The sequence below is a fragment of the Castor canadensis genome, chromosome 5 (genome assembly GCF_047511655.1).
Source record: "Castor canadensis chromosome 5, mCasCan1.hap1v2, whole genome shotgun sequence".
In the NCBI taxonomy this organism is placed as follows: Eukaryota; Metazoa; Chordata; class Mammalia; order Rodentia; family Castoridae; genus Castor; species Castor canadensis.
The window spans coordinates 79516300-79588388 of record NC_133390.1 but is presented as its reverse complement, the minus strand read 5'-3'; the positions used below and the strand labels follow the sequence as shown (position 1 = coordinate 79588388).

General features: G+C 34.9%; 1 protein-coding gene across 2 annotated transcripts; it reads right to left on the bottom strand.

Annotated features, from left to right (window-relative positions):
- Positions 1-36180: 36180 nt before the first annotated feature.
- Gmnc (geminin coiled-coil domain containing) lies at positions 36181-70352 on the bottom strand. Of its 2 annotated transcripts, none has more exons than XM_074073522.1 (5): positions 69904-70352; positions 45030-45204; positions 42661-42749; positions 41663-41779; positions 36181-40081 (listed from the first exon to the last, which is right to left on the bottom strand). In XM_074073522.1, exons 1-5 carry the CDS (start codon positions 70084-70086, stop codon positions 39461-39463), a joined length of 1185 nt encoding a protein of 394 aa, XP_073929623.1. In that variant the 5' UTR covers positions 70087-70352; the 3' UTR covers positions 36181-39460. The 2 variants fall into 2 exon arrangements, with proteins under 2 accessions (XP_073929623.1, XP_073929624.1); XM_074073523.1 differs by lacking the exon at positions 69904-70352 and adding an exon at positions 46899-47122.
- Between the last annotated feature and the right edge of the window lie 1737 nt (positions 70353-72089).

The window sequence follows — 72089 nt, the reverse complement described above, 5'->3', positions numbered from 1 at the left end:
TTTCATTTGGAGATTCTTCCAGAATCAATTTGCATACCTGAGGAAAGATTAATTAAAAGCTTGGCAGATCTCTCCTTATCAGGATAGACAGTCCTTTTCTAGAAGGTTAGATTCTTTGGCCACATTGCTTATGCCAACCTAATCCCAGACGTGAAAGCAATTTATGTGTCTTGTGTTCATCATTGCATTCATTTGTATGTTCAAAATTTTTGATCCATACCTTTAAGAAATTTAAAAAAAAAGATTTTTGTTGTTGTGTTGCACTTGTTTATCCAGAAGATCCTTCTCTTTCAATGAGATCAAAGGGCTTCCCATATTGCAGTCTCGCAGTGCTCGGTCTTACAGCCCAAAGGTCTGGTGATATTGGGTTCTAAGTATAGACTCAAGTTTTAATGTGTTTTGAGGTTATTTGACTCATTGTTCTGGAGACTAGCAAGTCTAGGAGCATGGTGCTGGATCTAGCCAGGGCCTTGTTACTGTATCATAAGAGTGGTTAGGCAAGTTACCAAATGCAAGACAGAGAAAGATGTCAGGCCAAACTCATCCTTTTCTCAGGAACTCACTCTTACAATTACCTACTACTTCACTCCTGCAGAAAAGGCATAAATCCATGACTGAATCACATCTTTAAGGCTTCACTTCTTAATACTGTTACAATGGTAAATTTCAACTTGAGTATTGAAGGGAATTCAAACTGTAGCATTCTGCCCCTGACCTCCAAAGCTCATGCCCTTCTCATATACAAAATATATTTGTTCCATCAAAATAGACACAAGTTTTAACTCAATCTAGTATCAAAACATAAACCCAAAGTCTAGAGTATCATCTAATTCAGAAGTGGTTGAGTCTCAAGGCTTGATTCATCCCAAGGCAAATTTCCTCTGGCTGTGAGCCTATGAAATCACAAAAAGCTATCTACTAAAACAATGGTGTCATAGCTAAAAGGTTGGCATCTCTATTTCCGAAGGAGGAATAGGCAAGGAAAATGGGGTTACTGGTCCAAGGTAAGCCTAAAATTCAGCAAGAAAGACCACATTAAGCCTGAAAGCACCAGAATCATCTTTTCCATTATGCATTACTTCGTGGACATACTAGGAATTCGAATCCCCAATTTCTTAGACAGCCCCACCCATATGGCTTTGGTGGGCTCAGTCCAGACAGAAGTTCTCACAGGTAATAGTGATGTGGCAGTTCTCCCAAGCTAGCATTGCATGCAGCTCTTGGGCCTCAGGAGTGGCAACCCAACCAGAATTATGAGGCATTACCCTAGAGTGGTTCTCTGTGGTGGCTCCTCCCCTGAAACATGTTTCTGCCTGGCCCTCACATTTTCTGCAATATCATTTGAAATCTAGGTGGATGTAGATATGCCTCACTCCTGTTGCATTCTGCAGTCCTGCAGATCTAGCACCACATGGATCTACCAAGCTTCATCACTTGTTCATTCTGGAGAAGAAGCCACACCTGGGTGCACTAGAGCCCTGGCTGGAGTTGCTCAGGGTTGCTGCACTGGAATGTGAGGTGCAAAGCTATAAGGCAACCCTGGGTAGTGAGCCCATGGAGGGTGCCCATGGCCCAACAAAAGAAATCACTTTGACCTCCTAAAAAGGGGAATAGATAGGAAGAGAATCCTGGAAAATCTTTGAGATGCCTAAAGGTCTTTCACTGCCTAAATCAATAGAGACTGGCTGTCTTTTATCCACATTAAACAATTAGCAAACAATAGCTTGATCATCTCCTTAATATTCTCTTCCATATAGATTTTACATAGCCAGGCTATGACATGCCCAAATCCTTCTAGTCTACCTCTTTTTAAATTATAAATTCTATCTTTCAGCTATCTCTTCCCTCTCTCCTTTCATTCTTAGCAGTTAAAGTAGCCACACAGAAGCTTGAACACATGACACATACATATTTCTTCTGCCAGATGTCCTAGTTGATCACTCTTAAAGCCTGCATTCTCTAAAATCCTAGGATATGGGACATGAGTTCTCCTAGCTCTTTGCAGCTGTATTATAAATATGATCTTTACTCCTGCTTCCAATACCTTGTTCCTCACTTCTAAGACCTCATCAGAATGAACTTTACTCTTCATTTTTTAAAAATCAGCGTTCAGGTCTTAACCACTTAAGTACTACCTAAGATGACTCAGACTTTCCCTGTAGTTTTTTTTTTTTTTATTCATATGTGCATACAATGCTTGGGTCATTTCTCCCCCCTCCCCTCACCCCCTCCCTCTCCCCCCTACTCCCTCGATACCCAGCAGAAACGATTTTGCCCTTATCTCTAATTTTGCTGAAGAGAGAGTATAAGCAATAATAGGAAGGAACAAGGGTTTTTGCTAGTTGAGATAAGGATAGCTATACAGGGTGTTGACTCACATTGATTTCCTGTGCATGTGTGTTACCTTCTAGGTTAATTCTTCTTGATCTAACCTTTTCTCTAGTTCCTGGTCCCCTTCTCCTATTGGCCTCAGTTGCTTTTAATGTCTCTGCTTTAGTTTCTCTGTGTTGAGGGCAACAAATGCTATCTAGTTTTTTGGGTGTCTATCCTCATATTTCTCTTGTGTGCTCTCACTTTTATCTTGTGATCAAAGTCCAATCACCTTGTTGTGTTTGCCCTTGATCTAATGTCTGCATATGAGGGAGAACATACGGTTTTTGGTCTTTTGGGCCAGGCTAACCTCACTCAGAATGATGTCCCTGTAGTTTTGCTCTTCTGAGCCATCACCCTGATACTTCACTTATGAAAACCTGGGCTTTTCTTAGCCCCGCCTCCAAATTCTGCCAGCTTCTACCTCTTGCCCTGTTACCCAAAGCCACTTCCACATTTCTAGTTTTTATAGCACAACCCCACTTCTTAGTACCAATTCTACCTTATTACATTTTCTGCTGCTATAACAGAATAACACAGGCTGAGTGATTTATACATAAAAGTGTATATGGCTCATAATTCTGGAGGCTAGCAAGTGCAAAAGCATCATGCCAGAGTGAGCACACATGGGACAGAGAGAGGAAATCTGAATTCATCCTTTTTATCAGGAACCCGTCCTTATGATAACTAACCCACTGCAACCATAGTGGCATAAATCCTGTCATGATGGCAGAGTCTTCATAACCTAATTACCTCCTAAAGGCTCTCCTTCTTAATACTGTTATATTTGGCAATTAAATTTCAACATGAATTTTGGAGGACACATTTCAAACCATAGCAAACTATTCCCAGAGATAAGGAAAGACATTTCATAATAATAAATGGACCAATTTATCAAGAAGATAGAACTGGCAAAACTAAAGAGAAAAACAGACAAATTAATAATCATAACTGGAGATTTCAATGACCTTCTTAGTAATTGATAAAATAAGCCTGAAGAATGAACAAAGCAACACTATCAATCAACTTAATCCTGCTGAAATGCATATAGCAGTCCACTAAACAATAATAAAATACACATTAATTTTAGAATTACTCTCATTTTATAAAATCAATGTTTATACAGTTCAGTCAGCAGATTAATAATCTGTGAGATATATGAATCCTAATTCCTTGATCCTGTGAATATGTTGTATTACTTGGAAAAAGGAAATAAAGGTGCTGATTGTCTGACCTGAAAGTGGGGAGATTATCCGGCATTACCCAGTGGCCCTGTTTGTTTTGGAAAGAGAGATGCAGCAATGGAAACAAAGGCCAGAGCCATCATGCAGAGAAAGGACTCAAACAGCTTTTTCTGGCTCTGAAAATGGAAGGGAGGCATAAGCATCTCAGAAAAATGACAAAAAGTGCTGTCTAGGCTGTCTTTTCATATGAAGGTAAGTCACCTCTTCCAATCCTACCAAGTGGGGATTATCAAGTACATTGAGGTCCTGAGGTCACAGAGATCTTCCAGAGTAGGCTGTCGCATAGCCATCTCTACATGTACATTTGCTCTTCCAAAACTTATAGGAGAATCTGTCTCTTCACATGAGGTCTCATCCCTCTTTTACATGCTAGGGTGATGAGGTCAGGCCCTTCTATAGTCATCATCCTTTTGATTAACTCAAAGTCAACTGCATGGTAACCTTACCACAAGAGTGAAACCCACTCATACTTGCAGTTCCAGCCTACTCTCAAGGAAAGGGGGTTGGGCAGGCATGTGCTCCAGGAGGGAAATTTGGAAAGGTGTCTTAGAATTCCACCGTTGGCTAAAAAAAAGTATCAAATTTCAATGTTCTTAAGTTTAGTCAATGAGTTGCCTTGTAATTTTAAAGAATCCCACTCAGGCAACCCTATCTTAGGTGGTCATAATATACAACATGCTCTGACCTAGAGGAGAATGCTAATATTGTAAAGATAGAAGTTTTTCTAAACTAATTAAAGCTTACACAATTTAAATAGAATTACCAATAAATTTCTAATTTGAAAATATGCTTCAAAATACAAGTAAAATAAACATTAGCATTTAGAAAAAGGATTGTAATTAGGGTGAATTTGCTGCAGTAGATATTTTATTTAGGGTTATATTAAATATTATAAATAATTATAGTGTTGTTTTAAAATGCTGAATCTGATCTGATAGCATAGAAAATTCTGAAAAGGCAATAGTATAAATATAAATATAGTATATTACAAGGGAGAAGCACAAACCACTAAATAATTTCTGGGTTTTAAGAAATATTTTCACAATATCAACTTAAATTAACTCTTAGTTTTTATACATTTAATTTTCATTCCAAGTTATATTCAAATATACTATTATGTATTTTAAATTAATATTCTTATGATTCCTTTTAGCTACAGAAGCTGGGATTTCAAATCTTACGTAGAAAATTTTTGGGTTATTGGATGGTGGTGGTATTTTGAGAAAAATGAGCTAGGAAAAGAAATATGAAATCACTTTTTAACTCATTTTAAGAATGAGTACCCAAGTAATTATATACTTTATCTATAACACATACTAAAATTCTACAAAACGTTATATTTTTAACTTTACCTAAATTCATAAGGATATTTCAAGATCATATTTTTCATTCATTCTGTACACACATATTGAGAGCATGTTTCATAATGAAGAATAAAAGTATTTGACATTCAAAAAAATTTGTTTTCAGTGCTAGGTGGGCTCTGTTGGCTGACATCTGTAATCCTAGCTACTTGGGAGACTGAGATCAGGAGGATCACAATTCTAGACAGCCAGAGAAAATAGTTGATGAGTCCAGTCCTATCTTCAGAATAACCAGAGCAAAATGGGATGGAGGTATGGCTCAAAGTGGCGGAGGGCCTGCTTTGCAAGGAGAATGAGTTCAAACTTCAGTCCCATCAAAAAAAATTTTTTTTCAAAAGTGACATTGTCCAAGATACAGTTCCAATATGGAATAATCTCTGTGTTTTTAAAAGCAGTATTTAATGTATAGAAATGGAAAAAATAAATTAAACTTTTAATTGCTGACATCCAGTTTATGTCTGAATCCTGCTGACCCCATCAGAGTTGTGACTTTGACCTATTGGTATAAGTGTCTTCAAGGTTTATCCTTACCTATGTTTATTAAATGATCATCCTCAGAGCCAGATTTAAAAATTAATATGAGAGTAGTTATTGTAATGCTAGAGAGATGGAATTGAAATAACTCTATGTAAGTTGTTAATGCAAAGCTAAGTCTAACAGGTCTAGATGTTTACCCATACAGAAGTTGTGCTGATTCTCTGGAAGTTCTGGAAAAACTAAAGCAGTAGAAAAATGAGGAAGGGATGGTCATTGCATGTTGGTGAATCAAACATAAAATAAGGTGATAAGAGATTTTATAATTATCACTTATAATACTGAGAGGGAAAGAATTTCTGTCAATTTTTCCTGGAGTTTCTTTTCCATGTTGGTTTTTCCCTTTATTTATAGTTTGTTGATAACTTGTTGTGTCTTAAATTTCTCTGTGAGTAGAATACACAAAGCACTAGCCCGAGATTTAGAAGGGCTGAGTCCTCTAATCTCTTTGTAACCAGGTCTTTCCCCTTTCTAAAGAAGAAACTAAAGAGGATAGATTTCTTTTCACATGATCTTTTGCAAATTTTCTAATTGGGCCAAATTTAGGCCCTGTTATGACCTATACTTGGTTAAAATTCAATGTGTAGGATGCAGCCCAAGTACCACAGGATCATATGTGCTTCTTCAATATATGCAAGATAAACAAAAATCAAAGCAAATAAACAAATTCTTCCGGAGGAGACTTCAGAAGTCCTCATATCCTCCCCTGATACTACTTCACCTAACCTTCATAGAGACAAGGTATTTCTAATCTATACACTTTACATTGGTGGTGGAGGTATTCATGAAGCTTGGTGGGCAAATGGACCCAGAAATAGGAAATGATTCATATTAGTAGTGACAAAGTAAGAGGTAAAAGTAGGAAACCATTAACCATAAAAACAAGTATGTGAGTTGAATGATATTATAATAGAGAAGGGGAAAAGTGAAAAAAATCAATTGCCCATATCAAAGCATAGGATGTGTAAATTTCTTCACTCTGATATCCTAAAAGCAGTCATTCTCTGAAGTCTACTCCAGTTCTGTCATTGTATATTCCTAAGATTCTTTCCCACATAATTACTTTCCCTGTCCACCAGCCTATGGAAACACAGCTTCCTTTAAGAACAGAGTGCAGTCAGGTTTTCTGAATTCCAGTCCAGACTCCATCCTTTCCTAGCTGTAATTTCTAAGGGCTATTTACTCAGTCCCTCTTGTCTACTTTCTCATTTGTAAAAGAGTAGTACCTAACTCTGTGTGGTTTTGATGTTAGACTCAATACATGTAAAGCTTTTGGACCCTTGATTCACTATAGTAAAGCAATCAAAAGAGGGGTTCTGCTCTTATTGTCTATTTTAATTCAATCTGGAATGGCTAAAGATAGATATTTTGTGTAATTCTTCTGTATTCCCTCTTTTCTTTTTTCCCTCTGTCTATTCTTTTTTGTCTCTGTATGTGTCTCTCTGTGAGTCCCTGCCTCTCTCTGATTCTCTTTCACCTCTGTCCCTCCTTTTCTAGGTAGTATTCTTAGGAAGCCTGCACTTGCTTTCCAGATGACTTGAGCAAGTCTGGCTTGGTCAAGCAGGCCAATGGCCAAGGGCTTGCTGAGCTCTCTAGTGTCTAGGCTCTGCTCATTGTAAGCTTCATCGAGTTGTGGAGAGTGCCAGACACGGATTTCATTAATCCTACCATCAGTAGGCCTGAATTCATTGCAACTAATACAATACCTGTTTCTCTAACCATGCCAACATTTTCTTGACACCATGTGTGACCTCCTGTTATTTCTTAACAAAAACTGGCAAGCACAACCCTGCTGGTAAAGTAAAACAGCCCAGCAGGGTACAAACTGCTGAGTGCATCCATGCTGAAATGAACAGCACATTCTGAAGAGATCCACAGCAGCTCAGATCAGAAGAAAGAGAAAGAAAGAAAGAATGTAGAGTCATGTATAGCAGAGTGCAATCCTCTAGGCTACGAGATTTCAGTATTTTTCTTCCCTACATGGAAAATCAGGGTGACATCTACCCTAGAATCCCAGACCATTCTAGCACTAGTCCTATGCTTTGAGATACTATTCTCAACTGCCCCATCAGACTTCGCCCTCACAAAAAGAATCACAGATGTCCTCCTGATAGGACAATTCTTTGAAATCTTTGAAGTTTCTGCCAGAAGCACCAGCAGAGAAAGCAGCATGCCATATGTTTCAATACGTTCAGTTGTAGTTCAGTTTGGAGGAGGGGAAATAAGATGGAGGAGACTGCTGCCTGGTATAAGAAATGTACTCCATCTTCTGATTGGAATTTGTTTAGTCTCAAAGGCTTTATCTTTTCCTTCATAATTTTGCTGAAAGATATTAAGCCAATTTTCATCTTATGTATCTTGCTCTTCTATGAGCCATAGGCAAGATTTTTATTTTCCTCAAAGCCCTCTCTAGCAGGATAAAGCAAGGAATATTATTGGAAAAGGAGACAATTGAGATACACAGGGGTCCATATTGTCTTTAAAAAGGTTTTATTGGTACATAATAATAACATATATTTTTGGAGTGGAGTGTGATAATTTGTACATGTATACAGTATGTAATGATCAAAGCAGGCTAATTAGCATTGGCTTAATCCTTTATCATTTTTGTTGGGATCCTTTGAATTCCTCTCTTCTAATAATTATAAAATATATAGCAAATCATTGTAGACTGTACGTATTCTGCTATGCTGTGGAACACTACTATACATTCCTCTAGCTGTATGCTAATGCCATTACCGAACCTCCTCTGTCCTTCCTCCCTGTCCCATTCCCAGTCTCTTGTGACTACTATTCTACTGTCTGCTTCTTCGAAGTCAACTTTTCAATATTCCTCTTATGACTGAGAATGTGCAGTATTTGATTTTCCAGTATTTGCAGTATTTGAAGGAACTGACATGAGTTAGCTCAGACAGTAAAGAATTTATCTGCAAATTGATGACAGAGTTCAGAAAGGAAGTGTTTTTAGACTTATTTCCTTTTTTATAATTAAGACATAACTGTTAAATAGCATTATGTCCCAGGTACTGTTATAGGGTGTGGGAAAAAAAGAAGAATGCTGACAACTAATCTGTGCTTAAAGAACTCACACTCTAATAAATTTATATAAATAAATTTGATAATTATATAAATGGACAATTAAAAACAATAGGGAGTACTGTAAGGAAAATGTTCATGGTTCTGTGGGAGAGAAAGAAACCAGATGAATCTATAGTAACTAGAGAGTCTTAAGAAAAGGTTTTTCTGAGGAATAGTCTGGATTTAGTTGTAATCTGTAGAAAAACGTAAGAAAGTTTAAAAACTGGCACTGCTATGTTGGATTGCCAATACTTTATGCCAAGAGTAACTGCCAATTGTTTTCAAATAAAGTAAGCTAAAAAGGGAAGTTTGAATGTGTTTAAGGTTCAACCTTCTCAATGACCAGAGGTACTTAACATTTGTTGAGACACTAAAGTATAACTGAGAACTATTCTCTTCGCATCTCCAGAGACCAGGTTTCCTTTTAAAATCTAATCATTCCTAGAATTTTTTACTTCAGGCAGCATAGAATTCTCCATAAAGTGTATACTAATAAATATCTGAATAATACAGAGAACTGGTAAGAAAGCCTTGCACAAAGCTATCAAATGAAAGAACTGTCATGAGTTATCTCAGATGGTAAAGAATTTATATGCAAATTGATGATAGAGTTTGGAAAGGAAGTGTTTTTAGGAACTAGGTCCAGGATTAGGGTCTGAGCATTCGTGTTTTCCTGCAGTAATGATGTGTTCTCTAGCCAGTGATGGAGAACTTGAGTCACTGCTCCTTATTCCTTTTGTGTGGATGAATTAGTCTCTATCACTAGAGACCTTGAGAACTTGAGGCCTTGCATGGCATGATAAAATGTAATATTCCTAATAAAAATAATCACTATTTATAATGGATATAACTGTGCAAGAATAAGTTATGGGAATTTGCAAATGTGATAAAAATTATAAGTAATTGTATTGTTAAAAGCTAATTCTGGAACTTTAGACAAGTAACTTGGATGTGAGGGTGATCTTGCTGTTACATCTGTCACCCCATTGATTGCCAGGGTTGACTTGGTTGATCTGGCTGGCTAGGTGGCTGTCCCCTTTCTCCCTCACCACTCCATGTGTATCCTTCCCAAAGCTGCGTGCTCAGTAAGAGGACAGCCATCCCAACAGAGGAGGACAGTTCTTCACTCAAGGGTATACGAATAGCTGTGCTTCCCTGCTAGAACTGCCCAACAAGCTCTCAAATCAAGTAATTTTATTTTCATAGCTGAAGCCTATTCATCTCTTCTGACATTTGGATTGTTTTTATGCAAATTTTTACATATAATCCTTCAATTCTTATAGCACTGCTCCTGAAAGAGGTTTTATTAACTCCATTTACAGATGTGGAAATAAAAATTCTGTTTACTTGCTCAATTTTGTGTAACAGAAAAACCACAAAAACAGAACTCAAATCTTCATTCTCTGCTTCTAATTTTATGTATATTCAAGTATATCATACTTGAATATCAATTATACTGTACATATTTGAAAGTACTTACTAGATGGCAATGTGATATATACATAGGAAGTAGTGCATGATTACTAAAGAATCCATCAATTAATTTTTTTTCTTTCTTTTGCAAACCTTTTGTGAACATCTTATACATGTGCTCATCATTGTTCTAAGCAGTACATGAATATGAGGAAGTGTTTTGTAACCAGAATCTAGAGATATGTTTGGAGTATATTCCCTTTTTATATATTGCTACATTGACATAAGAAATAGTCATTTGCATGAGATCCATTCTTGAGAAACTACTTTTATAGTTTGCTGTAGCCCAGAAGGACACCAGCAATTTCAGATATTGGATTATAGCTACTGAAGTGGTTTTGTTATCAGCCTTAGAACACCTCCTTATTTTACTGTTACATTTGACTGCACCCATTAGGATAAAAGTAGATTATTGTACACTGATGTGCACTGACCCAGTTAAATATCCTTATAAGTCACAGCTTTTTCAGTGGAGAGGTTTTAACATAAGCAGTAAATATTTGTATTCCTTTAAAAGTATTGTTTCAAAAATGACAGCAATAATTCACAAAAATTAGAAGGCTGACTTTCTTTTATTACTCAGGATAACAAATAACCATAAACAACTTCAACTCTCTAATCTGAAAGATGATGGGGGTCTACTGAAGACCTTCAAGTGATGTATTCATTTTTGTATGGTAGTAAAGATTTTTCATCCAATGAAACCTGGGATGAAGATTTTAAGGTAACAAGTATGTTGTTAGTTTGACTAAACAGCAGCATGCTTTTGGTTAGATTGCTTTGGTTTTCTAATGACTACTCACCCTACATTTGGGCTAAACACCGAAGTATATTAAGTGGTTACAAATGATCTGAATTATCTGCCCACTCTGAAATTAAAAAGCTATTTACAATCAAGATAATAATCCTCAGAAAAAAATATTCATTTCAATTATATGATACCAATTGCAAAGTGGCCACTTTTAGCCCCTTAATTATATACTTTTGTTTACTACTCTAATTGACTGAGTACTTGCACAGATATTTTTCCATTTAACTGCATTACCAATGCCTAGTTAGATAGGCTAAATTATACAAAATTGGATTTATTAGATCATATTTGTTTTATGGAAATGCAAATTACAAAGGATTCAGTTTAATAGATGGTCCTGATCATGGGAACATTCTTAGTTCTGCAAACTTCTGTGTGTCTTTCATGAAAACTTTTTCCTCTAATGGAGCCACTTAAAATTAGAGAGATTTGAAATTATCTTTTTCCTTTTCTTCATTTAATCAAATCAACTTTATTGTATAAGTGTCCTTGTCAAACTTTTATAAGGATTTATTCTTCCAATCAAAATATTTTTGGAGTGAGAATTATAGTGGGACAACATCATATATTTCCTCAAAACAGAGATAGAGAAAGCCACAGAAGACTGTACCCACATCATGTAATAGACAAAATATCAAATGATGAAAGACAAATTCATATTTGAATAGTCACATAGATTTCAGTAAAATATATATTAAGGTCACATTATGTGCAATAATGTGAACCCCCAAAGTCTAATAAATAAAAATAGTCTTAGAAGTTTATCAGAACTTATTATAAATTAGTAGGATTTGTTTTAGTATTTGTTCTGCAACACCAAGTCACAATTGATTTTGGTCTTTTAATAGTTCAAGTTATGTTGAAATTATATCTCTCATCCCTGCAATGATTATTGCTTTTTTTCTGTGACTATATTATTTTGTGATGTTTAATTTGGCTGAGGTAAGTTACCTCCCAGACAGTTCCCATTCTGTATCAACAATTTTCTGTCCTCTTCCATTCACCTTATTTGTAGCATAGCTATTTCAACTTAGCTAGCCCTGGCTTAATATAATGGATAATGTTCATGAACGGAAATGGAAGTCAGTGGACCAGCACTAGATAAGGTGATCCATGACCAGATTGTTCTGACCTTTCAGAGAACTGTCTGCTATGCTACTTGGCAAGTTGAATTCACTCTTCTCATTCATGCATAACTGGGGTCACTTAAACATCAAGAGATTGAAAATCCTCTATTTTTATCTTTTGACCTAGGTTAAATCTGCTGTTGCTCCCTGGTTCAGCATGAAGGAGGATATGTGGTTACATACATAAATTTGAATTTTTGGTTTATACATGTGAATGCCAAAATGGTCCTGTTTCTACATTCTACAAGTATGAAGACATGTGCAAATGGGAAACACATCAAGTTAACTAGAATGCCAACAGATGTACATTGCCTAACAGAAAATTTTCATTTATAAATCTTCATTCCATGCCTTGAATGCCACCCTCTTCCCTTAAAAATTGCACCAAGGGTATTTTGGGTACACATAATGAAATGGATCATAAAACTGTTGGATCAAAGAGATTAATAATATTAAACAATTCAAGATTATACATTAGAAAAACTGAAATTTGGCACTGATGTGCTGTTAAAGTATCTGTTGAAAGTTGGGAAAAATTATGACCTTTACCAAGTGAAATAGATGGTGAAAGAATGCTTAGAGAAGCTGGATGTACTAAGTGAGGCCAGAGAACACAATACCTGATTATAGTTTAAATAGGATCCAAGAAATCTGTTGACTAGACTAATTATCAATGTACTGATAAGAGAAAAGCCAGCATGTTTGAAAATCATAGAGTTAGATATCTTCTCTTTACCAGGATGGATGGTAGGTTTTTTAGTCAGTGTAGTGTTGCTATAACAAAATACCTCAGATAATCACACTAAAAGAGGAAACATTTATTTTGACTCACAGTTTTGGAGGTTTTCAGTCTGTGGTTCATTGACTGCCTTTCAGACTGTAGTGAATGGTAAGAACGTGTGGCAGGGCAGAGGGAGGTGTTAACTTCATGATGACCAGAAAGCAAAGTGAGAAAGCAGAGTGGCTAGAGTCTAAATATCCCCTTCAGTGGCATGCCCTCATGTGACTGCAAGACTTACAACTAGGCTCTACCTCTCAAAGATTCTACCCTCTCCCAGAAGCACTATAGGCTGGGAACAAAGCCTGTAACAGTGGGCTTTTGGGGAGCATGTATCCAAACCATAGAAGTAGTAGATGTTGATAACTGATAGGGCTTACTGATAAAAATGGAGGTGAAAAGATCCACAAATGAAACAAGTTAGATGACAGCAAAATTGGAGTTATTTGGTAATGAGTGTCAAAGTCAGCATTCAGATTAAGAGCTAAATAAATTGTTCAGAGACCACAGTATTCCTCAAGAAATACCTGGTCAACTAACCAGGTATGAGTATATACCCCAGTAAAATATTCCAATTCCATACCCATTTTCTAAATCTGAGCTAGTTCTTGAGACCTAAACATGTTGATTATACAGAGTCCTTGTTAGTAATGACTTTGCAACATTATGGCACAGGTATGCACTTATTATTCTCCCATGTCACATAGGACTTATGACTTGACTTTCATCAGGGAAATACATACTGTGAAAATGTGAATGCTTTCATCTTTTGAGAACTGTTGAGTATCAAGCTCAAGATGAAGCTTGAGTCATTGTTATGGTCCTGCTGTTAAAATGGTTGCATATAAAGTCCTGATAATAAATTGAGTTCTGGACTGGGTCAAGCTGAAATCGATTTTATTATACCCATAGACATCCTAGAAATTACTCCTCTTGTTCTTAGATTTATAGTTGGAATGGAAAAATTTGGTTGTGGGAAGAAACTCATATCGGTTTATTGGACTGTAGAATCAGAGTTATTGAAGTGGAGAGGGTAAATTGGAAAACTGACTCTGTTCCCAATCCCCATTTCTATGTGATGATACAAAACCAACTTCCTGTAGGAGTGGACATAAACTGTGAAGATCTTTTCATTACATGTTATCATCCACCAGAGGAAGTCTACCATGAGATTGCAGTGCAGCACAGAGGGTGGTACACAAATATAGTTGCTTTAATTGTGGAAATGGAAATCATGCTACATGGACCCATCAATGTGAATTTGAACTACTCAGATCTCAGCTGCTGTTTGATATTGACCTACCATCAACAGAGACCAATACAAAGTCCTTGCCCCACTTCTTAAAGAGACTGATCAGTTATTTAAGAGGTTATATTTGCCCCTTACATGAAGGTGACAGCAATTAAAAATTAAAAATAAAGAACAGAATTTTATTTTCTAGTGGTTTTGCAAGCTGAGAAGTGCAAGATAAAGACATTAGCTGGATCAGTTTTCTGGTAAAGGTTGCTTTCTGCTTCCAGGAAGGTACCTTGTTCCTGTGTACTCTAGAGGAGAGGAACACTGCGTCCTCACATGGCAAGCCAGATGTGGTGGTGCATGCCTATTATCCCAGCACTCAGGATGCTGAAGCAGGAGGACCACAAGTCCACAGTTAGCCTGGGATACATAGTGAGATTCCTCTCCTCAACACCCACCCCCAAAAAAGAAAGTGGGGGGGAAGAGCACCGAATACTGCATGAAGTTTCTTCTGTATGAACTCTAATCACATTTATGAGGGAGAAATTCTCATGACCTAATAACCTCTTAAAGGCCCAGCACTTAATGACATCACATTGGCTATTAAGCCTGAATTTTTTTAATTATATACAATCACAACATGTATCCTGTATGTAAAACTCATTGAAAATGGCAGGACATTGTAGGAACAAGACTATGCAGTCACAACTCCTCTGAAACCAATAGTCTGCTGTGGGAACAATTGGAAACTGAACTCTCTGATGTTATTTTTAATGGTCTGTGTCATAAGCATCATTGGATCCTTATACCATGCTTGTGTAAGCACCTGCAGCATTTCTGAACCATTTGAACCAATTCACACATTTTGAATACTTTCAATTTCACCTGTGATAATCCATTTTGAACACTTGTCATATCAATTGCAAAAGTCACTGATTCACCAATAAAATCCCATCTTTAATAAGAAAGTGTGCTTGCCTTCTAGGTCTCAGGGTGTTGACCAGAAACACTATCTGAGAGGTTATAGAACTTTTGATTTGTTACTTAGATAACAATTGCATTTAAGAAGAAAATACTGTTTACCAGGAAAGGTACAGAAATGGGCGTACAACACATCATCACATAGTCTTCTACTCAGAATCTGGCAACTTTGCAAAGTAGATGCAGATCCAGAAATAACCTGATGATATAATATTCTACAGGATATAGTTTACATCCTCAAAAATGACCATTGTAAGGTACGAGGCACCCATTATTATGTAGAATATGAGAGTCTCAGATCAAATGCAGAAGGTAAGATTCACCCCACTTACCCTTACCTTTCTGACTCACCTAGGGAATTTGGGCTTTAGGCTCTATTCTTGAGAAGAAATGCTTCCACCAGAGACATAGGAAGAGTAACATAGAACACTGAGCTTTGGTTGCCGTCAAAATTATTTGAATTTCTTATGTCAAGAAACTAGCAGTTAAAGAAGAGGATTTCTATATTGGTGTGAGTAATTAATCCTTGCCACCAGGATGAGGGTGACCTACTGTTATACAATGGTGGTAAAGAGAAAATGCTTGGCATCCACTGGTGCAGTTCTTTGTATTTTTATACTCTCTTGATAAATAGACAAATGGTATAGTGACTAGACAAATGCATTAGCCATAGCCTGAAAAGACCATGGTGACTGGAGCCTTAGACCACAATGGAATCACTGTCATGTAAACTACATAGACAAGCAGAAGGGTTAGCAAAAGTTAAGTGCATCTGGAAATGTTTAGAGGCCACAGATACAGTAAGTTTCACTTACAGTTTCAAAACAAACTTCAATTCTTTGTCTCATTAAAATTCTTGTAAATTTCTCCAGGAAAAAAAGACCAAAGATGAACCAGAATATGAAAGGAGCTGTCCCAAAGTGAGATGAACTTACCATTGTAGCAAGTGGATCTGTGAGATGCATGGAACACATTATCAGGGATACGTTATGTGTTGTAAAACCCAGAATCCCTTTCAGGATCAAGACACTTACTCTCTAGATGTTAGGAGTATAATATAGGCTGCTATTCCCTCCACAGAAACTAAATTCTGTTGAAGGGAGATTAACTCAAAATTAATCTCACTTCTAAGATCAAGATCTAAAGACTGGTCCCTTGCCTCAATTCTGAAGATCCATCTCTCATGGCTCCCAGAGGGATTGACTGAGGTCCTTATTTTTGGTGTATCATCATTCAATATTTTTTTTCTTTTCTAAACATGCCCACATTCCTTTAGACAGGTTTTCTCTATGAGAACTCCCTGAAAAACTCCTGCATGCAAGTCTTTACTTTTTTAAATCACAATCTGCTTCCTACAGAATCTGACTTGGGATATAAGATCACGTGGACTGTCAGTGACTTCAGAGTTAAGACACAAACCTGCAGGTTCTCATTGCAACATTTGTTCCTGTATAACTAAATCTTCTTGATTAGTTTTTTATTTATGCCATTATATGGTGAGACATAAGTAATCATTTTTGCATGTCTGAATCCAAATATGTATACATTCCAAATAAACTCCATGAAAACAAGGGGGTGTATCACGGGCATATTTATTTTCTAAACTGAGAATATTGAGAATTCTGTATTAAGCACTCAGTTAACATTGAATTTGTTGAATGTGTAACTTTTTAACAACTGTCATTATAGATAAATCATTTTTGAATTTATTGGAAAATTATGATTATAAGAATTCACATTCAAATATCATCTTTACAGGAATTACAGTATATTAGAAGAGTTATTAATAAGACAATACTTTTCTTTCCGATTTCATCTTTGATACTGCCAATGCAAGGATATTCAAAGACTCTTTTTCTACTTCCTTCTCATTGTTCCCTGCATTTATTGCTTTCTTTGTCTTCCTAAAATATAATGAGTGGGTAATTTTCTTGCTCAAAAGCCTAGATGCACTCTTGTTTTCTAAAGAACAAATTTAAATACAGTAATTTTTTATGAATGAACAGAAGGCTCTCCGTATTTTGTTATCCCTAATTTCTCAGGCATATTTACCATCTCTTTACTTCATGCACTCTAAATTCTTTCTAAATTCTTGTGCTCCCACAATTTCCTTTCCTCTCAAATGTTCTTCTACTTCCCATCAATCTAAATTTTTAACAATCCTTCAGGGCCCAGAGCAAATGTCATCCCCATCTTCTTTGTATTTTTCCAATAATTATCTTGTCCGTGCTAAAAGTAATCCCTTTTTACATTTAATTTCCAAGGCTGCATATTTTAATTCTCTTCTCAAATATTTTATTTTCTTTAATTTAAAAAAGTGAGTATTTTTACTTTTGATACAGAATTCCTCTATGTAGCCCAGGCTGGCCTTGACCTTTGGACCTTTCTGCCTCTGCTTTCCAAGTTCTGCAATTACAGAAATATGCCACAATTCCTGACCCAAAACTTATCTTTCTAAAACTTGTATTATGCATGTTTGTTGTGCCTTCTGCCTCATGTTCATTGTTTTACCTTGCCACCTCAATGCATTGACTGGTACGTAACAATTTATACTGAGTGATGAGGTACAAATGGATGCTGGCAGCATAATAGTTGAAAAACCAGCCTTAGAACTGGTTTGTCTCACTTTAAATCTGTATGTCAAATGCACTTAAGGATCATTGTATGGTAAACTATGCAGATAATGAGGAGAGACATTAAGGATAGAAAATATTTCTATGAAAGGGTTGAGAGCATGGATCAAGTGGAGAGTGCTTGCCTAGAAAGCACAAGGCCCTCAGTTCAAATCCCAGTACTACCAAAAGAAAAAATTGCTACAAAATTTGAGACAAGGAAAACTCCAGGCAGAACAAAGACATTCGTTCTGTCAAAAGATATCAACAAAGAAATGTATCCTTGTCTCTTGCTTATATTAAATTCAGTGATAATATATGTATTACAATCTTTAAAAATGACAATAAAATTAAAGTAATTCTAACTTACTGAGTTAGTTTTTATTTGATTCATAATAATTGTACATGTTAATAGGGTTTAGAATGTAATGTTTCAATACATGAATGCATTGTGTAACAATCAAGTTAAGGTTTCTAGAACACCTATTAACTCATACATTTATTATTTCCTTGTGGTGAAACAAAATCTTCTAGCAATTTTAAGATATTAAATTCAGTATTATTAACCATAATTACTCTGTAGTGTAATTAAATGCCAGAACTTATTCCCCCTATTTAGCTTTGTATCTGTTGACCAATACCCCCCCTCCACACATACACACAAACTCTACCATGGCCACTGGAAATGGCCCTTCTGCATTCTACTTATTCCAGATCTTGTTTTTTAGATTCCACGTGCCATATTATATTAGTTATATCTGTGCCTGTATTATTTAACTTAACATAATAGTCTCCAAGTTCATTCATATTTCACCAAATGTAGATGCCTTGAAGCTTTCCTCTGTATTTCTGCTAGTAGTGTTATCAAGTCAGAACATATACTAAATTCTTTCACTCATTTTGGCTTTAATTTTGTCTATGGAGAGAGACAGGGGTCCAGCTTCACTCTTCTGCATGTGGATATTTTCCCCATACCATTTATTGAAAAGATCTTCATTGTATGTTTTTCTCCTGTTTGTTAAAAATTGGTTGGGCATGTATTCATCTGTCTCTGCCTTCTCTGTTCTGTTTTACTGATCTTTGTTCTTTTTATGCCATCATCACACTGTTTTGGTTACTATAGGGTTGCATGATATTTTGAGTCAGGTAGCATTATGTCTCCAGTTTTGTTCAAGATTTTTTTGGATCTTTGGGAGCTTTTGTGGTTCTATGCAAATTTTAAGACTTTTATCTATTTCTATGAAGAATGTCATTGGTATTTTGATAGGGATTGGATTGAATATGTAGCTATTTTGGGAGTGTAGAGATGACATTATTAATTTTTCTAATCCATGAGCATGGACTATCATCACAATTTTTCTGTCTTCTTTAATTTCACTTACCAGTGTTTTACAGTTTTCAAATTTAGAGATATTTTACCTCCTTGATTAAACTTATCCCTATAAGTATTTTACTTTTATTTAGATTTTAGTAGCTTGTTATCCATGTACAGAAACACTACTGAGTTACATATGCTAAATTTTACAGACTACAAATTAATGAATTTGTTTATTAGTTCTAAGAGTTCTTTTAGTATAGTCTTTAGGTTTTGTTTGTATAAGCTATGACATCTGCAATGGAGACAACATAAGGTTTTTTTTCTTTCAAATGTTTGTGTTTTTTTTTTTTTTCTCTTGTTTCTTTATTCTGACCACGACTTCCAATACTCTGTTGAGTGAAAGTGAGGAAAGTGAGTGTTCTTGTCTTGTTCCAGATCTTATAGGAAAAGATTTTTATATTTTCCTGTTCAGTACTATATTAGTTGTAGGTTTGTCATATATGGCCTATATCATGCTGACATACATGACTTCCATACCTAGTTTGTTAAGAAGTGAATCAATATTGAATTTTGTTAAGTGCTTTTGGCATCTACTAAAAGAACCCTCTGGTTTTTAGATCTCATTCTTTAAATGTGATGTGTCATGCTTATTGACTTGTGTATGCTGAGCTATCCATCAATCCTTGCTTCCCTGTGATGAATCCCAATTGGTCTGTTTGCTAGAATTTTGTTGAGATGTTTGTCTGTTTGTTTGGTACTGGTGGCCAAACCTGCAGTCTTAAGCATGCTAGGCAATGATTCTATCACTGAGCTACATCTTGAGCCCTTGTGAATATAATTTTGTATTTATGTTCATCAGGAATATTAACCTATAGTTAGGTGGTTTTTGTGTCTTTGTCTCATTTTTGGTCAGGTAATGTTGGCTCTGTAGAATGAGTTTAGAAGTATTGCCTTTAATATTTTGTAATATTTTCCATGTTATTATTTCATCTTTAAATGTTTTCTAAAATTATGTTATACATGTAATCTCAGCTAAGAGGTTGAGGCAGTAGAATCTGTAGTTCAAGGCCAGCCTGGGCACCACACCAAGACCCATCTACAAAAATAAAAGTGTTTGATAGAGTTCAGCTGTGAAGCCACCAAATCCTGGTCTTTTGTGTATAGTTTTTATTACTTATTCAGGCTCAGTACTTACTATTGGTCTGTTCAGATTTTTGCAGTTCTTAGTTTTTCATTCTTATGTTACATGTGTCCAGAAACTTATTCATTTCTTCAATGTTATCAAATTTGTTAGTTTATACATTTATAAAAGTATTTTAAGATTCTTATATTTCTGCATTGTGTATTATATTTCTGTTACAATGTCTCCCTTTCACCTCTGATTTTATTCATTTGAATCTTCTCTACTATTCTACTACTCTATTCTTTGTGTGGCTAAAAATTTGACAGTTGTATCTCTTTAAAAATGAGCTCTTGATCTTTTGTCTGTGATTTTATGTTGTTTTTAATAATTCTTGTATATTTGCTCTGGTCTTTAGTATCTCCTTTCTTCTCTTAATTCTAGGTTTGGTTTGTTCTTATAAAAATTAAGTCCTTGAATTGCTTAGGTTGCTTATTTAAGATGTTTCTTCTTTTTTTTATTAAGATACTATTGCCATAAACTTCCCATATCCCATAGGTTTCTGTGTTATGTTTCCATTTTGAATTTCCTCAAGAAATTTTTCATTTCCTCTTTTAATTTCTTCATTGGCCCATTAGTTGTTCAAGATTACTTATTCAATTTCTTTATAAACTTTCCAAAGTTACTCCTGTTACTGATTTCCAGTTCAAGAAAAGGTAGTTAATATAATTTATATTCTTAAGTTTGTGAATATTTGTTTCATTTCTTAATATATGATTTATTCATGTGCAGTTGACAGGAATAATTGTTTTGTATCTGTTGGATGGGATCATCTACAAATTCTGTTAGGTTCATTGGTCTAGAATGCAGCATAAGTCCAATGTTTCTTTGAAGATTTTCTGTCCGGATGATCAGTCCATTGCTGTGAATGGCTATTAAAGTTCCCTAATATTACCGCACTGGGGTCAATTTCTCCCTTTAGATCTATTAATATTTGCTTGTATATTTAGGTACTCCCACATAAGGTGCATACATATTTATGATTGTTATATCCTCTTGCTGAATTGTCTGCTTTATAATGATTTGTCACTTATTAAGAGTTTTAGTTTAAAATCTGTTTTATCTGATACAAGTATTGTTGTCCTTTCTGTCATTTAGTCTCTATTTGTATGGAAAGTTTATTTTCTTCCTTTACTTTCAGCTTATCTGTGTCCTTATCAGTGAAGTAAGTCTTCCTGAGAGCACATAGTTGATTCTTTTTACAAAGTCCATTATTTCTTTTTTTAAAATTTAATCCACTGATATTCAAGATGATAATTGACAGGCAAATACTTGTTGTATATTTTGTTAGTTGTTTTATAATTTCCTTGTAGATCCTTTATCCCTTTTTTCTCTTTCACTGTCACTTTTTTTGTGCTTAAGTGATTTTCTCTAGTTGTATACTTAGATTCCTTGTTTTACATTTTTGTGTATAATTTATATACAAAACTTTGTAATCAAAATGAGGTATACAAAATTATCTGATAATTATGGCAGATTATTTCACACTGAAAACAGCTTAATTTTGATTACAATAATGAAAGAAAAATAAGACTCCATTTTTAAAACCCACTCTCCTTTCTACATTTCGAATTTATATTGGTATAATTTATACATATAGATGTTTTTGTGACACTGGTGTTTGAACTCAAGGCCTCATGCTTGCTAGGCAGGTGCTCTTGCCACTTGAGCCACTCCCCCAGTCTCAACAGATATAGATTTTTGAATGGTATATTATTTAAGCTATTTTTTGTAACAGGTTTTACTTTTTTACCTTCATGCTAAAGATACTTAGTGTGGGGTCATTTACACATCATGGTTATAGTATTAGAATATTTTGAGCTTGACTTTAATAGTAAGCTTCATATTTCCATGCAACTCATTGGCACCCTTTTCTTTCAGTTTGAGCAACTATTTTAATATTTCTGTAAGATAGGTCAGGTTATGGTGAACTCCCTCAGCTTTTATTTATTTGGCAAAATCTTAATATCTCTTTCATTTCTGAAGGGCAGATAAAATATTCTTGGTTGGCAGATTTTTTTTTAGGATTTTTAATATAACATTCTAGACTTTTCTAGCTTGTAGAATTTCTGCTAAGAAATCTGCTGATAGTCATATTGGCTCTCTTTTATATGTGATGTCTTTTATTTCTTGCTAACTACCAGAATTTTTTTGTCTTTAATTTTGATAGTTTATTATATGTTTTGGTTTGCTCCTTTTTTCAGTTGAATTTAGTTGGAAACCTGTGATTCCTGTACCTGCTGTTAGCATATATGTTCAGATTAGGGAACATTTTAGCTATTATTCCTTTAATATGTTTTCTAGCCTTTTTTGCCTTTCTTTCCCTTCTGCAGCTCCTATTGTGTATATTTGGACTCTGGATAGTGTTCTATAATTGCTATAGACTTTTGTCTTTTTGCTCCACTGGCTAGATAATTTCAAATACTCTGCCTTCCAGGTCACTGATGCTTTCTTCTGGTTGAGTGGTTTTGCAGTTGAAGCATTTTATTGAAATTTTCAGTCAGTCATCTATTCTTTATCTCTAGGATTTCTGATTTTATTGCTTCTAATTCTTTTGTTCTCCAAATTTCATTGAATTCCTATATGGATATTCTGGTAGATCTCCTTTATTTGGATTCCATTATTTGGATTTATTTGGATTCCATTATTAGTTTCATGTAAAGGCATCATGATTTCTCCATTATTGTTAGTCCTTATACATTGGAGGAAGCAACCCCTCTTCTGGCCTATATGAGTATTCTTTGATAGGAATACAACTTCACAATTTAGTCTTGTCTATGACTCTGGAAGGCTTAGTTGGTGGTGGCCCAGGTAGGTAAAGCTTACATGAGTTCACTAGTAATCCAGGCTATTGCTTTTGCTTTGATACCTGATGGAACTACTACCTAGGTTCCCCTCGGCAATGAGACCACTCAGTGGTTGTACTACTATCAGGTTGAGCTGTTCAGTAGATGTTGTCCTTTGTCCAAGCTTGTAACTAAATGTGTTTCATGATTGGGCAATTTTGCTATTTGGGATCTGCAGTTGAACAGGCATGCAGGCTGGGCTTTGTCTTCAGGTGAAGTCACTGTTCTGGGCAGATGTTCCTGAGAGCCATGCTTCTTAGTTTCCTGAGTGGAGCAATGAGGTGTGCTTTTGACTAAGTTGAGTAGATGTTTGGTCTCACAGATTAAGCAGGAATAGTCCAGACATTTCTCCCAGAAGTACAAAGGTAGGGGTTGCCCTGCCTGGGAAGTCATTGTGTGGGCCTTTTGAATGACTGAAATTGCCACTGTTTGCCTTTCCAGGTGCAACAATAATAGCCTCTGCTTCTGTGGGTGGGACTCTCCTGCCTGCAGGGGACTGTTGGGGTGGACCAGGCCAGTAGATTAGTGGTCTATGAGCACAGGTTTGATTGTTCTTTCCACTATACTTTTTAAAAAGAGTTTTGTTTTGTCCTTCTATACTTTTAAAAGTGACTCGGTCTTCTTTGAAGACATGCTATGAGGTTGGCTATACTTTTGTGATTTTGGTGATAGTTGGTTGTTATTTTGGGGTGTGGGACATGTTGATAACTTTTAATTACCTTGGCACATTCTTCATTTGTAGAAACAATGAAAAACCATCTGAACTTTCTTATGTGCTTGAGAGTTGGAATACTGTTTCAGAAGCTGATTTCAGCACCTTGGTCAGAGCATTTGGCTCAACAGGGGTGTTTGAACATTTTGTACACCTTGACTCAACATGGTACCTAGTGCCTATATAGATATCAAATGCGTGCAAAAGTGATTGGCAAAAAGGGTACAATAGCTAACCATAAGCATTCTGTATTTATGTGCTAATTACTTCAGAGTTTAAATTTAATAAGTAAAATTTTAAAAAGTTTTAAAACTAATCAATTAGAAATAAAACTGAATAAGACATTTTTAAAAAGTGTGGCGTTCAAAATCCCTATCTCACATTGTTCATGGACAAAGACTTTTGCTTGTTATTTTTCCCATGAACTAAAATTCTCCTCATCATTGAATATGTACCTGCTAAGGAGCCATTTTCTAGTATAAAGGAATATTTAGTCAAAATGTTCAGGGTACCAGCATTCTGCATCTAGTTTTCTGATAAAAACTGGAAAACACAGTATTAAGATTCTGAATCTAAGTTTATTAAATCTATACAACATAGGAAACGGATTTTATGGCGCTGATGATAGTGCTGTTGTATGTATGTTATTTTTTATGAAAGTGTCATGGTCAAAGTATATTTTGTTGTGATCAGAATTGATCACAGAAGAGATGGATAGCATCTCTTCATGTGGATGATGTATAAGTTGTATCATGTTTTAAACATTTGAATGCCACAAATGCTTTTATCTTTAATAAAAGCACTAAAGTGCCTACAGAGGCATATCCTTATTGAAATGATTTAGGATATCACCTGAAAGGTGAGCTCATTTCCAGTGTGCTTCCTCAGGCTAGATACACTAATGCTTCTGTGTATGGTTTTACTCCTGTTAGGATCAAAATGTTTAGGAGAGAGTTTGTGAGCAATAAATGTTAAAGTATTTCCTTCTGTGTAGAAACACAACCTGAGTATTAGGACTAAGGAAGCCAGTCTGGATAAAAAATACCTGTTAGCCTGACAAGAAGTCATATTCTCTCTCTCTCTCTCTCCTATTCTTTATCTTCCTTACTTCCAGATTCTCTATCTTAATAACAGATTGTAATGCAACAGGGACAAAACTATTGGGAAAAGACAACCAGAGAATTAAAGAAATATTCATGCTATAAGCCAAGTTATTTTATTCTTCTTTGTGTTTATTTTCTTTCAGTGTCTCTTGAGGTTTTCACAAAATATGAAAATTCAAAGGAAATAAAATGCCACACAGTGCAGTCATAAATGTTAATAGTTATATATGTTGATGTGAAAGCATAAGCATAATCAATTCATACATTTAAAACCTAGTCAATGTTTATAACAAAGATAGTTTCTCTAAAAAATCAATATTGTATACAAAAGAAAGCATACCTGTTATAGAACAAAATAATTTTAATAATCATGTTTTAATATGGACAATTTTGTTAAATGTGGTAAGGGCTTGGTGGTTATTTAGAAAGTGCTTATTGGTTAAAACACATTAGAGTGTTAATAAGTAAAATGGAATGATACACTTATTTTAAAATACTCAAAATATTAATCATATTAGTAGCAATAGTGAAAAGATATGGATATGTTAATAATTGTGGAAGTATGTAAGGCCCTTAAAGGCTTATTGCTACTTTCAAGTGTCTGAAATTTTTATATAATATGAAGAAAAATTAATGATGGCTTTCTTTTTGTAAAAAATACACATTTATGTGTAAAAGGAAATTATGAAGTATAGAGAAGTTTGGAATTATAGTTGTTTCACACTTATTTTCATTCTCTAATATTTCTCTCATTAGCTTGTATAATTTAAAATCATATGTTTTGTAAAACTAAATTGTTAATATCCTTTCACAATACTAAGGAAAGCAAGAATCTGGTCAGAGTTCATAGCTTTATGTAACAAACATACATTATGGCTTTAATATATATTGGTGATGGTAGTAATAATACAGCCAAAAAAAGAGGGAAAAAAAAGCACAATCCAAGAGCAAAGCAATAGCAGGGGAAGACTCATGGGAACTGGGTGAATCACCCCTTTCCATTCACAGAGTCTCTGTCCCTTCCTAACTTATGTTTGTACTTGTACTTATCGAAGCTATATACAGTTGTTCTAGATTGTTTTAAAGCTCTCTTGAAGCTCTCATATCTTGCATTTCTAATATTTTAAGTCCCACATTGATCTGCTTATAGACAGTCAAATAATTGTGATGATAATAATAAACTTTTCTGCATGCTTAATATGTGTCAGGAGCAGTTACAAATATTTCTGTATAAATCATTCAATAATTGTCTTAAAACTTGAGTTAGTTACATTGATTTTGCCAATATTTGTAATACTTATAAAATTTGTAATAATGAGACTAGGTTCTAAAGAGATTAAATAACTTGCCTAAAGAAATATAACTGTGAAGTGAAAAATTACAACCTATTCTGACAACTAACCCATGGGGGAAACTTTCCTACTTACAATCTTAAGCTGGTGTTGAGTCTAGATATGGCATTAAGGCTAATATAGTGGTATTTGTAAAATTGGGGCTATAATGCTCATACAATCTTCCAATATATCAGTATTACTCAAAGTTTTGGTTATCATAGGGTTCAAAGTCTGATTAAATTGCAAAATACATGGAATAGGATTGTTAAATTTACTTCCTTCATATTTAACAAGATCAATAGGATTAATCCTTTCATTGTAGCATTAAGACCTAACCTGTCTCTCTAAACAAGCTGAGTATCCAACTCTGGCATGGTATGTCCCTACATCATAACTATTATAATAGTACAAGTTGGCCATCACTAATCCAAACATTGAAGAAATAAACTGCTGTAAGTTCAAAACCTTTTGAGCACTGACATTATGTCTCAGGTGGTAAATTGCACACTTCACTTCATATGGTGCATTATAGACAAAAACAAAGTACACTAAAAATGTCATATATTCCCCCCAGCAGTGTATGAGGGTTCTTTTTTCCCGCATCATCATGAACATTTGTTGTTGGTGGCATTTTTGATTATAGCAATTCTAATTCTAACAGAGGTGAGGTGGAATCTTAGTATGGTTTTGATTTGCATTTCTTTTATGGCCAGGGATGGTGAGGATGTTTTCATGTGTCTTTGGCCTTTTGGATTTCTTCCACTGAAAAAGTTCCATTTAGTTCAGTTGTTCACTTCTTTATTGGTTCATTGATTTGGGGGGAGTTTAGCTTTTTGAGCTCCCTGTATATTCTGGTTATCAGTCCTTTGATGTATAGTCAGCTAATATTTTCTCCCACTCTGTGGGTGGTCTCTTCAGTTTAGAGACCATTTCTTTTGTTGTACAGAAGTTTTTAAATTCATGTAGCCCCATTTGTCTGTCCTTTCTTTTCATTGCTGGGCTGCTGGCATTCTACTGAGGAAGTCCTTGCCTATACCTGTCACTGCTGGTGGGAATGTAAGCTAGTACAATCACTTTGGAAAACAATATGGGGGCTTCTTAAAAAACTAAACATAGATCTGCCATATGATCCAGCAATACCACTCCTAGGGATATACCCAAAGGAATGCAACTCAGGTTATTCCAAAGGCACCTGCACACCCATGTTTATTGCAGCACTATTCACAATAGCCAAGTTATGGAAACAGTCAAAATGCCCCACTACCGATGAATGGATTAAGAATATGTTGTATTTATACACAATGGAATTTTACTCAGCCACAAAGAAAAATGAAATTTTGTTATTCACAAGTAAATGGATGGAACTGGAGAACATCACCTTAAGTGAAGTTAGCCAGGCTCAGAAGGCCAAAAATTGTATGTTCTCCTTTATATGTGAATTTAAACCTAAAACAAATGCAGTAATATTATTGGACATGGGTCACACGCTAAGAAAAGAACACTACAGGAGGAATAAGGAAAGGGAAGGAAACCCAAAACTTGAAAGTGTTTGATGTGCCCACTGTAGAGGAGCTAATAAAGTAATCTTAAACTGACAGAGGCCACTATCAGAAAGTGACTGGGAAGTAGTGAAGAGGTTGGATAGAAATGAACCAATTCGGGTTGTAATACACATGTGCATGGAAGCAATGCTGGGAATCTCTCGTTATAGCCATCTTTATCTCAAGCTAGGAAAAATGCTATGTCTTTCTTATTATCTCTTATGTTTTCTTTTCAACAAAATTGTACAAGAGGGCAGAACAGGTTCTGCCTGGAAGTGAGGGAGATGGAGAGGATAGGGAAGGGGCAAGGGATAGGGGAGAGATGGCCCAAACAATGTATGCATGTATGAATAAATGAATAAATAATAAAAAATGAAAAAACATATAAAATTACCTTCAGGCTATGTGTATAAGGTATATATATAATACTAATGAATTTTGCTTTTATACTTTGGACCCATTCCTGAGATATCTCATTTATGTACATGCAAATATTTCTAAATCACAAAATAATCTGAAATATGAAGCAATGCTAGTCTTAAGAATTTTGGATAAGGGATACTCAAATTGTAATACCAAAAAGTTAAAATTCAACTTTCACGTTGGAAATAATATTTAAGAGATATAATAAGATAGACACACTGCAGTGTGAGGTAATTATTTCTTAGGGCTGTAGGACTCAATCATGGACACACTGATATTTGCTATACTCTCTTCTCTATTTTGGTTGAAAACTTGAAGAATAGGAGCATGTTAAAAGAATAAAAATGAATGGCAATAATGTAATAGACATAAATATTTCTGTCCTGTTTCTGAGATTCTAGAAGAAAATTGTGTTCCTCTTCACACAACAAAGTGAACTCAACAACTTTCAAAAGAATCGTGCTTCATTCCATATTTTTCACCAATTATACAAACAAATGCACACATGAGGTTTTGTTCATTGTATGCCATAAACACTGGTTGATATATGCTTTAATCAATTGACAGTACATCATTGCATCTCCTACAATAGTTTCTTCAAAAGAAATAAACTCATAAATCAAAGTGTTGAAATTAATTTATAGAGTGAATTGTTTTGTTGAAAAACTAGTAAGAAATAGGAATACATGATTGAGCAAATAAGGATCTGGGATGTTTACTTCCCATGGCATAAATGTCATTGTTTTATCAAGAAATAAAATTGTTCAAGTATTTGTTGCCCAAGTGTCTAATTCAGTTACAGTCTTTTGTCTCTTCCATCACACATACTTGATGATTCGCTGATTTGAGAGGGTAGACATCCACCATGTGTTCATTTCCTTGACCTCTAGCCATTACTTTTGCTTTTTATCTCTTTTTAGGTTTTCTGCAATTTGTTTTGATTTGGATATTAACTGAAACATAAATGACAGGAAAGCCATCATCTAAAGTTCTCTATTCCACTGCTTCCCACCCAGTAGGAAGCTTCCAGTTTTTGCTTTGTCTATGTACAAATTTTTATTAATGTCTTACACTGATATAATTTTTCTTTTACAAGTTAATATATATTTCATAATTGATTTTCTTTTAAATATAAAAAGTGAATGCTTTAGGGAATCCTTTATCAAACTCTAATTTGAAGATGATTAATGGAACCAAAAATATTTACCAATAATTTAGATAAAGTAAGTTTTTGATAGTCTGAATCTTTTGGCATCTGCATATGACAATGAAAAAACATTAGAAGACAATAGACATTTCATCAAATTTCTGGATGGTCAAATAACCATCCAGAAAAGACACAAAAGGAAATATTATGGTATTCATACATGTAAGATAAATTTGAATAGACTTTAACAAAAATCACTGTTTTGTACACTATCCAGTTTTTTATACATTTCTCTCTTTACTTGCACAAAAGAAAAATAATAGGAATTGATTTTGAACCCAAGAGTTTGAATATAGTAGTGCATTTTTTCAACTCCCCCAAAATTAATAAAATATTGATTATATATTTGACCACAAGGAGAAACTTGATAAACTATTTAAATTGGAAAGACTACAAATCACATTTAAGGATCTTAGTCTGATTTAAAAAGCAATGGAAATTACTGTATCCAGCCTTTCAGATATTTAAAAATATTTACCTAAATTTATTTTGAGGCAGATGTGTGTGTGAGTGTGTGTATAAAACTATATTTCATTTAAAAATCCATAAGATATGGTCAAAGAACTCTAACTTGGTGTGTTCTGATTTTTTAGAGGAAAAAAGTGGGATTGATAATTTTCTTTTTGAATCTACAATATATAGGATATTACCATTTCCTTTGATAAGTTATCCCATAAAATATGATCTAGGAACAAAAATGGGCATGAATTGCATGCATAATAAGGAAATAATGTAGATTGTTTATTAATCACTCAGGTTTCAAAATTCAATTTTTTATGAATTGACAGAATTGGCTATAGGTTAGGAGTCTCTGAGAATTTTTAATTAAAAAGTTAAATGTTAGTACTGTTAATAAACTTCTAAAAATTTCCATGTCCACCAGAAGTTTTATTTCAATGTGTGGGAGCCATGCCAAATGCAAATTCACAGGTATTTTAATATTACTTGCAAGACTTTGCATCAGAAGGCAAAGATTTTCTTTAAGGACAACGTTCTGAAGATTTTCTTGTCTTTCAAAATTAGGGGCTGTTGAAAGTTTAGATGGAGGTTTTTTCTAGTCATCGTGAGTCCAACAAAAATAATTGTTTGGGTAAATAGAACATTGAGAATTATAAGGTCCAGGGTTTTCTTTTTGCTATTTATGTCCAAACTCTTAGAAATAGAAATGTCTTTTCACAAAACAACTATACTACCATAAATAAACAGGAGAAATTCGTATCCACAAGGGTATGAGAATATCCATAGTTGCATTATATATAATAGGGGAAATTGAAAACAACCTTCATATTTGAGAAGTAACTTAAATTGTTACAGTCTATACACTGGAAAACCATAATATGATCCAACTTAAAGTCATACTGTAGAAAAATTAATAATCAAAATCAGTTACAATATTTCATGGAGGATTATAAAATTCCTATATCACACATACTTTCATGTATGCCTGAGTGTCATTTTCCCCAGTGCATTTTTTCTAGTACAAAATAAGTAAATGCATATACAAAGTAATTTATAGCATCTTTATATTTGTTTATTTTTATCTCCTGTTTTGTGGTTTATGACTGCCAATAAGAACCTGATCATTGCTGAAGGGAGATGCATAGGAACTCAAATTTGTCTTCTGTGCATTTTGATTACCAGTTATAAATAAGTTCCAGTTCACCTCAAAAACCCACTCCATTTCTCTGTTCAACTCATATTGCACTCTGCAGCCACTTGTGAATAGTTTATTGGGACATCCCAACTAATTGAGACTTAAATTATTTGGGGTCAACTGGATTTATTTTTTCCCTTTGGCTGATTTCAGCTTTGCTGTGATGAATTATCCTTTTCATTTTGAACTAAATACCATAAATACTAGGTCACTTCTGCCTATGAATCTAAGTCCAGGTAAATTTTGAACATTAATGTTTCAATTGGTTACACTGGTAATCTTATAACTGATTTCCCTTTCCCAGGGTGGACAAAACTTCTGGTTCAAGGCACTTTAGAATGGAAGGAAGGTCCATTCCTGACACACTTCCTGCTGCCCTGTGTTAATTGGGTACATTCTACATAGCCAGATGAAGTTTTGTCTTCATGTGTATGTGTGTGTGTGTGACTGTAGTTTAAACTCAGAGCTTGCAAAGCAGGCAGGTACTTGCAAAGCAGTCATTCTACAACCAGAGCCATACCTCTAGTCCATTTTGCAGTCCATTTCACTCTGATTATTTTGGAGATGAGGTCTCATAAACTATTCGCCCGGGCTGACCTTAAACTGTGATCCTCCTGATCAATCTCAGCCTCCCAAGTAGCTAGGTTTACAGTCATGAACCACAGGTGGCTGGCAGTTTAGTCCTTTCTTATTCATAGTTGCTTGCCTCCCTGAATAACATGACTGGCTGTTCATGTCCTCTATGTGGTGACATTCAAATGCTGTTTTCTTACATATTTGAGACACATGTGCTGCCTTGGTTGTGGTAATCCAGGCTTTTATCTATTGTTCCAACATTCCTTCTTGTTTAGTATTTGTCACTCTAAAAATGCCGTGTTTTAGTTAAAATGATTGTGCTCCATGTGGGATACATTTGTGCATCTTCCTAGGGCCTGAAGAACTTCCACACAGCATTGCCTTAATCATGTCAACCCTAACCCCCAATTCCAGTTAGTGATGTCAGACGTTCACTTTGCAATCTCTTGTTGCTTGTGCCTATTACCTGGAACATGGGTCAGGTAAGGTAAAGTTAAGATGTCTCAAACCCTAGCCACTTCCATAGTGTTTTCTCACCCTAGGAATCCTTTTGTCTTGAAAAATGTTGAGAGTCTAGGTGGCTCTGCTGCCTCAAGTCTTTGTTGCCCTGCAACCCATATCATGCTGTTGTGGAGGTATTTAATTGAGGAAAAAAATTTTCATTTGTTTTGTGGTTGTCATTCCTAATCCTCACTCCATTCCCTAGAAAACTTTTACTTGCCTCTGAAGGGAAAGGGAATAGGACAGGCTTTTTTCTCATTGTATATTCCAAAAGGATGATGATCACTACCATATATTCGCTTTAGTCTTCATGTTATATATGCATGACATATGGGATTTTTCAAAGAAATATTAAAATAGTATGTTTAGGAAAAGAATTTAGTAGTCTGAAACATCTCATAACTGTTGATGAAAGGCATGCCTGACTTAATCTTAAGAGATTCAGAGCATTTTAAAAGAAAACTTGTCCAGGTTAGATTCCTTTTTTATTGTACCAGTAAAAACAGCTATCAAAAGGGATGCTTTATTTTAAGGATACAAATATCATGTCTCAGTTATTTTCTTCACTCTTTTGGATTCAATACATACTACCTCCCTTCTGTTATTAACAGAACATTCATAAGAGCTATGGTGCATTTCACTGTGCAGAAACTTCTGCTGAATTCCACAAATATATGCACTATTTTACAGAAACCTACTGGGCAGTCAACTGGGTCCATCACCATTCCTTGAATGGGCCTCCACACCCTGCCCCACGTAGCTTTCTTCCCCTTTTTAAACTCCTCCTTCTTCCAGTGCTTGTTGCAATTCTAGGTTAACATCAAATGAATGTCTCTGACACCACGCCTTCAATGAATCATTTCCTATTTTCCCTCCACTCACCAACTTTTAAGAAATGGACCATAGTCTCCAGATTATAAAATCACACTTTGAACATAATAGGAAACAAAGCATTTATTGAGGTGAATTGGTAGAAAGATCTATAGCTTATTTTAAACTGATGTATTTTATGAAGTGTGAAGCTTTTCACTTGAGAATTTAAATTGAAGTGCATATTTTACTCTGTATGAAGGTTAAGAATAAATGACAGAATCTTAACATATGTGACCTGATATTTTTTTAAAATGTCAGATCATCTCACAAAATCATGAGCAAGGTACAGCAAACCTTTTTATCATCATTTCACAGTCAATACACTGAGAATGAGAGCGAGGTGGTACAGTTGACAGTGAAGGAGCCCACTTGTTTTGACTACAGAATAATTTTTATGTCTACCATATCACTACTTTGTAAGAAAGAGTGTGATTCTGTATCCTAACCTGCTAACACAAGTGAATCTTAGTAATTACTACAGATATTAAACTATCTTTTAGATACTCATGCTCAAGGTTGTTGGAAGAATGCTATTTCCATTCCCTAGCCCTTTTGGGTCTCATTGCTGCTAACAGGATGGCTCACAACAAAACTGATTAATCTTTTATCCTTTCAGAAGAAAACAGCAGCACATTAATTTAAATTGTTATGAAAATTTAGAGCAAGGACAGGAGAAGGGACTGAAGGAATAAAAGGCTAATTCTCTTCAATATGGTGCTCTAACTCCCAGTGGAGGCTGAGATGACTGGGGTGAGGCAAAGTTCTAGTGGGAGGTGGGACCATGGGCGGCCCTATACAGATGCCTCTTCCAGGTTCCATCAGGAATGACTCCCTTGTGAGTCAGAGATGGAAAGAGGATGACTCTGTGGCTTCTGTAAGGTGACAAATCCCAGAAGACCAAAATGAAAGGAGGGTGTGTTTCAGCCTTTTGCTTGATTGTAAGGAAGTCTCTGACTTCTCATGGCGCACTCCTTAGAGAGTTTCTCTTGCTCTCAGATTCACTGTAAATGGAGAGCCCCAGGGGAGAACATTACCTTTAGAAAGCTCCTGTAGTAGCTGGGCCTCATCCCAGAGCAGGTAGCCATTTAAAGATTCTCTTAAAATCAGAAATTACCTGAAACACCCTTTCTATGCCTTATTATTTTAGATTATCAACCTGGCATAAAGATGAGGGGGAAAAAATCCCTGACAAGAATCATTGAACCCCTGATTTCCAAAGACAGGGTAGAATGTAACCAGTGTGTTAGGACGAGTGGGCTCAGCATTGTAACTGGACCTATTTACTATTTTCTTTCCCTTGGAGTTATACCTAAAAGGACTGACAAAAAAAGGAGTAATACATGGACAAGTTTAAAAACTATTTCCTGTATGATGGAAGAAGAGATGCTCATGAGATTTTTTTATATACTGCTATTTTATGTTTTCATATTAGCAAAAGTAATTTGGAAAGAAATTTAGTTTCTTTTATCTGACTTTTTTCATTTAAGAAGTATATTAATACTTTTGACAGTGATACCTCCTTAATTTTTGGTACTTGGATCTGAACTCAGGACCTTGCATTTGCAAGTCAGGAGCTCTATCACTTAAGCCACATCCCTAGCCCTTTTTGCTTTAGTTATTTTTCAGATAGTATCTTGCTTTTGCCCAGGAGGACTGTAATCCTCCTTCCTAGAGACTCATGCATAGCTTTGGTCACATGGTGTGATTTTTTTTACCCTGGCTGGCCTGCAGATCCTTTCAATCTCCACTTCCTTAGTAGTTCAGATATAGGCATGAGTCAACACACCTAGCTGATGCTTCCTCTTGGGAAGAGGGGGTGGTATGTGGTTTGAACAAGGCCTTAGGCTTGTTATGAAAGCTCTTTACCACTTGAGCCATACCCCCATCTCTGATGCTTCCTTTTTGATACTTTGTCACCCTATTCTCCTAATGTAAGTTTTTGACATTGGTTTCAATTTATATACAGCTGTTCCTTAGAATGATGGATGATGAATTAGGTTTCTTGTGAACATTCTTTGTTAGCAATGAAGAGATTCTGAAACCTTTGAAGTTAAAGCTTTAAGAGCCCTCTACAATTTCAGGGCCTCTCTAAGGCCTGTAAAAGTCTGTAACTGCAAAATAGACTGTAAATATACTTGCTAATCTCCAAAATGATCATTATGTATTAAAGCAGGAACACCATTAGACCTATAGTCACTGCCAGATTTTTTTCTTGTACCTCAACTTCTTATGGTATGACCCATATATCACATAGGCACAGTATTCTCATCTTTCAAACAAAACTCAAGATACCTAAGTCATTCTAAAAAGTTGTTCTCAATTATCTGTATTGTCTACAATTGTACTCAAGAGTTATTTACAAATGTAAGCATGATTTAGTTGACGTTTTCCCCAAGAAAGAAAAAAAATCAAACAACCCAGCACACACACACACAAAAACCTAAATAGAATCTTGGTTGTCCATGTAGGGGGCCTGGTATGGAAGTCCCCAGTCATTTTCTCTTGGTATTAACTTTCCCATTGTGGATATATGGTCTAAATAAAGGCTTGTGGGAAATATTCTCATAATTTTCATATGCAGATATATCAGACTGTTCATAAATCTTTATGGCTTAACTGAGACCAATCTGGAACTTTTAACTGAAGCTGTGCTCATTTTGAGAGAATGATAAATGGGAAAGACAAGAGGATGTCACTAAAGTAGGAAACATTTTATGAGATGTAGTTTGCTTCTCAATCTCAAGAACTTGTTCCATCCTGGTTTCTTCTTACTGTTATATAGTAAACACTATCTTATCACCACTCAAGAACTCATCCCCAATCACATTCTTCCTGGCAATCCAGATTCCTGAAGTATGTACTGACCATGTAGATTCAACCATTCTTGGAACACAGACTTTTCTTTTATCCATGCCTAAGATATGCTTCTCTCATTTATAACTTAGTTTTAATATATATTTCATTTTCATATCCTCATTAGAGCCTGACACAGGTTATATCTGTTGAATAGGTATCTTAATTAATAATCATACTATTTCACACATTTGGAAATTGAAATATATATTTGTAATTACATAAAATTTACAGCAGAAATGGGTTCAGAAAGCTTTTTCTTAGCTCATTCCTCTGGTCACTAAAAATTGTTTTAAAATAAGGGTCCAAAGAAATATGAAATACATTTTGTCATTTATTTATTAGTCATAAATTCATTACAAAATTGACTCATATAGTTAAAAATCTTTCAAATCATGAAGAAATCATATCATTTAAAAATATTAAGTGTTAAATTATATTTTACATTTGCAGAACATCCAATATAAGAGTTAAAACTGATGCTTATACTCATGTAACAAAAGTAGATAAAAACATAGAGAAATTTTAAGAAATACAATTATGCCATATATTTATAGCTTGCAAATCAAATCTATTTGGTTTAGTTATAAAGAAAAAAGGAGGAATTTACTATTTAACCTTAGCTGAATCTTTTGATAAACAGAAAGAATACATAATTTTGTATACTGATTTTGCAGACAAGAAGCAATGCCATAAAAAATTGCCCATATTTCTACTGCACCTCTGATACAAAGATAAGTTGTTGAATCTATTCATCACACTTTTAAAAAAACTGTTTTCTTGAGTTAGGTCAATAGAGCAAATTCTTTCCATCAATGTACACTATCTCTTTTCTCCAATTTTTTTTCAAAATTAGAGCTTAGCACCATTGCAGTTTTAAGTAATCCTACTCATTAAAACACCTTCATATATGAGGCTTTTGAACTGTCCTTATTTTCCAGATATTAGTGACATACAAGAGTGACTTATTTTTAGATGATAAAAATGTTATCAGTTTTATTTTTTAATTGTATTCAAATTTTTAAGTGAGGTTAGGTTAAAAGCGTTCTGTACCCATAGGGCACTTGGCATTTAGGCCATCTGATATCTGAAAGCCTCATTAATGTATCCTGAAGAATGAAAAGAACCTGAAAGTGCTGAAGATATTAATCTGACCATAAACATCATACAAAAAAGGTGCAAATAAAGAAGATTATGGTTCCAACCCAGGAGAAAAATTTTATTATTAGAGAATGTTATGCACAATATAAAAATAGCCATCCCAATCACCAATACATGTAGCTTTTATTTCCCACTTTATCTTCATAAAAATATGACTGTTGCTTACTGGAGAGGCATGACTAAACCATAAAAGTTAGATCACAGTCAAGTGAATGAAATTTCCAATTTCTCAATCATAAATCCATAAAAGTTAAAACACAGCCAAGTGAAAGAAACTTCCAATTTCTCAATTAAAAAACAATTTTCTATATATAATTTAAATGAATATTAAATGTTTGCAGATATGATTGCAAAAATATGTGGTAATTTCTTCCATATTATCATCCATGATATAAAGTCAAAGCAAGTTATAATTTACCACACAAAGGTAATTTCTTTAAATCAGGCTAAAACCTAATTTCATTTAAAGCTCTCAAATGTTATGACATTTTATGTGGAATTATTTTATGTACCAAATACATTGTTCTAAGCCTGGGTGCTTCCTCATGGTACTTAACACATGATATGATCCATAAAGATGAAAAATTAAATATTTGTTAACTGTTTGATTTCATTTTACACCTTGATGATTAGACTTTCAAAAACAGTTATGCTGCTTATTCAATTCCTAGTGTAAGTCCAATTGTTCTACATTTCAAATTTGTTGTTTTAAAGCCAGAAAAATTTCTCCCTCCGGGCGCATAGATATTAGAATGTAAAAGGCACTTTTTCCTTGAGAAAGTAGTGTGTGTTCTATCTCCTCCTAAATCATGAAAATACTCCAGAGAATAATACTAGTTTCTATCTTGGATTCACGTTCATGGTTTAAAAATAAAACTGACTGATAAGAAAACTTTATAAAGTAGATTCTTTGCTTACATTATCAATATCAGGCAAATGCCAAAAAAAAAAAAAAAAAAACCAAAAGAAAGAAAAAAGAAATGTCTTTTTTACAAAGAATTCCAATCAGCACGTATCTAAAACACTGATTGTGTAAAGTGACTTATTGAGAGGAGATGGAAAAGTGAAAAGTGGGAATGGGTTCAACATGCCAAAAGCATAGGTGCATATTTTTCATGTGTAATTTATTATGGGAACTACAAGGATCTTGGGCAATGGGAAAGAAGGAAAATAATATGGACATTACTCTTTTTAATTAAAAAAGGTAGAAATCCAAATATCAATATTTGTATTCAATCTACACAAACTTTAAAAAAATTAATGTTTATTTATTCGTGGATGCAAATTATTCTCACACAGACTACATTAAGCTACATAATGAACTCATGCTAGGGAAAGAATATTATGATCGGAGCCATGATTTCTACTACAAATGGCTCCCATTGTTTACAACGTATGTGAACTTCACCCTACATAATGTCTGCAGATGACCATATTTGAGTAAAGCTGAGGGGACTCAGACTCAATTCATAGATTATTAGCGATTATTTGGTGAAACTTCTGTATTCTGCTGCTGGGAAAATTAGGCTTTCTCACAAAGGAAGTGGCTTTATCGAGGTTAATAGCAGTTGAATAGCTCTAGGTCTCACAGTGTGAGCGCAGTGTCTAAATTCCTCACATCGTATCACAGTGCCGAATGCAAAGTTGATACTAGGCATACTGCAAATACTTGGGTGAACTGCTGAATGAATGAATAAATGAATGAGTGTGTGAATGAGTGAGACACTGGTAGAGGTAGGCTAGAATGCACTTCCTGGAAGTTTGCCAGCATCTATTAGTTTAAGATGATGACTTATTTTGTGACCACAGTTCCTCAAATATGTTCTTGTTTGAACCAGGTTGGTTAATGACATAATGCCAGGTGCCAGCAGACACTGATACATTATGGGGCATTTTAAAATAATTTTAATTCTTTTTGTAACTATTGTAATTTATCATTGTTAGTTAGCAGTGTAGATACAGTTGCTTTAAGAGACACTTTGCCAAAGTCACTAATATGTGACACTAAATTTTTTGAACCACAGTGGACATGTTACTCACATTCACTTTATATATTCATTAGTGGTGATGGGCAGACATTTGCTTCTACCCTGTCCTCCTCTATTTGAACATTCAATAGCAAGTACTTGGTAGGGCTCTTCTAAAGACAGTCCTTAGAAATAAAGATGAGCAGAAAAGGAGGAAAGTAAAAGGACTATGAACATATAAACTGCTTGACAAAAGAAGAAAAACTGTTAAGCTAGTCATAATTGGAAAGCTATGTCTACCTCTTGAAATCTTCAAGTGATTGACAAGTACCTTTTCAAGTATAGGGCAACAATAAGAAGTCAACAGCCAGGTGTTGGTGTGTAAATAAATCGAATTTAGGTGAAAGAAGAGCAGATACCTCTCACTATGGGTTCTTGGAAACCATTCCCTGCAGGTTTAAGTAGGTAATTGAGAGGAACATGTAAAGTGGCAGGAGACAGCCTGGTTAAAAGCGTCCTTGTTCCACGTAGTCAGGTTCAAGTGCAAAAGAAGTCATTGTAAACAGAGTTCCTGGCAGTGCTCTGTGAGAGAGGAGGGGTCCCTAAGGCTGCTTAGGGACCCAAGTGAACTTCCAGCCTCCCTCCTCATCTCGACGCACAAAGGCTTGTCCCTGGTGGAAGGAGTGAGTTCTCACATTGCAGTGTGGGCTCAGGGAGGTGGAAAAGGCCATATCAGTCTTGTTGGGTGACACATCAGTGGCATGGTAATGAAGAGTTTGCAACCCCACTGGGGGATGTGAAAGTTGAGAAAAGTAGCAAAAATCTTCCCCATGGTTGGCAGTGCTGTGCAAAGGGGGCATTCTTTCACCTCCATAGTCAATCGGCAGGTCCTGTCCTTGGACGTTTTCATAATCAACTGCATCATCCAGAAACTGGGAGTATGTTCTGGGGACTCTTCTGTGATGAGAGGAGAGGGCACTGTAGTTAGCTGACAATGTGTCATCAATGGTGTTGAGGTCTTTCAACCCAAGTGTTTGAAGGACCCAGGGGTCCACAGGGGGCCCAGGCTGTTCTTCACAGTTAGCACACTCACTAAATAGGTTTTTCTTGGCAGTTTTGGGATGGGGACTCTCAGCGGGAGAGTATCTCCGCTCTTTGGTTTTCCTCTTCCCCTTTCTGAATTTTCCACATACTTTGGAGAACTCATCTGATGACAGCAATTTCTGGAGAAGTGATATTTGAAAATGACACTTCCTTTAAGTATTTATTAGTCACTCTCATTCTTAAGAGAACTTGGTTACATTTCTATTTTTTTCCACACACAATTTAAACTGATGGGACTGATTTCTTTTGTAAAGTAAAATCCATGCTGATAAGTTATTTTCCTAGAAACTTTAATTAATATTTCTGAATTTATTTCTGAACATTGAAATAGCAAATGATGTCTTTAAGGCTTCAACTCACAGAAGTAACAATTATTATCATGGTGACAATAATAGCAATTATCATTTCTTAAACTAACATTAATAAGTAAATAAACTATCACTTACTGTAATTTCTAATTAATCGATATCATGAATTTTCTCAATGGATACAGATGGTATTAAAATCTCCATTAATGAGGAAACTAAGGCAAAAATATATTGGTGACTTGCTGAGGATCCCTTAGTCTAGATTTAAACCTAAGCTACAAATAGAAATAATACCTCTGATTTTTGTACCTGTCTCCCTTTGTTTCATTATAGGACTTGAAACACTTCCATAGAAAATGTTATCACATTATCCTAAGTTTTAGAACATTAAGGTTAGGAGAGTTAAATGGTCTAATTAACATCTATAATCTAATAATGTCCTTTTCATGGAATGGGACTGAAGTTAGAAGCCTATGTTAATAACTGTAAGATGTGTTGCTTTTTAATCAAAGGTAACTGAATTGCAAAGGAATCAAATCCAGCATAATTTCTTCTCTGAACTGTTATATTCAGTAGGACACATCATCCATTTAGATTAAATAATATCAAATAACATAGCTTGTCTAGAAGTAAGGTAAAAATTGATGACAGAAGCAATAATGATAACATTACAGCAAATACATAATAAAATACACAAAACCAAAGAAAGGAAGAACAAAAAAGGGAATATAGATGAATTATCTATCCTTGAGTTTGAAACAGTTAATTTAAAAGTATAGGGAAAATGTGAATAAAAGACAATATAATTGCATATATAGACTGTTAGTCAAGACCTCTGGGCTCCAGTCATGTACACAGCATTGTGGATAGGATGGAGAGATTCTTTTTTTGGCAATACTGCAATTTGAACTCAGGACTTCATGCTTGAGAGGCAGGTACTCTACCACTTGAGCCACTCTGTCAGAACTCAAGGGAGATTCTTAACACATCGGTTAGCCCATCCATTTATAGGTAAAGATAACTGAGAATGATTTAGCTAAAGTCAAACAGATAATTAGAACAACTGAGGGTTTTTTATATCCAGTATTCCATCCATCCAAACCTTTTATTTTGATAAACCTTTGTTTCTCAGCAACCCCTTGACTAACATTTGTTCTTATGCAACTCCTTTGATAATATCTGGGTAAAATATGAAATCTAGATACTTCTAAGAAATGATATGTAAAATTTTTATGGAAATCATATATATCCTTAAGAAACATTTACCCATCCTATTAACTCCTATCAAGACACATTGTTTAGTATCCTTCTTGCTTTTAATCAAGGAGTTTTAAATAAATGGTTCATTTCTCAAACTACTGCCCTGACCTTATAAAAGAGATCAGTACATACCTTAGCCTTTCCTTCCAGACATTTAACTAAAGTAGAATTCAGGTATTGTCTGAGGTGATTATTCTCTTCATGTAGTCTGGCAAGTTCTTCTTCCTTCTGAATCAGAGTATCTTGGAGCTGCAAAAAGCAGACAATAGTGAAGGCAGCTCCACTATATTGACTCTGTAACTTTATAATAATGCCACTACTCTTCAACCATCTTAAACTTGATTGTTCTTCTGTTTGTTTTATGAACACAATTTCAAGGAGTCCTTGTCCTAAGAGACCTAAATTAAATCTACACCCCATCACCACTTGATCGTTCAGTTTTATGTTCTGAATTTTTCATTCATTACAAAGTATTTGAAGAGATTATATGACTTTTAAAATCATAACCACAAGGGAGTCAGGTTGGCATGAAGGAAAATGGGCTTCACACAACTGTTTAAATATAGAAAGTAGGAGTGGTTTGAAAAGGTTTGGTTGTACTCCTTACTTGCACATTTTAAAAGGAAACACAAAATATGTGAGTTGGCTTTCCTCAGTCTCAGATTGATCTGTTTGTATGCCTATTAAATTGCTCTTCATGAACAACAACCAACAAAACATGGAAAATTAAGCAATCTTTGGGAAAACTTGTATAACCATCATCTCTTCTCCCAGTAATAAGCTAGGTTTATTGTGTAAAAATACATTCACATTCTTATCATTGGGTCTTTCCAACAGCCCTCTGAGACATGTTGCATAAATATTCTAATTTCACAGGTAAGGAAAAGGAGGAACCAAGAGGTCATATATCTAGCATGTGCTAAAGTGAGAGTTGATCACAGGTCTTCCTAGGGTGATTTATTTTTTTCTGTGACATGGTTCATCGAATATTCATCTCTCTCTGAACATATATTCACTTTGGTTCTAAACTGAGTCAACATGCATTTTAAAAGGAAAAATAACCAATATAAAATAAAGGGAACAGATGTATGAACATGATCAGTCTCAGTGCTCTGACAACCTGTACATACCTGCTTATTTCTATAGAGCTGAGAGGAGAGCTGAGTCTCTTCCCATGAACATGGATCAAGAACAGGGAAATTCAGGTCACAGGATGATTCTATGTAAAAATACAAAAGAAATAATAGAGAAAACACATTTTCAATTTGTGTGCAATCAACTCATCAAGTGATTTCTAAAGTTCAATATTCTCAGCTACTTTTCTAAAAATAGCTATTGGTTCCATACGGGAGAACAAAATAAAACTTTTAGAAGAAGAAAATTAGTTGTGATAAATATTTATACATTGTATGTCAAAATGGATAAAGAGATGGAAATTTTAGGAGCTAAGTGAGCATATTCTTCCCTAATATGTATAGCCCTGGTGGTCAAATTAATAAAGACTATCATTATTTATGTATTAACCCTGTCTCTCCATTAGGAATAATACTGTAATTCTGCTATATTTTTAAATAATTTTTGTCTGATTTTCTTTCTTTCTTTTTTCTTTTTTTAGGCAATGCCAGGGTTGAATTCTGAGCATCAAGCTTGCTAGGCAGGTGCTACCACTTGAGCACACCCCAAGCCCTTTTGCATTTTGGTGATGGTTATTTTTGAGATAGGTTCTCACTTTATGCCTAGATCCATGTGGACAGTGATCCTCCAGCTTTCTTGTGTCGCTGGAAATGACAAGTACACACTACCATGAACAGCCATTGGTTGAGGTGGGGTCTTGTGAACTTTTGGCCAGTGTGATCTCTGCCTCCTGAGTAGCTATGATTATAGGCTTGAGCCACAGTGCCAGGCCAAATTTTTATCTTATTTTCTAATCCTTAGCACTTGATATTGTATTGTCTGACTGCACAATCAAATCTTATTTTGTAATGCTACCATTTCCTAGTCTGTCTGCCTGCATGTTAAATATGATGAACAGATTTGATTCAGAATTCTATGTGATAGCATTTTCTGCTTTTGGGGAAGGTGCTAGGGATTGAACCTGGTGCCTCCCACATGCTAGAAAAGGACTCTAAGTCCACTGAGCTAAATCTCCAACTCCTCTTTAAAATAATTTGTACCTGCTTCTCTGAAAATACTGATGAAAATGTATAGCCATACCTCATCTGTTTCATCTATATTTTTTAAAGCTTTTTCAAAGACTTTTTTTTCATTTTTGACAAGCTACACTTGTCAATCAAAATTTTTTGGATATGATGAATTGGTTTATATTTACCTTTTTTTCCTCATTTAATATCATTCTGATTTGTGGTCTGCTCTACTTAAACTGCTATTTTTTTTAATGTGGAATGACAGGTAGGGAAACAAAAATAAAATGTTATAACAGTTTGAATTCAAATTCTTGGGCATTCTGTTTTTTGCATTTTGTTTTGCTTATAGTGAAAAGCTGAAACCAAACAACTTCTTTCATGATACATAAGTGTGTTTCAATGTTTTTGAATTTTTTCTCTTTTCATAAATCCTTGCTCCCACAAACACACTCAAAAAGGTCTTGTGTTACAACAAACAGTGCAGATATTTAATTGTGAGATTTCTGAGAATTTTTATAGAAACCTGAGTATTAACACAGGAATTTTTTTTTTGGTGGGATGGGTTTTGAACTCAGGACTTCATGCTTATAAAGCAGGAGCTCTACCACTTGAACCATAGCCCCTAGTCCATTTTGCTCTGGTAGTGTTGGAGATGGGGGGTCTCATGAACTATTTGCCCAGGCTAGCTTTGAACCATGATAATCCCTATTTCAGCCTCCCAAGTAGCTAGGATGACAGGTATAAGCCACAGGTGTCCAACTAGGAATTTCTTAACATTTATAAGAATTGTTCATAAAGTACAGGTAAAGATTAATGATGTGTATAATTTTCCATCAATATTGTACTTCCCTCAAAAATTGAAGTCTTGTATGTACATGTGTATAAAAGGGAATAATTGTTTCTCCTTATAAGGCACTGTTCATAGAATTTCCTCTACGAAATAAAAGGTTAAGTTACTCATTCTTTTCTTTCATATTCAGGGAAATTTCCCCAAATTCCCAAAAAAATGCTCTAACTGGTATCTTCACTCCAGGTAACACTCATTAAAGTTTTTTGCTTTGTTTTTGTAAAACTTTGACCCATACCCAAATTCTCTCAGTGAGCTGGGAATCTCTAAGAACTATATAAATGTAGGGAGTAATACATGTCCGGCATGCAAGAGGAAGAATTTCATTTTCACTATTTGAAAAGTATACGACAGAAGGCTTTATGCCTATAAAATTCAGTAACCTTTGAGCTTACTTAAATTTTCTGTAAAACACTTCTTCTTTAGCGACTCAGTCCATGATGCTGTGCAGTTGTGGTGCTGGAAAAGTGCTCCAGGTTTACCAGAAAAGCAGAAGAGCAAAACTTACCCGGTTCCTGTGGTGCTTGTTGGGGCTCATGGTTGTCTAGGAGACCTGCAGCCCAGAAAGAGACCCAAGTCTCCGTGGAAACGTCAACACTGGATTCTGACGTTGTAGTGGAATACGGGCAATTATAGCTCTGGCCTCCTGCAAAATACTGGTCTTGGCAAGGCAGAATAGTGTTCTTTGAAGTTCGGTGTGACAAGTTGGGGGACAGAAGATGGGGTGATGGGGATTTGAGGGGCGGGGAAAGGTTGGGAGAAACATACAGAAGTTATATGCAGTGAGCCAAAAAAAAAACAAAAACAGAAAAGATGTTACTGTAAATACAGATTAATTTTTGACCACTTTAATTGTAATTACCAAAACTGAATCAGTTTATTGTCTTAATTACCTACTACTTTCTTTAGGACTTTTGAGCAAAGAACAGACTAGTGTTAGATGGACTAACTTGGTAAATACCCAAGAGTATTCTCTGTTTCAATGCCTAGCTCACCTACTAAGCTACTCATGAGTTAAATGAAAGGATTTCTACTTAATGATTCACATACAAAAACTATTTGGTTCTCTCTAGAGAATATCTTGTAACCTTGAAATAGAAAGAGCCCAGAGGACAAAGGATGAAATGGATAGTCATATAGCATCAGATAGAGTAACCTCCTATTTTAATTTCTGAATCATAAACTGGCCTTTGCCTCTCCTGTGATGATCTGAATGGAGATATATATATATATATATATATATATATATATATATATATATATGAATGGATATAAATGTATATATGTATATATATATGAATGGATGGAAATAAGTGTATATATATATATATATGAATGGATGGATGTATATGAATATATATATTTATATTATCCCAGAAGTAATTAAATCAATTTTTGCTCCCAATACCAATCATGGGTACATAACATCACTCCAAGTCAATATATAATCAAAGATGATAGAAGCAAGATAGCAAAGTCAGCAAACTCCACTTTCTGCCATCAGTAGGATTCAATGCCTTTCTGCAGTTACCTTGCCATTGCCACTACTCAATACTTGGCATCTGTCCTCCACTGTTCTGATTCAGTGAACACCCTCCCCCTCCTCAAACCTCAAACATACTTCCAAACAGGGCAAGTATATAGCCTTCCTGGGTTAATTCGTACAACCTCCTGTTCCCTAACGATGTGTCAATGTTTAATCAGGTAAAAGCCATTCATTTCAGCAGAGTCCAGATTTGGAAAAACTCTTTTTGACCACTACAAGTCTTTTGTTGACTTGAGAACCTTTTGGGCATAACATAAACAGAAAACAAGTAAGATGAAAATCTAGTCAATTAAGTCACATTTTGTTAATGTTCCCAGTGAGTTAAGTTCTGAAGGGAGTGCAGCCTTGGGCAGTGCTGACCACAGAAATGCAGCCAAAAGTTTATCAAGTGCTATTTTGTTTTATTCTGAAAGCATGTTTGCAGACTCCTACCCTGAAGTTATTATTAGAGTCAGAGCTAAGCTATTATGCAATTGACACCTGAGAGGAAAACAAACCCCAAATACTTTAGAGTAGTTTAAGTCCAAGTGTTTGCAAATACGTGCATAATCTAGAGGAAGGGGTGGAATGAAAAGTGAGTGCAGGTGAACAGAGAAAGCTGGGGAGAAAGTAATGCATGAAAAATTAATTCGATAGGTAAGGAGGGAGGGGGAGATAGACAGGCAAACAGACAGAATGGGGATACATGATAGTAGAGAAGCCTTGTTTTAACTGACAAATAGCAAATAACTCTTATTCCTAAGGTAGAATAAATTCTAAATGCAAAATTTATTAATTTTCAAAGTCACCTCGTTTTGCCAGCAGACTAGCTAACACCAGTTCCTCACTTACCATTTTTCAGTGGAAGAAAACGCTGCAGAAACTGAGCCCACGCTTAGCTTTTTCTTAAAGCCAGTAGGAGCTTTAAATGGGACTGAAGGGAGGAGCTAGGAGAGGCGAGTTCTAATCTGCGGGGCTCCTGGCCAGCGCTGCCCTCTGATTTGTTAAGAGGTTGTCAAACAGGTGACGTGGGCCAGGAGACACCCAGCCTAAGCCAAAGCTATTGGCACTCAGGGCGACCATCGGTTGTGGGGCGGAGGCGGACCGCGGCTCAGCGGCTCTTGGTCTCCGGGTGCGCAGTGCAGCTTCAAAACCAGCGCCGCGCGGGCCGCGGGACCTTGGGCGGGGCGTGGCCAGAGGCGGGAGGGGCCGCGCGTACCTGAGGTGGGGCGTGGCCAGAGGCGGGCGGGGCCGCGCGTACCTGAGGCGGGGCGTGGCCAGAGGCGGGAGGGGCCGCGCGTACCTGAGGTGGGGCGTGGCCAGAGGCGGGCGGGGCCGCGCGTACCTGAGGCGGGGCGTGGCCAGAGGCGGGAGGGGCCGCGCGTACCTGAGGTGGGGCGTGGCCAGAGGCGGGAGGGGCCGTGCGTACCTGAGGCGGGGCGTGGCCAGAGGCGGGAGGGGCCGTGCGTACCTGAGGCGGGGCGTGGCCAGAGGCGGGAGGGGCCGTGCGTACCTGAGGTGGGGCGTGGCCAGAGGCGGGCGGGGGCGGGGGCGGGGCCGCGCAACCGGACAGGCAAGTGGATGGGCCAGGTGCGCAGACCCTGCGGGACGCCAAGGTAGAGTGGAACCCGGTGTAGGTAAGCCCCTATTGGGCATCCGGGCTGGAAAAACCCAAACCCACATCTCTAGGTGCAGGGCAGCCATTTTGGAAGCCCATTCAACAGGCCCCAGAATTAGTATTGCTCCTGTGTGTTTCTGGTCACATGATAATCAGATATAAATATTCTTTTTCCTGTTTGATGTGTCTTATTTCACCCATTTCCTGAAATGAATGTTAAAGGTGAAAGCGACATATATCGATTCTAGAATGCTAGCTTCACCAGATAGCAAATTTTACTCACTGCTGTCTCCAAAGCGACTGGAACAATTTCTGACACATAGTAAGTGCTCAAAAAAGATTTATGGAAAGATGAGTTAAGCTACATATTTTTTAAAAAGTGACTTTGTCTTTGTTGAGCCTCCTCACAACTATTTATCTAATAAACTATTGTATTTAAAAAATAGTGTATGTTAATACTTCTCAAAGTATTTGATTGCCCCTTATTTTCTCTTACACATTTTTCTTACAATTCCTACAATGCTATATCTTCAGGAGAATAAGACTAACACCATCGTTAAACTAATCATCTGTCATTAATAGCCATTTCTCTTTTCAGCTTACTAACTAGATGGACATAAAGCAGTCAAGGTAAAACATAGGAGGCAGGGACACTTATTGTCAGTTTTATAGGCTAGAAAACAAAGCTCTGATATTAAGAAAACTGCCCAATAATTAGGAAGTGGCACACTTGGGATTTGAACCTCAGACTAAAGCATCCATCTTCCTAACTTCTGTGCAAACAGTATTTTACTCTCTTTGACTTCTGTCTATCACACATTATAGCCATTTATGTATTGGGAATTGCTGCAGACCAAGTTATGTTCTACTCAAATCCATATTTAAGCCCAAACCTCAATGTTACTGAATTTAGAGATAAAGCCTTTAAAGAGGTAATAAAGGTTGAATGAGGACATTGGTGGAGCCCTAACTCAGTCTGGTGTTCTTTTAGGAAGACTGAGAGACACCAGGGATGGTACACACAAAAAAGGGTCTGTGATAACACATGAAGAGGCATCTGTCTACAAGTCAAGAAGGGAAGTTTCTTCATTACAGAGAAACCAGTAACCCTCCTAACCTAGGTCTGGGACTTCCAGTTTCTAAAACTCAGAGAAAATAAACAATCATATTTAAGGCCACCCATGCTGTGGTACTTTTTTGTTTTTGTTTTGGTAGCCCTGGCAAACAAATATGGACTTAACATAAGAACCAGAGCCTACCCAGTGATTCTGGCTCACATAGTCCTTCTGTAAGACACTTTGATCTTTATTCTTCCTTGTCCTCTATTCATCATGATTAGTGCTTTAACAAAGTACCTAGGACAACCAGGTGCCACATTAAGTGCTCCGTATCCAAAATCAAGAAAGAGAAAGTAGGGGAAGGTGGCAAACTTGGCAGAGTCTTTTTCTCCTACTCCAAAAATGTTTATCTCAAAAAAGAAATTTGAATGAACAGTACCAGGCCTCAGAATCAGTGCCTAGAAGATAGATGAATTGGATTACCACCACTGATTCATTTCAGTGTACGACATGAGAGAGCGGCCTCCTCTCTATTCTCATTGTACAGGAGTCAAGGATGCACTGGCAATATAACCCTGAGATGGAAAGGGAGCAGATTACAATTCATTTATATTTAGAATCAGTGATCTGGTTTAATGCAAAGATCTGCTCAGGCTTTTAGCCCTGCCAACATAATCTGCTTGACAAAACCCCTAATTAGTTTAGTGAGGAGCAGCAAGGGCAGAAAAAGGAGGACTGAATTGTTTTGTTTGGGGAAGCTGTCACAAATGAAATATGTGAAATTGTATATATATATATATATATATATATATATGTACAGAGAGAGAGAGAGAGAGAAAGAAGGAAAGCAAGCAAGCAAGCAAGAAAGAAAAAAAGAAAGAAAAAGAAAGAAGAGAGAATTTACAAGATTATGTCAGTGTGTCTAAGGGGACTTGGGAGGTCTGAGAAGGAAGGAGGATGTAGAGAATGAAAGATATTGAAACAACCTAAGCTGTTGAATATAGGGGAGAATGGTGATAGAGAAGAGTGAGTAGTGAGGGGGTTAATCTGATTAAAATGTGAGGTACACATGTGTGAAATGCCAACACAAAACCCCCTTGGACTATCACTATACCTGTTTTGTTTTTTTCTAATGAAGGACAGGAAGTAAAACAGTTCTTTTCTAGGGGTGGATACCTATGGGAGGGGGAGAGCATAAGGAAAGGGTGAATAAGGGTGAATGTGGTTGATGTATTTTGTATTTATACTTGAAAATAGAAGAATGAAACCTATTAAAATTGTTCTAAGAAGAGGGGAGGAGGGAAAGGATGGAGGAGTAAATCTAAGATACATTGTTAGCACATATATAACTGTCACAATGTATCTCCTTGTATAAATATTATGTGCTAGTAATAAAAAGTTTTAAGAAAATACATTCTCTTTCTGGCTCCAAAAATGATATAGACAATTGTGCAAGCATGATATGAAAAATAAAAACTACTATAGACTTTTCATCAAAATATACCCAGATTTCAATTTCTGCTCTACTCTCTGAGAATGAGTCTCTGAATCCTGCACACTCATCTTGTAAATTAAGACAGCAAAACCAACATGAGAGGTTTACCTCAAAAGCTGATCCCTTTTATTAATGCTTAATAAGTTTTTAATTTACTGGCTAAATAACAAATAGTAGTTATTTTTACTCTTGGGGTAGTAAACTGTTTTTGAACATACATACATATGTTGTTTTGCCCTGTTAAAATATAGAAAATGAATTCTATATTTATAAAATAGGAGTTTGGGGAATTAATATAATTTTTAAAAGCCTTTGATGGATTTTAAACAGACAAATATTTTGCAAATTTTTAGCTACTTTAGCTTGTAGATATGTGAATTTATACAGTGGTAGAGAGAGCCCGAAGTTAAATAGCAAAGAGTTATTGACAATTGAACATAATAATTCAAACAGAAGTATTTCCTGAAATCAAAAGTTGATGGAATAATTTCCAAATTCTTAAAGTCTGATTTATGCATGTCATTTTATTTAAGATCTACTTCTTTTGGCATAAGCTTAATTGGTATTTTTTAAACTGCATCGAATAAGTAATAATGTGAAATCTTTGGCAGTTTTATTTCCATACATATGAAAGAAAGAGGTGCACGTTTCTTAATGATGTAAGACAACCCACGTACTTGTTTTTTCTTCAATGAATAATAAGATCAGTTAAAAATTGCCTTCTGTATTGTGTCTGCAGGGATGGTGTTAAAGGGGAGATGGCTAATAACAGTCCAATTGTTGAATCAGGGTATCACCTCCTGCCAGGGCAAAGATATAACAAAATAGGAAGTAATTTGATCTGAAAAAAAAAAAAACAAGTCTGAAGACAGAGAAAGGTAGAGTGTGATCGGAGGTAGACTGAGGAGATAAATAGATTGACATATGGAATGTTCTTTCATTTCACCCCTGGAGAACACTTTATTTGATTATACCATTAGTAGATTCAGTAGCATATATAATAAAGAAAATTTCTAATTTTTCTTTAGGAACATGGCTTTTCCTCACAGCTTCAACAGCTGAATCTCCAGACAATTAAAAAAAAGATCGTATTTCTACTTTCACATGTAGGTAAAGAAGAGTGCTATTGTTAGAGAAAATTTTGTGCAGTAGATGTTTTCCACTGGAAGAATTAACATTTGCAATTTTAGTGTATCTGGAGAACAATAATACATTCAGTTTGTTGAGTCATAGTTTTGAATTTTACCCCTCCAGAATTAAATGAAGAAATCAGTCATTTTCTCATGGTCAGAAACCTGCTTACTATTCACCACCTGCATGCCCACAGCACTTTCTGGTAGAAGTCATATATGCAATAACTCATGCAGTGATAAAAACTATTTGTACATAAACAATGGACATGAAAAGGAGAGACAACTGTTGATTCTAGCTACTGAAATAAAAAAAAAATCAGAAATGTGAAGCACATTACCAACCAGAAAAGAGAAAGGCCTTGGATAAATTCAGAAGTAAAATGTTCCATTTGAGATCGAATCAGAATAATAGTATATAGAAGTGTGTGTGTGTGGGGGGGGGGTGTTTGATTTATAATACTGTTTTGTTGAATGTTTCAGCCAGAACTTGTTTTAATAGCTTTATAACTTTCTTCAGTCCTTTATTGACTCACTGATTGTTTAAATTTTAGTTATACTTGATTGCATTTATTAAGATAAATTACATACTATAGCTATGTTTACAAACTTGAAGATTCTCTGTTTAAGAGTATATCTTTCAAATATCAACTATCTACTTCATTTTTGAGAGCTAACTAGCTAACGGACACAGATATGTATTTATTGTATGAAATGAGGAAAACTTTCTTCTACTTGATAGCAATGCTTTCTGGCTTTTCTCATAACATTTGAAAATAATGTTGGTGTCAAGCTAGAATAAATAGTGGAGGCTTTTCCTGGCTGTTGATAGGCATGGGAATTCCCATTTTCCCCAGGTCCCATCTGAGAACAGGAGAAATTACTGTCTCACAGGTCTTTTGGCTATTCTGCATGGGTGCACTGGTTGGGAAGCTGTGCTCTATGGTAACCTAGCTGACCAAACTGGAATAAAAGAATATAAAAAATAATATGAAAATACATACAAGACACTGAAATTCACCCTGCCTTGCCACAAAGATTAGAGATGCGTAATTTCAAACAACACAAATAACCAGCTCAACTCCACCCATGTTACCTAACTGCCTTAGAAAATGATTTAAATAGTCATTATGATTAATCAAAGCTTAATTTTAAAATAAATTTCTGCTTCACAAGCATCAGTATTTTCAGAAACTAGGCTTCAGTGCCTTATTGCTGAAGAAATCCCTCCCAGGGATTTCTGACTGAAAAGTTAGTGAATAGATTATTGCTGACAAGGCATGAAAGTCCTAAAAGGTGAACGGCATTGGCTATCGCATTTAATTTTATTCTGAAGATCAGGAAAGGAGGAAATAACTGCCTGTGTCTGTCACAAAGCTTAATTAAGAGAACAAGCAGCAAAACAGGACAACTGAGACCAGATTCTTTCCTGCCTTAGAATTATCAGAGAAACTAAAATACTGTGACTTCTTTCATCAAAAGAAAACAAAGAAATATATTTAAACACAAAAAAATTAAGCTGCAGTAAAGCTATAATCCCATATTTTTGCAGTCTGCCAAATCTGTAAAATATTAACTTAGTTCTTAAAAGCTTACTAATTTCTGGCAAATTCATCTTATTTATAATTAAATTGAAACTTACTTGAAATTTGTATCAATTAAATTTGAGCATTTTTAGTAAAACTCTCTCTTCAACATTTCTTTTTCTGAAAATGAAAACATAATGACAACATGTATCCAGTGGAAGCATTTATATATTCTAAGCAATCTGAATAAAGTATAGAGAATTATCATTTGTGTGAAACTAGCAATGCTCCTTATCATTAGAAGATTAAAAGTCATAATAGGAATAAAGTAACCTTCCAACAATGAAGTAAAATTCCAAAATCCTCCATGACTATGGATAAGAAGATCATGGTGGGGACAATGAAGATAATCTCTCTCTCTCTCTCTCTCTCACTGTCTCTCTCTCTCTCCCTCTCTCCCCTCACTCTGTCTCTCTCGTATTGGACTTTGAACTCAGGGCCTCACACCAGAGGGGCAGGTGCTCTACCACTTGAGCCACACCCTTCTCTCTTTATCCAACCAGAAGCCTTCCAGCAACTACCTCTGTAACAGCATAATTGCCAATGCTGACCAAATCATAGTCATTTATTTTAAACAAGCAAGAGATAAGCAAGTAAATTGACTTAGGTTTTTTGTAAAATAAAAAATTTGTTCTCCAATGCACTTGATAAAACCCAAGTTGCATACTGCAGAATTTGCATCTTTAAAAAAGTTTATTGTAATTATTTGCATGAATTCTTTCTGTCAGTTAAAGCAAAAGCCTAAATGTATACAAGTTTACATATTTGCATACATACATACATATTCATGTGTCTGAATCAAGGGAAGCCCAAGATCTTGAAATACTTGAAGAAAGAAATGTTCATATGTTAGAAAATGAGCACTGCACTTGTTCTCCACTCTTAATTTTTATATAAAGGGGCAATAATTCCCATAAGAACAGAGTTATTTAATTGGTGATATTGGAAGAAGGAAAGAGAAAATTTTTTCTCCACACTAATGTCAATTTCTAAATGAAGGCTTCTCCAAAGGAAAACTAACAGAGCACGTTCTTTTCCAAATGGGGTTGTGTTGTTTACCCAGCATTACTCATAAAAAGGTGAATAAATCTATACTATGCAGAAATTAATACTAGGAAGCCTATTAAAACTTATGTATAAGTTAAGTTTTAAAATCATGCTTTTAATTTTATTGAGAAAGAATTCATTTGCATAATTTTGTCTCTATTACTTATTTGTTTTTCTAGCTCAGGAGGGAAAGAAAGGAGTTTTATGAGAACAATTCATGTAAAGAAACAATCATATGATTTACTGTAAAGCAAAAAGTAATCAGTAGAAAAAATTCATACATTTGTCCTTCAGTAATATGAAAATGTATTTAAAAAACTTTAAAAATCTATACCCTTTAAGCCAGCAAGCACAAAAGAAATCAATTATGAAAATTAAAAATTTCAATATAAATAATTTACAACTTTGTTCATTACATTAATATAAGGAACATGTTTAAACATTTTAAATCTCCAGTAATAAAATTAGAATATGTTCATAATATGGATTGTGTATTCACAGAAAATCATTTTTGAAAAAAGTTACAGTCAAGGAAAAGTAACAGTATATTAATTATGCTAAAAAGTATGCACAGTATACTAATTATGCTAAAATGTATGCACTTATATTTTTCAGTGGAAAAGATAGGGATAAACATATTGATGTTTTAATGATGTTTTTTTCATAAGAAAACTGTAGTAATAATGATTTTATTCTTCACATTCTGCATTTCTCTGAAACTACCAGGAGAATGTTTTGTTTTTATAATCATAAACATGTTATAAAGTATATGAAATCATACAAATGACTAGCATTATTTATTTTTATGAGATAACAACATCAGAACAATTTGAAGAGTAGTAACAGATTATATCTATGTATATGTTGACTTAAACAAGTAATCTATATATTTTGACTTTTGTTGGATTTACATAGTAAGGGGAGATTTTGGTAGAAAATAAATGATTTATTTCCTTCTTTCCTACAAACTCCAAGGTGTATTAAAAACCGCAAATCTACAGAAAAGACAAAAATACTTCACAATGAATTGGTTACTTCATTTAAGACTGCATTAGTGAGACTTTGACACCAAGAGTCAAAGGTAATAAAATGCAGGGATTAAGCCTCTTTGCTTTGACAGAGAATACAATTAAATAGAGCATGACAATAATCTTTCAATTAATACCAAATTATTAAAGAGATTAAATAGAACTAGTCTCAGTAATTAGCATTAGCAAACTACCATACTTCAGTTGGAAAAATAAAGGCATTTGTAAATGTTCTATATAAAGATAAAATTGACCTACTGTAAATAGTGAGTTCTTTGTCAGTAGATGAATTCACAAGAAGGCTAGATTACTGTGAACCTCATATATTTTATATTTTATCCATATATTGTACTACCTCCAGTTAATATTGAAACTTAATGTTAAAAGCATTAATGTTGAGTAATTAACATTACTCAACATTTGACTTTAAACAAAAAGTAAACTTTATTTATAACAATCTCTGTTGTTTGCTTTTTTATGTAGCCAAGTATTAAATTTAAGTAGCTTCTGTTCATTCTAAATATGTTTTAAATTATTAGGAATGGCTACTGTATTGTAACAAATGCCTGTCTAATAACCCTCGATAGGTTTTGAAAGTAAATACTCCTACATTACTCCAAAGCACCCGAGGTACCTATGCTTTAGATATTTGATAGAAATCACTTATGAATCCATTTTTTCAATGTTTTTCTATTTATTTTAAATTTTCCACTTTTTTTCATTAAATTGTGGTAATTGTCATGATTGCTAGAAAATGTTATGCTTTCCATTTTATTCCATTTTATTAAATGGAATTAAAATTCCATTTTATTTTAATTTGTTTTAATTTTTACCATTTTTTGAAAAATAATATTCATTTTTTTCATACTGACCATCATGAATCTTTTCAAGATCCTAAATTCTTTATTTTCACTCAAGAACTTACTTTTCCTGTGAAGTTAAGCCATTTTTCTCACAATTCATAGCCATAAATACTTTGCTCTTTTCTTGAAATTTTTACAATGAAATAATCTATAGGACTTTTCTTAAAAACAAATAAATTTGTAAGATATTAATAATAACTTAAGAAATATTAATATAGAATCAATTAACATGTTAAAAGCGAACATAAATTTATTATGTTGTATAGCTGAATTAATAGTGCATTTAGTGAAGCAGCAATTTCTACATAATTTTTTAAATTAATGAACTTTATTTTGAGCACTTTTAGTTTTCACGAAAAATTGACTGGAAAGTATATAATTCCTGTGAGCAAACTTCTCCTTCCTCCAATTTTCCCCCATTGTTAATGCCTTTCACTAGATGATACATTTGTTCGAATCAATAAGCCAAGATTGATGCATTATTATAACTGAGTTCCATACTTTACATTATGGTTCACTTCTGTTAGCATTGCTAAATATGTAATGGTATGCATTTGCCATTGCACTATCATACAGAATAGTCCTACTGCTCTAAAAGTCTTATTCCACATTTTTTCTCTCATTTTATTTTCTATTTTTATTTATTTTACTTGGTTTGCTACTTTTAACTTTTCTACATTTTTTTTCAATCCTTTTCTTGTCTGTTTGGCAAAGTTGGTAATAATTCCCTATTACTATCTCGTTAATTTGCAAATCATACCATATTTTTTCATCATTTATTTCTGGGTGCTCATATTTAAGACATTACTACTGCTATTTGACCAAAAGAAAATAATATCGATAATATTCATGGCGTGTACTTTATGTGCCTGTCAGGTGTTAATAATGTATATTATCTATGGCTTATAGTTAATAATCTATAATGGTTCATAGTGTCCAATTTAATCCTCACAACAATCCTATAAGGGAGACATAATCATTGTATCTAATCACAGAGGAAACAAGGTACTTGCCAAAACTATACAGATGTTAAGAAATGGACACAGTATTTTTTACACCAGGTAGACTGAGGCATGCCAAAGCCTTGAGACTCTGTTTTTATATGCTGACTCTCATAGACTCAATTATTTATCTCAGAAAAGCATTCTGTTTCTTCGTACTTTCCTTCATGCTTTTCTTTTCAAAATATTTTCACTTCCCCCTCCCTTTCTCTTATCTGCCCCTTCTAGGAGGTCTTTGAAATATTTTTATAGTCTATTTTAAATACCACTTACTCATAGATTTTGCTAAAAAAATTTAAGTTTTAGTCATAGACTGTTATTCCTACCAATGCTATTTCATTTCACAAATGAAAATGTGGTATCATTTTATAGTATAAATTAAAATTAAATGTATAATTGAATGTTGTCACAGCTGTCTGTGGCTCACAGCATAAATTAATACAGCATTTCTGTAAACATTTTGGTGATAGACATAAGAAATATTTACATGGTAAAATCTATTTACCCACTATCCCACTTTGAGACCATATTACAAGAAGATATTCAGAAATTAAGATATAAGCTTAAGTTAAATATGTTTATAATAGTATTAATTTATAGAAAAGCATGATATTACCTCAAATTAAATCAAGTCAAATGGTTTAACTCATACAAAAATTTTGCCCATCTATAAAAGATGCAAATAACTCAAGCTAGAAAAATCATATATGACATTAAGAAAATCTAATACAAACCTACATAATCTGATAGCAATTATGAAGATTTATCAACATCAAAACCATTCTGTCTGAATTTAGAGTTATTGGATAATTTATAATTTTCTTTTTACTTTGGTAATTGGTAAAGATTTCATAATGATTACTTTTTAAAATTTATAAATGGTAGTCCCTCCCCTACACTTTCAATAAATTTTAACATATAACTCTCCATTCCTACTTCTCTATAATCACCATTTTCCTTCAATAATGTATTTGACTAGACTTAACATTCTTTACAATGAAATAGAATTTAATACTGAAATAACTAGGACCATACTGCCCTCTATGGGATTTTGGCTAATCCGCAATTTTATTTATTTATTTATTTATTTATTTATTTATTTATTTATTTAAAGAATGGATCAGAGGTTGCACACCATATTTATTTACAGGAAAGAAACTATATGCAAGGTGCAATGTGAAAGAAGTATATACTATAATGGACAAGATAATGATGTGATTATGTAACTAATCAATTTCAGAAAACAAACAATAGAAAAGCATTGGTTGCAGATAAAATTGGTATTCATTTTGCAAAGGCTGTGCATTCTTGTGTCAGAAATATGTGTCCCTCTGGTAGATACATAGATTCACTTAACGCTGGAGATGGAAGAAACATTTGAGACTCTTGGATAATTTCTCGCATAGCATAGACAGGGAAGATGGTTAGCAGAAATATTTCCAGATCCTTCTAAGCTAACACTTGAGACCTCCGCAGAGCTTTTTCTTGGACAAGTTCTCCAGATTTCTAGGCCAGTACAGTCTCTCCATTGTACAGAAGTGACTGTTGTATTTCAGGATCATATAATGTCTCCTTGTTTGTTTCCATGCCTTCTAAATTGGACTTTTTCTGGATCCCTTTCTCTTCTTTCTCACCAAAGTTCTCCTTTCCCTTTGCTCTCCCTTCAGTGTTGCCTCCAGTTCATTGAGCTGTGACATTGCTCCAGTTTAAGAACCCACTGAACGGTTCTATGGTGTAAAATTGATACTTAAATCTCTATTTGTAACTTAAGATGTTCCATATCCACTGAGTACATCATATAAAATAAATATGCCTTGATACTTAATTACATTGATCAAAGCATAATACAGATAATTTGGACTTTGAACAACTCTATGGGTTACGTTGTAGTTCCCTCCTGCTTGCTCTCTCCTTCTCTCTCTCCTCCCTCTCTCACCTCCTCTCTCCCTCCCTCCTTTTTACTAGATGTGGGAATTTTAAGTTACTAAATCATTCTAAGCCTCGATTTCTGTATAAATTCTGTTACCACATATTTTGCATGATTGTAGTGAAGTAGAAATGAAATAATTTATGAAAAGATCCCAGTTCACAGTTCTTGGCATTTAGTAGGCACTTAACACAAATTTTTCACAATAATCAAATATTTAATGAGAACCCAAGATTCCTTTGCCATTCATTAAAATGTGTGATTATTTACTGCATGATATGCAAAATTATTTTCACTTACTTTGTGTGCTGCTCATGTACTATTTTTGATAACTTTGGATGTCCTGAAATTCTTTTTTCTTTTCTTTTGCTGTAGTGGGGTTTCAATTCAGGATTTTGCGCTTGTTACAGAGATACTATGGCTTGAGCCCATGAAATTCTAAATTTTAAAGTAGTTTAATTATTGTTTCCTTTACAGTTAATTTATTTTGTGTACTATTTTTTAAACCTTTGGTTATTCCAAGACCATAGATGATTGTCTAGTCTTTAGGAGGTTTTGTTGTTTTATATTTTACATTAATATCTGCAGTCAATCTTGAGTATGATTTTTACATTGTGTGAAGTGGAGAATGAGCCTTCCTTCCTATCTATCCTATTGAGCTAGGATATTTATTGAAATAATCATTCATTTTCTCCTCTGCATTGCAGTATCACTATTATTGTAAGCCAGGTGATGATAAATTTGAGTCTGCTTTGTAGGTACTATTCTGTTTCACTCATCTATTTGTTTGCTTTCTACAGTTCCACACTGTCATAATAACTTCAATTTTATATTACATTTGAACTCTTACTGCTTTCTTGGCAATTAGCATTTCCAGTTTCAGCTTGTCAACTTTTCACAAAAACCTTCGGGGCTGGGATTGAAATTATTTTGAATGTATGTATCATTTTGGGAGAATTAATTTGACTTTTGTAGTCATGAACATGGTGTGTACAAGTGCAAAATTATTAATAAGATAAGTACCCTTGGAGACCAAATAGATATAGGATTCCACACATAGACAAAGAGTGAAAGATTGGACTTCTGTAGGAAGAGGGAATAAGTGGTGATAAGAAAATGTGTGAAAGAGGGCTGGCAGAGGGGCTCAAGCAGTAAGAGTGCCTGCCAAGCAAGCATGAGATTCTGAGTTCAAACCCTAGTGCTGCCAAAACCCAAAGAAAGGTGTGGAAGAAAGTTTACTATAACTCATCTTTTAATAGAAAATTGGAAAAGTATTCATTTGATAATTTCTATTTTCTCCATAAAGTAGAAGGCAATTAATCCAGTGAGAGACCAAAGTAGAGGCTTGTGGACAGCTGTGAACGTTGAAAATTTTTACAGAGGGAAGACAAAGCTGACTCTAAGCACCAAAGATTCAGATACAGAGAATGGCCATGGATGCTTAGGAACTAAATGTGATAAGCATTATCTCAGTGGTGGAGTGAGAAATCTTCAAACTATTTGAAGATTTGCTGAGAACTTTTAGAGGAACTTCAATGGTGTGACAAAAGGAGTGGCAGATAGAGTGTTGGATGAAAAATGGAATGGAGTCTCAAAGAAGTTGAAAGAATTAGGGAAAAAGAAACAGTCAAGGACTTAGACATTTCACTGACGTTGAAGAATAAGTATAATAAAGTGTTAGTGGGACAAAGTAGAGTTGTAAAAGGTATCCCAAAGCTACTGAAGTGTACTTAGATTCCCTACTCTTGGCTCAGTGTAGAATTCACCTTACGCATCATTTTGGAGATTGATTTGTAGAATCATTTGCCTCCTGTGAATGATGGAATACTCCTGAGTAGGATGGTGAGTGAGGGAAAGAAAAGGGAGTGGTGGCAATATGTAAAACCTATCAAGTCTATTTGCTATAATTAGAGCTTTTATAACATGCCCTAGAGATGAGTGTGTGTGTGTGTGTGTGTGTGTGTGTGTGTATAGATGTGTGTGTATATGCGTGTGTGTGTGTAGAATTGGAATTGGAATTTAGATATCCTTTTGTGAATAGTCTTCTAGCATGGTTCACCCACCTTACGTCCATGCATTCATTATTAAATATCCAATTTCTTGAATAAACCTATTTCAGGTTCATTAATTGGAAATGTTTTTCAACATTCAGTCTTCCCCAACATTTTAAGTTTAACAGTATTTCCATTAATTTGTAAAATTTTCTGAGTACAGCTTTGTGAGATTTGAGTAAATGATTCACATTTTAAAAAAGTATCAGGGACTAAGGGTGTAGCCCAGTAATAAAGTACTTGCATTTCAGACATGAGACCTGGGTTTGATCCCCAGTATTGAAAAAAAGTATTATTTAGAAACTTCCTGAAGGATAAGATGCAGAAGATCTGAGACTTCTCTAACGCTTGTAAAAACAAATGAGATTGTGTATAGAAAATGCTAAAAAGAGTAGATTACACAAGTTTAGTTCTCAATATATTTTAGCTTATTAGGCATTTACTTTTACTTAGGATGAGGATTATGAAAATTGAAAATAAGAATGAAAATTAGATTTCTATGAAATATTTAAGTTTTAAAAAGTGAATTCAAATAAATTTATCTCCAAGTTCCCATCATTCTTACCTAGTATAGAACGGCTTAATTAATGGCTAACCAATTAGTCTTGGGTTTTGTTATACTGTTCCATGAGCCTTATAACAGAATCCTAGGAATTCTCATCCATTGTAATTACTCAGCACTTCTGGCACTTTAACTCAGAGGTCACACCATTTTATTCCATATGGAAGCTCTACTATGAGATATTTTTGTTTGTCAGGGTCCCACTCAAGCCTTATCTTCCTTGTTTACTTACTTCCTACACTTGTATTATGGGTGAAGAATGGCTCAGGTTACCAGTTTCCTTTATATCAAGCAGTAAGAATTTTGGTTCTATATCTATAGAACACTTCAGGACATTTCTCAATTGCTAAGATGTAGAAAAGCCTAAGAATTGAAAGTTGTTAGGATCATAATATTCCCTCTTTCTCATCCATACTTTTGTGTTTACCCTGTCATACTATGGTATAATAGAGTATATATTAATATATACTCTAATATTCAATACTCATGAAAAAGAAAGAGTTGAATATATTTCCCAAACTATTTATTAGCAAAAATATGTAGACAAAATCTACACAATGGTTAGATAGGCTGTTTCCGTATTATTTCTTCATAGGAAAATAGTTCTTGAAATAGTGTCTCTAAAGAAGCATTTCTCTTTGTATATTCTGAGTGAAGGATGGGAAGACAAAGTTGCACGCTACATTTATGGATAATACATCATGACTGTGTTAACTAACATCTCCATTTCCAATCCATGATCATTAGCTAGGGTAGGGCAAGGAATCAAGGTTTATTGTCTTGCTGTGAAATTTTCGTAGATTGCTTTGAGTAATCTCTATTGAGACACGTAATAAAAGAATAATAGACTAACAGATTTTATTAAGTGGGAAATGAATAGCTAAATTTCATTAGCGATCGTATTTTTAGAACCACAAATAAAATACATGCTCTATTTAAGAATATTTCTAACCATCTATGAGTAAACACTTGAGAATAAAAATCAACTCATCCTCCTCATCACCCTCTCTCTGAATTCTTATTTTTAAGTAAAGAACAATGGTCTCCAAACTGTTTTGTTTCCTTATTGATCCCAATGACTCTTTCTCATCTCCATTATTCTTCCAATTAAAAAATATTACATTTTTCAAATTGTCTGATTTTAGTCTACTCTAGGCCTGATTGTCCCAAATCCAAGTTCACAGAGCATAATGGAATGTTCCATGAACTAGAAGCAGGGACATTTGTGTTATACTGTTTGATCTACCACTAACTTACCATAAAACCTTAGATAAGACATTTGTTCTGGACCTTTAATTTTCCCACTTGTAGACAGAATGGGTATTGTAGATGATGCTCTCTCTGGCCTCTTTGAGCTAGGCACTCTGAAATGCTATCATTTTTCTCTCTCGTCAATCCTATGCTATGAGCTGTTTCATTCTTTGGACACTAGAGGGGGCATCCCAAAGACTTTTCTAATATTTCTCAGATTTAAGCAAAAGATGAACTTCTCTTGGTGACCATACACATTCTGAATAAGAGACGTGATTCTTTTTTTTATTGTAAAGTAAATGTAAAGACATGAATCTTGCAGAAATTGTAGCATTTTGTATTATTTATAATTATATAGCATGTGGTTCAATGAATTTGCTTTAAATACTAACCAGGTTTACAATTTTCTATACTCTATCTTTAATTTATGAAAATATGGGGAGCACTGTTAGAAACCAAAGGAGGTGAAAGTGAACTTATGACAAGAGTGTTCTGAAGGTCATAATTCTCTACTGAGATAATTCATTGTTCGAAGATACTGTAAAAGGAATGTGATGGCCCTGTGCACTTTTTAAAGAACACACTTTAGAAAGTAAGCACATGCAATTTGGTAAAAGCCAATTTAACAATAAAGTTATTATGAATTTATTTATACTTTAAATTTCAAAGAAATAAGTTTTGGGAAGTTTGTGAAGAACAAATAAAGATCTTCCTGTCATCCTAAGAATAATGCAGGTTGAGATGAAAAGTTAATTTATATTTTTATTGCTTTTTAAATTATTAAATAGTTGAAGATATTTGAGGGCAAAAAGAGCATTAATTTGAATATTTACTTCTTTTGTAAATTATTTGCTGCTTCTTTGGGAAGTGTTAGCTATTAACTTTGATATTCTTATATTCAGTATATCTTAAGGGGTTGGAACTTTCTTCTCTTGAAGGCTTAAAACCTGAGGAAGCTTTTCAGTCTGAGTTCTTGTGGTCTCAATTAGGAGGATTCTGAGTTATTCGTCTCAATCATCACCCTTTTAAATTTCTTTTATCATTTCTGGTATTCTACTAGGCGGTGTTTATAGTCTCTAAGTTGCTTTTTTTTAAAATTTTATATGTTTTTTGAATTAAAAAGCAAAACTACCACAAATTACAAAGGACAAAAGTGGACTAGAATAATGATTGAATCACTTTGGCCTAGAGAACAGATATTCTCAATTATATTAATGTTATAATACCAATGCATTCAAGTATTTTATAATTTTTGACCTTTTAAATCCTAGTAAATGGATATAGATAATGTCTTTGAGCATAAGGTAAAACCTTCCTACAAGTCAGATGAGAAAAGGGCTGTAAATTCTTATCTTCTCTGCCTCTGCCTTCAACATGGCTGAAGAAGAAGAGGGTGAGTTCTGGGGAGAATCTATGGACCCTCCACGCAAGAGGTATTTTGGGTTTCCATTCAGAAGGATGCTGTGGATGGAACCCAGTGCCTCAAGTATGCTAGGCAAGTTTTCTATCATTGAGCTACACATTGAGCTACACTCCCAGCCCAAACCTTCATTCCTTTATTAACTTTATCCATTCTGTTAGTCACCCAATTCTTTTTTCTTTATTTCATGCTATGTATTTTGGCCACCAATATCTCCAACTTATCTTGGCTTCTTGTTTTCCATCATTTCCCCTTATATTGCTGAGAACATTCATATCCATGTTTGCAATATCTGCTTTTTCTATTTTGTTCTCTCTAGTTTCATACATTGTATTTGTTACCCATCCGCAAGTGGGCTCACACTCTGCAGAAGGCTCAAGGATTCTCACTATGACTTCATCTTCATTCACAGGAAATCATCAGCTGACTTTTGAGCCTGTGAGATTTCATGTCTGGGGTAGTTGTCTTTTTAATCCATTTACTTTATATTTGTTCTCTCATTATCTGCCTGGGCTGAACTATCAAAGTTTTGATATGGAAACTTCAGCCAGAATGCCACACTTACAAAATGCTTGCATAAAGGCAAGTCAATGGGCTTAATTGGCAAAAGTTAATTTCTTAATCAGACATGGAGATATGTTAACATATAATGCTTTTTCTCTCCTAGTCTCTCTTGCTCTTACTCTCAAAATGCTGGTCCTCTAGTTTTGAGCCATAATTTGTTTATTTTTCCTGAAATCTATGCACACTGCATGTTCTGGGTATAAGTTAGGTATCTTTAATTTAATTACTAACTATGTATGAATACAAATATGATGAAGAATGTTATTGAAGAAAATTTACATACATTTTATTACTCAAATTTAATTATATAATGTCTGTGTGGAATGATATTTAGATGGAGTTACAGATTGGGCAAAAAATACTAAAAGTATACTGAGAAGATTAGGTTTTAAATCCTGTATCTGCTTTTTATTAATAGTTTCAACTATGTCTTTATTAGCATATATTAATTACACAAAATAATGGCTTCATTGTGACACTTTCACACATGTATATAGTGTGTTTTGATCATATTCACCCCATTACCTTTTGTCCAATCTCCTCCTCAGCCACTTCTTCTTCCCAAGTAAATCCCCCCTCTATTTTCATGTTTTTAAATCTAGAGTCTGCATATGAAAGAAAACATGCACTTTTTGTCTTACTGAAACTGTCGTATTTAGCTGAATGTGGTGATCTCTAGCACCAGCCATTTTAAAAACCATGATTTTGTTCTTTATGGCTAAATAATACTCCATTATTCACATATGCCACATTTTCTTTATCTATTCATCCATTTATGGGCACCTAGGCTGATTCCATAATTTGTGACTCTTGTAACTACAGCCACAATAAATATGGGTATGCAGGTATCTCTATCATCAAGGAAACAAAAACAACAAATGCTGGCCAAGATACAAGGGAAAAGAAACATTTATACACTGTTGGTGGGAGTGTAAAGTAGTCTAAGCACTATGAAAATCAGTTTGGAGTTCCAGGAAAAGCAAATAGAACTACTATGTATTCCTGTTATATCAATTGTGGGAATATGCCAGAGAAATCAAGGCCAGCATACAATAGAAATACCTTAACTTTTACCAAGATTTCTGGACTTCAGTTTTAAAATTCATAATGTAAGAATAAAAATTCATTTCTTCTCCTTTAAATTTACCATTAAAAGTAGCAGACATACATAAAAAAGATTATGCAAATACGCACATGTGTGTGAGTATATGTGTGCCTATGTGCAGGGTGGGGTTGCTTGTATGTGTGTGCATGCATGTGTGTCTGTGTACATGAGCATACTTGTGTATGGGTGCACATGTGCATGGCATGTTTGTGTGTGTTTGGTCTGTGTGTGTGTGTGTGTGTGTGTGTCTGTGTGTGACAGCTTGGGTGTTTACCTGATAAACTCAAATACAGGGCTACTCTAGCAAAATATGGTGGATGTTTATACTTACACCTGGATGTCTAATTAAGTTGTTAATGTCTTTGAATCTAGAATGACTAGACTTATAGGGCGAATTCCAAGGTCATTTACCCAAACTAGTTAAATAGCTCGTGCCTAGCAGCAAAAGCAGAACAGAGAGAATGAAGTAGGGCTTATGTTTCCAGAGTGGATGCTGACAGCTGTGCAACTAGAGTGCTTGTCACACAGTGGCAGGAAGCACCAAGAAAATGGCAGGACCTGGGTACAAAAGAGGGAGTGGCATTTTTCTGCTTCTTACAGAATCCTTGTCTACCAGCAAAACATAAGGTGACAAACTAATGTTCAGAACACTCAAAGACCAATCTCTCTGTCTATGGACAAAGCCAGCAAGACGTGGGAAGAGAGTGGTAGGCAAAGTGTTGCTCTCTATGGATGAGGCAGATATATGGAGAAAAGAGAGAATTTATTTTTCCTCTGTAACAGAGATAACTAAATCAAACAATGTAAAACTGTTTAGCAAAGTATAAATTGTATGACAAAATTCAGCTTTTAGTTGATACTTTTTATTAAAGAAAGCATTTATTTGTTTGAACCATTTTTGTTCCAGAGAGAAATCATAATTTTTCAAAGTTCAATTTGTATAGGTACTTATCACTCTTGTTGGAGAATGGTAAGTATCCATACAAAAAAGTTTGCCATTAGAATTTCTATCAGATCTTATATTCTGACAGTGCTATCCAATCCCATCAACAGAAAATGTATTGAGGCAGGAGAATTTCAAGTTCAATGCCATCCTGAATTACATAACAAGACTCTGTCTCAAAATAATGAAAATAAATGCAATATAATTTGTAGAACTTTATGCCATATTTAAATTGCTATTGGTGATATTAGTCATAATACTAAGGCGGACTTCAGCTTGGAAATCACAGGTTTAAAATTCGGTTTTCTATAGTGTATTCAATACCAATACAGTTTTCAATCATTCTGCTTAACTATTGTGCATGTCCCTTCTCCAGTCAAATTAGAAGAACACTGAACTACTGAACTCAGCATTTTCTGTGTCAAAAAAATCTGACTTGTACTTGTCTTGACATCTTTTTTGACACTGCCACATTTTTATAACAAACTTGCTGACTTGGCATACTCATCTTGAATTCACCTCCCTTTCTATAGCTATATCATGGTCTCAAATTCATCTCTCCCCCACCAATGCCATTTGCCCTTCCTTGGCAGAGTGCTCCTTACTAACCTGGAACAGAGCACCTTCAATGAGCCCTTGTCCTCCAGTCTGCAGTGCTCACCAGTGCTCATCATAGTAAATCACCATTATCTGCTAAACAGTGATTCACTATTCCCTGCTGCAACAGGGCTACATTTTAAAATGTCTCAAAATAAATTCTTAACATTTTATCAGCATTATTTCCCATTTCAAATCTGTATATCTTCATTTTGCATAACTATAAAACTCATTGTAAGCTAATCACAGTGAAAGCTAAACTAACCATCTTACACAATAAAAAATGTAATAAAACCTTTGGCTATAAGGACAAGATCATATTATTTGTTTAATCAAGCTTTAAAGTATATCAAAATTAAAAATTTGTAGGGATGGAATTTAAAAATAATCTGTGGACATTTAAAATCAGATTATTCTTGTTTTAAAAGAGAAGTGTTAGTTGCTTAATGATAATTAAGTTGTAAACAGATTTATTTTTAAGATGACAACTTGAAAGCAAACATTTGGCTCTAATTGTTCAGTGTTATGCTCCACAGAGGATAGGGAAGACGCTCAACGTAGCTTGTCTAACATTATTGTAAAGGGAGTTATTAAGAAAATTGCCTGTAACTTGTACCAATCTGTGGTTTCTGCATTTTCCCTGTGACTTATGTTTTCTAATTCCCTGATCCCAAACCACATCAGTTCCTTAATTCACTTTAAGCCACATATCATTATGACAATATCTGCTACTCAAGACCCCTGAGTACCTTGCCAACCCCAATGATTATTTAATATAATAGCAGAGATTAGGTAATTGACAATGAAATTGGATCTCTGGCTGATACTTGTAAAGAATAGTGACCTATTCTTGTTGGATGTTTAAATCTTGAATTGCTCTGCCTTAATGTTTGCATTGTCCAAAATTCTCAGATTGCTTCAAAAGAGGATTTTCTCTGAGTGAAAACATGAACAACAGCAACAAAATCACAATAGTCTAAAATTGGTATTGTTTAAAATAATGAGCTGATCTTTGTAGTTATTTTCACAAAGTTTCTTTAATCTTGTTGTTTAAATTTTCTGTTTTCTTGCATGTTTATGTCCACATTTTTGGTTTCATAAATGTTGTTAGTACAATCATAAATATGAATTTTTTGCACAATTTCACATCTTGTAAGTCCTTTTATAGCAATGTTCTTTTAAGTCTACATTAAGAAATCATGTTTGCTTAACTAAAACATTTTTCCATTCCAACTTTAATAGTTTTATCAATGTATATTGATTTACAAAAGAGCTTGTAATATTTGAGTTATAGGAAATACCGCCTTACTTTTTCAAGTTTAAAAATGTGTTCTCTATAGTCTTACTAGATTTAAAACAAGAAATAACATTATCGAATTCTGGCTACTGAAGTTCAGAATCATTATATGCTTTTAATGTTGATTTATTCATTTAAGCAAAGTTACATTGAATTTATTATAGTATCCATGGAAATAATTTTGCTCAAAGTAGATAATCATCAGTGTTTCTCAGTTAAATTATTATACTTAATGAAATGCTTATTCTTTCAGAATATTGGACATTTCTTCTTTAGTCAATGGTAACAAAAAGACTTCAAGAGTTCTCATTTCCTCTTAACTTTTTGTACAACATTGTTTGCCAACTGTTTCCCATAAAAGAAAGCTCAATGCTCAAACATGTATAGGCTCAAAGAGGAGACTGCAAATTTAATTTCATATGGAGCACTCTTACCTTGAGATGAGATTTCTTAGCCAGCATCGTACACTGCTGTTTCTAACATTAATTTCTCATTGCCCAGTAACCTCACTACTACCTAAAAATGTGTTCCACTTGCTCATAAACAATTATATCATCAATCCCCTCTGTGTGTAACAAGAGACCTTAACCACAGAACTGGAAAATAAAAGGAAAATTATGCCAGAAGTAATAACGGTGCCAGAAAACAGCTTTGCAGTGATTGGCTAAATGGGGCCAACCAGTTGAGTTTCATTCAGCAGACTTGTTGAGTTAACCTACAAGCATTTTTTTTTCTTTTAATTTTCTCTATTTTTCTTTTCTGGGGTCTCCTTTGATTTCATGCTGGCTTTTTAAATTGAGGATAAAGTTAATTCACTTAACAATGCCACAGCTGGAATTAAGTATGCCTCTTCTCTTACCGCTGAGGGGAGGGGCTGGTGCTGGTTGGTGGTATCTTATTGGATGCCCAACACCCTTGAGGGCTGTTGCTGAATCAGTGGTGCCTCTAGCGACAGGCAAGAAGTTAACTAATTATGAACATATGGTTTGGCAGACACCTTGTTAGCTTGCTGCTGCGTAGGTGTTTGGAAGGAGGTGAAGGGGAAAGTTTGAGGTAGAAGGTGTGGTTAAGAGTCCCACTGATAAGCCTGGGGGAGATTTGATTGATCCTAATCTATTCTTTTTGTCAGGAATCAGCATGCTTCTGGCAGCAACAGCTTGGTAATAACAGAGATTTGTGGCCCTTAAGCTCTTGTGGTGATAGCAAGCACACGACCAGACCAGTCAACAGGCTCCTTAAAAAGTCCCTATTTAATTGGCCACAATGGTGAGAAAAGAAATGAGACGTTAGGTCAAGGTACAACACATGGCCTACCTGAAATGGCTCACAATGATCTGAGGCACAGCTGTCATCCTTTATGGGTGTGATTGCCGTCAGTGGAATAAGAGAAACCTTGAGAAACAGGCTGCAGAAAGCCTTCAGTAAGAGCCATGCCAAGTTCACCACTTGAATTACCTTGAGAAAAATGCAGATATAGAAAGCACTGGGTGAAGACATATTAGACTAGGTTGTGAGCTGATCTGATGAAGAATAAAGTGGATATTTGTAATTTATAGAAAGGAAAATTTCTTAAAATTTTAACAGTACAGAGTTTGGAACATTCTGTGAATTTTATATATGCTACATAAATTGGAAAAACTACAAACTTTCAGTATTCAACTGCATAATTGCACCAAATAGATATTTTCCCATCGTTTATAGGTTTGTATATAGTACTTGGAACTTTGTACTCAAATTTTTAAGTGTGATAATCTCAGTGCCACAAAGGTTTCTGCTCAAAATTACCCATGATCAATGGGAATATTATTGGTTTTATTCTCCCTGATGTCTATGGATAATTTATCTATGAGAAAACCTTTGTCTTTGAAATATTTGGAAAGTTTTTATTTTTGCCCTTTACTTGTGAGTTTTCTTATGCTACTTACTCAGGATTAGACTATAGAAATGATCTATGAAAAATATAGGTAATTTAAAATAGTATTGGTAATTACATAAAGGTAATTTTGTAGCCTCCTTATTTGGAGGTTACTAACAACATCAGAAAGTTTATAGTAAACCTTCAGTAGGAAGTTTTTCCAGGTGGAACCTTTAGTGGACTTTACACTATTTTCCACCATTGCACAGAGCACACATGAAAAAAATGCAGTGTGTGAATGAATGTATGTGCATTGATACGGTTATTGTGGTTTTCATTGAAATAATGTGTATAGATTTTCATGTTTAAAACAGTTACAATTAAGTTCTTAGATATTCAAGAACCTCCATCTTGCTGAAAATGCACCCAGAGGAATTTTGTAATAAGAAAGGCCAGAAGTGGAACATTGTAGACCATGAGATCTGTAGCCCAGTGGCACAGGCCAGGCTCTAACACTCATAGCTGTGTGATGCTGGGAAAATTGCTAACCTTTTTGAAGTCTACTGTCTTCATCCAGAAATAGTACCTGGCCTACCTGACCTATTTCAAGGGATCACTGGAAGGATGAATTGAGTTAGTGTCCATAAACAGTTTAGCATCAGAACTCACAAAATCTACACGTTAAATAGACATTCACTAAAAATAAGGCAGAGAGAGGCACATGTTAGTCTCAGATAGTTTTAATTGTCTTTGAGTAGTGTGAACCTTCAGGATAAATTTCACAGAAACAGTGAAGTCAAAGAAGGTGAGGGTGTATCATGTATAGAAATATATTATTTTGGTCTCTGGGTAAGGAAAGCAACAGTGCAAAAATGTTCAATTGGAGCTGTTTGGTGAACAGAGGTTGTTTCAAACAGAACACCTGCCTATCCTATAATGAGAGGTAATGGGGATAGACATCAGGGCTTTTCTCCTTGCAGCTTCAAGTTGTTTGATAAGTTTCTACAATGTGGACAAAATAAAGCATGGTTTTCCATCACAGATTACCTGTGTTACAGGTCTGATTAGCTGACTTCTGCCACTCATTCCTGGTGTCCTGCATAGAGTGGATGTTATATATTTGGCCATGAAAAGAACTTCATTTTCCAGCCCTTCATTTCAGCTGGTGGGAGTTTGTTGGGAAGATCTGTAATGAGAATAGACTTAAAGAGCCTTAGAATTAGGCTTCCACTAAACCCGCATATTTCTTTTATTTTATTATGAATTAGGAGATGACTATCTGCAATGTATTATTTTAATACCTGGTTCTCTCTCTCTCTTTTTTTTTTTTGTGGTACTCTGCTTTTGAACTCAGGGCCTCGTGCTTGCCAGGCAGGTACTCTACCACTTGACTCACACCCACGGCCAAATCACCACACTGTTTTTCTTTGTTTGTTTGTTTGTTTTGGTGGTAGAGTTTAATACTTGGATTATATGTGTATTTTCAGGTAAGAAAAAGTTTAAAACACTCACCTGAGTAATAACTCATGTATTTTTATTAATTTCAAACATCTACCATTTATTTGTCAAGTTAGAGATAGGAATAGTATACAGCATTAAGCTTTTACCAGAATTTACATTAAAAAAAAGTTAAAATGATAGGCTC

What these genes read in the sequence shown, in the direction of transcription:
- Gmnc (XM_074073522.1), bottom strand. Translation starts at nt 70,086, where the DNA reads ATGTCTTCACCCAGTGCTTTCTATATCTGCATTTTTCTCAAGGTAATT. An exon ending in ATCATTGTGAGCCATTTCAG is followed by an intron (nt 45,205 to 69,903) that starts GTAGGCCATGTG and finishes CGAACTTCAAAG; the next exon opens with AACACTATTCTGCCTTGCCA. An exon ending in ACAAGCACCACAGGAACCGG is followed by an intron (nt 42,750 to 45,029) that starts GTAAGTTTTGCT and finishes ATTTTTACATAG; the next exon opens with AATCATCCTGTGACCTGAAT.